Here is a 72,089-nt window from a genome sequence, read left to right on the forward strand (position 1 = left end):
TTCACCTGTTTTGCCTTAGCTTGAGAATAACAAATTGATATAATAATCATTGCAAGGATTTCAAAAACAATTGATCATTGCCAGTTAATTTCACCTGGAGTGGGATTTTCTTATATTATTCACAATATTATTCTTCTACTGTGTTTGATATACATCTTTAAAATGGTGAATATATTCATCTTTCTTTAATATCTTTGAACTGAATTTCCAGTAGTTATGACCTCTGAGTACTGCAGATATCGATACATTTTGTTATTTCTGAATGGTCTGTTTTATAGTCAGGAACAATAGATGTGCCACTACAATTTGAAATCATATCCTCAGAGATTACAAAACACTCCAGTCTACTTTGATGTGCATGCCGCCAGGTAAATATTCTATTAAAAAAGCGTACACAAAGTTAAATTTGAGAATGATATAATCAAAGAGCAGGGTGTATTGCATCAGGCCAAGTCTCTAGAAACAGAAAACACCAGACATTGATTCCGTGTTCTACAAGCATTTAAATTATTGAATCGGTATCTAATTGATTTTTTTAATTGCATGATTCATTTTGAGCAATTTGCCTAATACACACACACACACACACACACACACACACATACATACATACAGGGCCGGCGCTACCATATAGGCAAACTAGGCAGCCGCCTAGGGCGCTGATTTCAGGGGGCGAATTTAAAAAAAAAAAAAATTATTGTTTATAAATGTTGAAATTGATATTTTCCGGGGGGGGGGGGGGGGGCGCCAGAATCTAACCATGCCTAGGGCGCCAGATTGTCTGGCCGGGTCTGGCGCCGGCCCTACATACATACATACATACATACATACATTCATACATACATAAGTAATAAATATAAATAAAAATTGAAATTACACAATGGAATCGAATTCATAATCTCCACGAGTTTTCTAGCTAAAAAATCGATGACGATAATAAAGATCGAAAGATAGAAGAGAAAAAAGATAACATAGATATGAAAACATGAGTGAATGTTCTAGACACAGACATAGAAAGCATTACAAAATGCGTACAATATAACTGAATATTTACTTTACACGGGGGAGTCTACTCGACTAATTGTTGGGGTGGGATGAGAGCATTCCTATCTGACACCAACTATGATAATTACAAAGAAATAATATTTTTGCTCTACACTATTAGAAATCGTGGTTTGACACTGGAGACGCTGAAGTGAAATGATAAGAAAACTAGATGACTCTATAGAGGTTAAATCAAGGACGCTTTTCAAGCGATTGGATGAAGCTTGGTCAATACTCTGTTACTTTATCGTGTACCATTTGCAAAGGTGACACGTAAATGGCGACCAGAGAGAAAATCTCTTGCAATTAATTATCCCCCACGCTCTAGCCTTTCAGATATTGCGATGCTTTAAGTTTATCCATCGGTCCACGTTCTGTCTCTCCTTCTGACTGTCTGTTTTATCCAACATCTTCTGTGTATAAATTCACGAAACATGAAAGTTTATATTGTTTGGCTTCTTCCTCTGTGGGTCCCTGGGATTGGTCAAAGGACCAGAGTGCATACGTTTTAGATAAATGTGACATTTGCAAATATTTTTGTAACCATATTTTATATCCGCAGTCATGCCAATAAAGCAAATCAGATATGTGAACCTTTTTGTGTTCTAATCCCTGGGGGTACCCTGGGTAGCGGTGAGGATGCATGGTAGGGTATAATAGCTATGAAAGGAGAGGGAATTTCTTAAAGCTAGTCTTCGAAGTTGTTCTAGTTTGAATGGTCCTTTTTTAACTTTGCCCTATCCTCATGCCCCTTTTGGGAACTATTTTCCGTTGCACAGTCATACAACAATACCCTAAACATGATATTGATATCATATGCACGCGTAGAGTAGTATACCCAAATGAAAACAAAAAAATCCTCGTTAGTCCCCCCTCTTTGTCGCTGTGTGGTGTACATGAGACCGACAGATCGTCTCTCTGTTTAGCAAACTGTTCTTGAAAAGCACCAACAAACGTGCTCCTTTTATGTTCACAATAATGGTTTTAAACGCACGAAGACAGGGAAATGAATTGCATCAAAGTGTTGGGAAAAATATCAGAAAGTTTTGTGTACCTAAATTACAAAATACCCTTTCACGGTTGTTTTTTCTTGACAGATCTACCTGATTCTGCAATATAACAAGGAAATATAAGGAAATGCAACATAGCCAACTGTAGTTTTATTTAGTTATTGTGGCGTTTAACGAAGATTCACAGAATACGAGTGACTAATTATACATTTTGGCCTGTATATATGGCGGAGAATCGGCTTTGTTTTAATGTCTGGTTTGGTGCTGTACGGCACCGCAACACAAGTTGTTACTTACACGTGGCAATTGGTGTGAAGTGCTTCGGCTCACCGGGGCTGGTCTTATGGTAGGATTCGAACCCGCACTCTTTCAAGCAAGCTAACCACTGAGCCACAGCGGCTTCCATTATTTGGTGGAGCAAAAAATCGGAAAGAACGCCCAACACAAGGGAAGTTGCCAAGACGTTTTCTCATAACCACTTTCGTTGAGCAAAGACTCAGACTCGGTCTGACAGATGTGCGATGTGTGCAAACACACTGAAAGTAAATAGGTAAAAAAACAAAGCAAAAACCAAAACGCTGCAACACGAGAAAATTTACATATGACTTTATATATGACTTACAGAGCAGAATTTGGCATTTGGCATAATCCTTCGGCGCAATTCGACTCCGACCACCGTCTTATAAACTTGAATGTATCGCAAAAGTTAGGGTTAAAAAAGAATCCCTCCTTATTTCTTATCTGCCACAATACTTATTTTCCAACTGGCCCGACGGAATCTACCTGTATTTGATACAATGTTTACCTTTGGTGGGGCTCTATAACATTGTATTATCACCAGGGAATTGTTATCGATCGTGCTCAATACGCAGACACAACCATTACGTGTGTGTGTGTGTATATATATATATATATATATATATACACACACACACACATACATACATACATACATATACATATATATATATATATATATATATATATATATATATATATATATATATATATATATATATACATATATATATATATATATATATATATATATATATATATATATATATATATATATACAAACATGCATACATATATATATATATATATATATATATATATATATATATAGAGAGAGAGAGAGAGAGAGAGAGAGAGAGAGAGAGAGAGAATACGAATGACACATGTATATATACGTAGTGAAGGAAAGGTTAAATTCCATTCGAGAGGATTCACTTCTTCATTGTTACCAATCCAATCCAAGCCGTTATCAGTGTCATACCGGAAGATCCATGACCTCCTATATCTACATTTGCTTAATGATATTGACTTCGGAATAAGCAACGTTACGGAAAAGGAACTATTACAAATTTAGTTAAGGATAGCTAGATGCTACAACAGACATCTGTGGTATATTCTCCCAACAAAGAAGATTTTTTTTCGACTATTTGACCATAGCAGGTACGGATTTAAATGTAATTTGCTTTAATGAAAGTAATGTTTGACAATGCATCATGCATAAAACTGACCCGTCTGTGCACGTTCTGAATGTCCGTCTGACGACGTACGTATGTATGTATGTATTGTATGTATGTATGTATGTATTCCTGCCTGTCTGTTCCAGTTAGTGTTTCTGTAAATCTTTTCATGGTTCTGTCCTCTTGAAAATTCACGCGTGTAAAACGGCTTCTATATCTAAATTAGAAGTCTTACTAGAAGCAACCACAACTTCGAAATCTAATGTGACCCGTTCTGTGTTACCTACCATAAATTAATTACTCTGTCAATGTGAAAAGTTACTGACAACCAGTGCACCACACTTATATTCACGCTGAACACCGTATAATTCTTATTTCCTTCACAGTAAATAGAGAGCACCAATGTAATCTGAATCATAATTTTAATTTTAAATATTGCTCTACATGTATGTCTGTCACATATAAATAATTTTGTACTGTTTGACTAGAATTTGCGGCGAAGCTGCATCGTCCTCCCAGTAGTGATGTCGTACTTAGACTTTCACGTGTTCTAAATAGTAAGGCTATGTGTCAGATGTTGTTGTTGTTGTTGTTCAAGGGTTTAAGGTCATGTTTCAGCACAATATAGGCTATACATGTCGGCCAGTACAACTGGTGGAGGAAGAACCCTGGAAAACCCAGGGAAGAACCACCGACCCACGAGAAGCTACTGGCAGGCTCTCCCACGTACCCACGATGCGTCAGATGTAATGTGCATATCTTTCTGGTGCGTCTGGGTTTGTTTTCTTCTGACTTTCATTCCGCATATCCATGTGTACATGCATTTGTAATTTGTGTAATTTAGGTGCAGAATAAGATCTATATTATAAAAAAAAAAACATCAATAGGTCTTGATATGTTATTATTGTCACTCTCTGAAGGTATCGCTTTATATAATTGTCAGCATGTACTAAAAGATTAACTTTATGACATGGAAATAAAGTTAGAGATGCCGCATCAAAACGACTTTCTTCATTATCATGCATCTGATATTTAGATGGTGTATACATTATTATGTTTGAAAAGTGGAAACACAAACACCCGTATGATCCCTTAGTTGCATTCATTTACGTAATAGTGCGTTGTGGAACTCTTGGAGTTTTCGTTATCTAAATGCACATCTTGAAAGAACGAGACTCGTATCGATTAGATGCGTATAAGCTTCGTAGACGTTATGCAGGCATAAAAGTATATTTATGCCTGCACTAAATGTATATTACTGTCATAAATTCTTTGTCTCTGGTAGAGTTGACTGATCTCATTCCACCTAAATTTTACAGAAGGTATAGATTGGAGAAGAGTGAAAGAAAATGGGGGCCTTGGAGGGAGGTGGAAGGTTTATACTGGTGCTGATCAACGTGCTTTTGTCCGTGAGTATTAAAGCGTCACTAATAACTTGCATGAAGTCTTGAACAGTTGTTTTGTTTGTAGTTTGCAGGTTGTCAAATAGACAGGTGTATTCAAAGCAAGAGTAGTCCATGTATGTAACACTGTATTTTGGTTTATAGGAAGAACGTCGATCAATATATCTATATATCTATCTGTAATCTTGTCTGTCTGTATTTGTTATGTCCGTCTGTTTGTTCATAAGCCTTTTCATACGCTAAGAGCCCATGGAACTAAAGAATTTTAACTTAGTTCTATGTTTTTACCCATGTATGTATGTATGTATGTATGTATGTATGTATGTATGTATGTATGTATGTATTTATGTCTGTCTGTCTGTATGTATGTATGTATGTATGTATGCGTGCGTGCGTGCGTGCGTATGTATGTATGTATGTATATTGTTGTGTGGTTTAACGCCATTTTTCAGCACACGATAGGCTATACATGGCGGCCAGTATTGATGGAAAGAACCGACGACCCACGAGAAGCTACTGGCAAGCTTTCTCACATACCCACATTGGCCGAATCCGAGACTCGAACCCACGCAGACAGAGTTGAGATGGCAGTGATCCGCAACAGAAGGCGCTTTAGACCACTGGGCCACTCGGGGCCCCATGTATGTATGTATGTATGTATATATGTATGTATGTATGTATGTATGTATGTATGTATGTATGTATGTATGTATGTATGTAGGATGTAGGTAGGTAGGTAGGTATGTTTGTATGTAGGTAGGTAGGTATGGAGAAACGAATTATTAGGGTGAGAAGCCGTTCGTAAGTAAAATTGCAAAACTTAGAGATAGCAATGTAGCTATTAAATTCTCTGCTAATGTCTTTTATGCTAACTTCTTAAATAGCAAAAAATTATGTTTAATATGCTTGTTTGGGACAGACAACTGCGTTCAGTTTTGCACTAATTGTCAATTTATGTTTCTCTTACAGCTTGGAAACAAATGTTTCTCTAGTTAGCTCATTACGTATGCAAATTATATACTTTATCTTAAAGCTGGTAGGAATCGCACTTCTGATAATCGGTTGTATTGCCAAATGGGGTGAACAACTAACAGACCAATACCTCTCTGAGGTATACAAGACGTTCCAAAGTGCAGCATCTTCAATAAATTCAAACGTTGATGTCTCCAACTTCAATATTGCTGACGTCCTCAACGACGTTTTCATAGCCCTTATTGTGCTGGGAGTATTTTTCTTTCTATTTGGAATATTTGGATGTATAGGAGCTACCTGCAGGGTCAAAATTGCCTTGATAGTAGTACGTATCGACTTTATCTTGAAAAATTATTTTCTCAGTCATATATATATATATATATATATATATATATATATATATATATATATATATATATATATATATATTAAACATATCAAATTACTTCCGCCTTATCATGCTCATCATAGTCATAAATATAAACTTCCATTAAATTCTTCCAGTGTTTTTAAAGTTCTTGAGATTATTGAATCACTTAAAACATAATGAACTTAGACAACTTTATTAAAATGAGATTTATGATAAGCTTCCATATCAAAACATTTATACAACTTAAACTCTGTGCCTGAGGAATAATTCAGATCTTTAAATCAGAAATACAATTTTAGATCTTAAATAACTATTGGTTGAGTCGTAAATCGGAAAACATTTCCAGCGTATATTTGAAAAAAGAAGAAGACGATATAAAAACATTGATTTAGATCATAAGGTATTTGTTAAGTCCCGTTCACTATTATTATTATAATTATTATTATTATTATTATTATTATTATTATTATTATTATTATTATTATTATTATTTTGCAGTATTCTGGGGTGCTCATATTCATCATTTTGGCGGAGCTGGTTTGTGTAATACTTCTTTTCACTATCAGAGAAAAGGCAAGTTATTTATTATGAATTTTCCCTTTGGCAAGCTTTATACGAGTCTCGTTTTAGATCCTTGAAATAATACGTAGAAGTTGTCTCCCCTATCCTCTGTACTCTGTAACGCTCAGTCGGAATTTCATGGTCTTTTCTAGAACTGCCCTCTATCATACATTGAATGCCACAAATAAAAAATAAATTAAAAAATAAATAAATAAAAATTAAAAACGTAATCTTTTATCTTAAACAAATATTTTGCATGACAATAACCTAACCTACACACGCACACAACACACGCCATTTCTATCTATAGGAACCAAATAAAAAGCATATAAGTATGCACAACAACAATGTAAACTACGTACATGCACACACACAAATAAAAAATAAAGAAAGAAAAAAAGAAGAAATTACATCCAAATATGAATAACCCCTTAATGACATATTAAATGACGCACCTATATACAAACTATCCCACTAAAATCTAAGTACTAACCTATAATGCCAGAAAACCTTAGGAACACTAACTGACAAAAATTAATGACACCCCAGCCTGAAAAGCCACAACTATCCAATTACAGACAGTATTAGTCTCCAGGGAGTATTTACCAAATCTACCATGCCACTACTGAAAATTAGGTAGTTAATTCAAAACTCTTAAGATATGATCTAGATAGTGCCAGTCCAGACAGAAAACATACAGTTACAACACAACACAAACAGCACCACACCGGACTTTAATGACTATGGCAAGTCACTTCAAAATAATAACGAGAACAAAATGGGGACGGGAGCGGAAACTTTTACCCTGAACTTTTGCAAAGGAAAAACGAGTACGATCCTAAGTTTCATGCATGTCGGGTTCAAGGCAAGAAAATAATCACAAGCACTAGTGTTTGCAAGTATTGACCTGAGAAAGGAAACCGACCTAGGTACCGAGTGGGAACAGAGAAAAAATAAGAACCCGCACGCAGGGACAACTCGAAAAATATGGCGAAACGAAACAAAGAACAACACTGATGAAAGAGAAAACAAAATCACACATGAAATCCAAAATTTTGAGGACGGGGGATACATAAATCACAAACCATGACCTTTAGAAGAGAAAAACAGTGTGACACCAACTCTTTACCAGCATCTGCTGGAACGGAATCATGGGGTGCCAACATAACTATATCCACATTAAACAATATTAACATTTTGCTATTGATTGTAATTCTAACTCCTGCATAGGTTGACATCTTCATCTGTGAATCAAAAGTGTGGAACATATCTGATAGCAAACACTTGTCCTCGGTCTTCCTGATCTGAAGGGAGACGTAAAAATTCTCATATTTGCGTTCATTTCAACATGGATTGTGTACTCTGAATTCATTCTCAAACTTGCCATATTGTACCACAAACACGTCTCTCACTTTCAGGTCAACATCCATTATAAATTTAGGAAAATGCACTAACATTTGGTCTTACTTTGCGGAAAATGTTTTGAGCTCGTTTCCAAGATACATATTTACCGATAAAAGTTCATCTATGTGTCAAGAACAAGGACTAAAGCAAACCAACTCTGAGTAAGTTATATTGGAATAAAAAGCTTGTTACCATGATCAGGGACGTTAGATACTTATGTATATTTAATTTGCATTAATTTAAGTTAGGTTTATTTTTATTTTTTAATTTAATTTCATTATGTACTGTGGCTAATGCAACATTGTATGTTGGACTTAACCTTGTCCAAATCAAGTTTATTTTCTACTTGACCTGAATTATAGATTTTTTAGTTTATTCTGTAAACAACTAATACATAGCTAAAATATTATCTATATGTATCGGTTTAATACAGGATCGTTATTAATAGAAGTAAATATGTTTATTTGGATCTTGGTCTAGAATAGATTATTGAAACTTCTCTACAATGTATCTGGCATTGTTCAGGTTATACATTATAGTTTTAGTAACATACTTTCTAATAACAGCTAATATTTTATATTTCAAACATTATGAATTTTCTAGAAGGTTATTTTCAATTGGGTAATGTCTGATTTTGTTTAGAAAATGTTAATTGTGACCTGAGATCAAGTAGAGGACTATATAAATTTGTATCTGGAATGATTATTCATTCGTGCTTTAAGATCTAGCAGAATCAAAATGTAGTATTGGTGTGGCTAGTAGCAAACTTAGGCTGGAATTTATTTCTTCAAATTGTTCGAATCAGTTGAATTGTCTCTGGAAATATAGAGTGCTCATTAACAAATAACATTCTTAGGCAGAGACATTCACTAGAATTTATATGGAATTCAAACCTGGAATTATATTTCTGTATTTCGACAAAAGGCTGTTGGTACAACAACACAATACAGGCCAACACAGGCACAACAACACTTTCAGCGTTCGACTTAATTTGAATATCTGCCAATGTTTATTCATAACTTTGAATTATTAAGACTTATCTCTGTAATCGTAGGATTATTTTGGGATTTAATTCGCAATACCGTAAGTTCTGTATTTCATTTTCACTTTGTAATTTAGGGAAATAAATTATTTCTTGAATTTAAAAAATCTTGCTGCTTTTCATTCTTATCTGTTACTTACTTTAAGAGCATAGACCAGTAACACGTGCATAAAGTTTATTTCTGCCATTGATGGTGCAATCTGTCTCTGATTGTCCATTTATCGATCTATCTACTCAGCTAGTGAAGAAACGAAAGAAAAGTGTCGATTTGTTTCATTGGTCGTGATTTAATTATAGATTGTCTATGAGAATGGTTACAAATACTTTTATTTTATTTTCATAAGCACACACATAGCAAGATTATATAAAATGGTGGATACAAATAAAATACCCGATTCAAACAAATCTATGTGCAACAGTTTAGAAACAAATGCACCAAAAATAAAGAATGTAGCCGATGTTTTCTATATCATTTATATTCTTTGCATTAAGTATATTACTTCTATGAATAAAACAAATAGCCAAAATTTGTATAAAAGAATAAAAGGGACATATTTCTTTTGATACCAATGAAAATGTTGATGACTTTGTTCTGAGTCTCTTGTCCTGGTCATACCTACTGCATGCAATGGATGAACTTCATATATTTGTACTTTGGTCAGTATTTACCAGATTTTAAATTTCAGGAGATAGTTTATGTTAAGATCATACAACACAATATATTTTTCTTTTTTAATGCGATTTGACAGTTTTTACGTCTGATTGTTATGAATCGTTACTAATATAGTTTGTAAACCCATTGATTGTTTTTCAAGGCCATAATTTAATCGGGATGACCATTGAAAATAAGCACAAAATGTTATAACGTATTTTTATAATTAAAATTTCTTTGAAAATTTTAATAGCAGAGTACAGTCTATATAAGTCTGAAACACTATACTGTATGCATTGAAAGTTGGAGATTGCACATGAAATGGGTCCAGTCCTTGCCGTCTGAAATCAATTGTGCTCTTCAGCAAAGAAAACAGATAATAAGCGTCGACTGATTCATTATACAATTCCAATAATAATGTATAATTATCTTTGCAATGTTAGATTGACAGCTGGTTGAAGGATCCGATGAAGCAACAACTAAAGGAGAAGTACAGTGGACTTAACGGCACGGATACCGTAACCCTAACCTGGAACCTTCTGATGACAAATGTATGTTTTCTTTTTCTTTTATTGTGTTTGGTTTTTTTTAACGCATGAACATATCCATGTTATGTGTGTCGGTGTAACTGCAATTGACCAGTTGCTGAAATGTATATAGCTATACTTACTTATTAGTATAAGCTCTTTCTTTAAAAATGAAATGTTCTTTTTGAAATTGTTTTTCGAACTTTGTTAAAAATTATTTGTTGAACATTCCTCAGGCCCTTTAAAAGAATGGAACATAAAATTTTGAAGTTGATGATTCGAAATGAAATTTCTGCTTCTTATATTATTTAGTAAGATTTCCATTGGTATCAAAACATCACTAAACTACCCACCTCTAAGCCTTACTATACGTAACGTTAGTTGCCTTGCCCTAGTCCTGTACAATAGCCATATAGATGGCGTCGTGGGAAACGTAATACGTAGCGTTAGTTGCTTTGCCCTAGTCCTGTAAAATAGCCATATAGAAGGCTTCGTGGGAAACGCAATACCTAACGTTAGTTGCCTTGCCCTAGTCCTGTAAAATAGCCAAATAACCTGATATCCCCATACATACGCTAAAAAGAGATAGAACTTCTGATTTAAATCAATGATGTAGCAGCTGTAAGTGTGTTTGAAGTTTATTTTAAACGGGTTGGTCCAATCTGAAAACAATTTCAATAATCTTTCCATTAGTGACTCATTACATTTGTATTCCCTCATATGTGGAGTCCTCGAGTCTTGTGAATCTGCAAAACGGTCCAATCTTTGTTTAGTTGGTCACCGTAACGCTTAGATACAAACTAGTAAGTTACATGTGATTAGAGCAAAAAACAAGATTTGTTCACTAAAAATGATCAAAACGTGCAGATACGTAAGAAGTTTTGAATGGATGAGCTCAAATTTACCCCATTTATACATCTCTTTGATTCATTTGCATCTAATGTCACAACTATTCGTCATTGTTTGGTCGGTAACATTTATGAGAATATTCGAAGTAATTGTTCGTTTACCTTGCTTCTAGTCTTAGACTATTCTGACCTTTCCCACACTTTGCTATGTTGGATATTTGAAGAGTAATTTTTAGATGGGAGGTCAGAACATATCCAATATCGAAAACACGGAATTCGCCTATGTAGCGCCAAAAGGATATTTGCCTTTTTGGTGGTAGTCATGTGCATGTTTGTATATATGTGTTTAGTTAATCTTTTTATTATTTTTTCATGGATATAAGCGGTAAGATAATCATAATTGTAACAACAATAATAAATATATTATTGCTGATAAACAAATTGTCCATTTGCAATGTAGAAAGAAAAAAAAAAAAGAAACAAACTTTAAAGAAACAGAAATAAAAACACAGAAGGAATGAAACAACCAAGAAAAAAGAAGAATCACAGTAACAAAAAATTTCCCTACGCTTCATTCCTAAACAAGTTCTTAATCGGGGGCCAGTGAAGACCATCCACATATACAGTCACCGCGTGAAGGAAATATCTAACATTTTTGTTCACTTGATATCTATTTTTTTGAATGGCGTGGATGTACGTATGGGACTAAATCGAAGTATCACCATATTTCATTTGACAGCTTAGCGTCATTTATGGGTGATATCTATAACAGGGTATAAATATTAGCGGGTTAAAAATATGGCAATGATACAGTGTCTACCAGCATTGACGACCAGACTTTTCGTCAATGCAATTGAGAATGGATGATGCAGTCATACGTCTCTTGTAGTTTGGAAAATCTTAGGCACTTACCAAGAAAGTAAGACGTTTTATACATGCTTAAATAAATGAACAAGTACAACAACAACAAATTCATATTTTAAAAGATTTCATGTTTTGCGTCTATCATCGGTCATGCACATCTTTATCATAGTCGGTCACATCTTGGTTACAACTGTCGAATCTAAAGTTTTGCCAGTTACGTACATCTTTCCAGCCGTAATTCTGTTGGCCTCAATCACCTACCGCATACATTTCTTGGTACGAAAAAAAGGTAGATAAAAAGCAACGAATTTCTTCTTCACACATGCTCGAAGACATTTTATTCATCACCAATCACAGCAATGTTAACACAATGCACGTGAACATACAAAGTTTGGTTGCCGTGCCCTGTCATGATCCGCTTATACATTTGCCACATATGATCTGCTGGTAAACGGGATCATTGAAGTTCAACCACTAACACCCAAACGACACTTCAGAAAGGAACCATATCATCTTGTGGAATGGGTTCTTTGAAAAGCACTTGGTATTCCAATTAGTCTTGAATGGTGTCGTTAACTTCCCTCCACGGGATTCTATGAAAGACTGTTGACAGAAGTCGTGGCATGTCAAGTCGAATAACGTGTTCGCAGAAGTACCTTATCACGTGTCTGTCACAAAACAAAACAAACACACTCACGTGATCTCTCTCTCTCTCTCTCTCTCTCCAGTCTCAGTCTTGACACAACCACTAAAACATTATGCTTGGTCTCCTTGCCCCAACAGACAAATCCTGTCTCGCTAAAGATTTGTCACTCGGTCCTTCCAGATATTTACAGTATTTGCCATTGAATGTCTATAATCGACGGGCGAAATTACAATAGCCATGCAAAGCCACGAAAGCCTGAATACATGTGTGGTTTGTGACTCTCGATGAGTTTCTACATCCAGAGTGGCTTGTGAGAGTGTGAGCAACGTCCATAAAGAGGCACACGGTCAGCATCGATTTTGAAAGCAGAGAGGTAAGGTCGTCTACATCGTCAATGATGCAAGACGTTTTAACATGGAAATTTCGTTAGAGGCAAAATAAGCCACACTTCGACAATCTGCATAATGTTAATGTCCCATGCATCTTAAGTGTAATATATGAGGCCCTATCGCCACATAATACTACTATTCTAATATGGTTTTTTGCTTATTCATTTTTTCCTGTCTAGATTGTTTCACCAGTACATTGGAAGCCACCACTCTTTTACATTTCGACGTAAATTACGTTTTTAATAAAATATTCTAACCTTAGACTGACATTTTGAGAAACTCCTTTTCATAAACTCTTTAATTTGTTGTCTTGGGCATTTGCTAACAGCTCAGACAACCTCTGTATTTACGGTTGGAAACAATTTTGTACAATGGTTTGATTTCAACTGGGTCTGCATAAGGAAATTTATTAGGTTTCTGGGTCGTCGATAAGCGACTACCGGTGACCCTTCAAAGATTTCTGTTCCGCGGGCAGAGAAGTCCATGATATACCCTTGTTTCTGAACAATTCATGTGTCTTACCTCTTAGACTGCTTCGGTCAATGCCTTCAGCATTTTCCGTAGCCGAATGAGTAGTTTTCCTCTTGCACCCCTTCATCACAGGTGCCCTTCGAGTACCTACAATATTATGCTGAGTATATCGTCGTTTGAGCAGAGACGTTTTATGCACAACAGAGTTTTAATTACGTAATTTGAATACCAGCTGTTAGGTAAATATATTAATAGCAGTCTGACCGTTTACAAAACTAGTCAGCTTATCTGATATTAATTTATAATATGGATGGACTATTGATAAATATATTAAACAGGTTCCATGTCATCGGAGTAAAGTTAATGTTGGGATGGAGATTGTTTGCAAATATAAAAAGCTGGAATTACCAATGTGTTCTGCCCACCCACCCACCCCCTCAATGAATGAAAAAGTGAATGACAATCCGATGATATATGTGACACTAGGATGTCAAATGTTTTATATGATACTAAGATATCAAATAAATATTTTCGTCTGTGTGAGAAAACGCAACATTTTGTAATATAAGCTATTATATTAAATCAACTACAAGGAAATAAATTAAAACGAAATATGATCAGTAGCTTACTAACTTTTGAGAGGAGAAAGGGTCCATTACAAGACGTTGACATATTAGATTCATGAACAGAAAATTAATCCGATATAGTATTATCCTCTGACCGAAGTGTAAACAATAGCTTTAATCATGATCTTTCACCTGACATATATATATATATATATATATATATATATATATATATATATATATATATATATATATATATATATATATATATATGTGTGTGTGTGTGTGTGTGTGTGTGTGTGTGTGTGTGTGTATGTGAATGTATACGATCCCATTGCTCCGATATTTGATCACAGACATGACATATTCCATCTGCATAGGATAGAGCTCATCCATCTTCGTCCATCTTCGTTCAGCTTCGTTCATCATCCAGTCCTGCATGAAGCCTATTGAATAATGATATTAACTGTTAGACTTTACTCTTTACATAAGTTGCTCTATGCTAAATTAATATAGAATCGAGTCCTATGGTAGATGTTTTCAACCTAAAATACCACCCATGCTTAAAGTCATCGTTATAAACTTTGCTTTAATGCTTTAACGGAAATTGTTACCAACAACATGTTTTAACCACAAAAGACTCGAGCAAGTGTTTAATAAATGCAAGATATTATTTTTGTTAAGACGCAGTATACCAATATTCCTGTAAATAAATATCTATACAATTATAATATATTTACTGTTACTGGATGCTGCAATTTGAAGTACTTAACATTAACTAAAATGAATAGCTATCATGTGATGAACTCTACTTAATGTACCGTATATACATATATGATCATTTTCAGCGTACATGATACACCCAGAATGATTTTATAAACCAAACATGTGTGTACTCTTGCCATATCATAACGTATTAACACGTTACCATAAAACAGCACTGTAGTATAGTGCTGGATAACAACACTATCAAACAAATTACACAAAGCCAATGGTGGCACATCAGAATATGTGTAAAATACTTATGATTTCATTGCTTGTGCTACTAATGTTTTACGGACTTTTCCGAAATTACCACATGTGATGAACACGATACCTACACGCCAACGACGTGCAGATGAAAACATGTTTACCTTCATTGTGTGAGTAGGCCTTGCGTCAACATTCGGAATATGACAGTCAGCAGACTTCTCCTTAACATTCAAAATTTCCATTTGATTTGAAACGCGAATAATATGATACTGTTTGGGACTGTTTGCTGACAATCGAGTTAGAAATTATAAACCAATCAATCAAATGCGTACTTTTTTGTGCATTCTTTATTTTCTTGATGCTTTTCGTTTTTAAAGTCGGTCTTAGGTACAAGCTGTCGGGGCTTTAACAGAAGATAACAATACATAATTACTATGCAATATTAAATCAATTTAACCATATCTATTTCACTATAAACTCCCTCCTTCCAATTATAATTATATTGCGATTTATTTATGAACATAGAAAATAAGAGTGGCAATATGCACTCACCTTGTTTTATTCCGGTTGTTCTGCAACAAATCATTTGAAATATCATTGTGTATATTTACCTAGATAATCGTAGAATCTTCTATAGATTGTTTAAAATTAAAATGTTTGCGTCCTATACTGTAGCTACTTATACAATAAAATATCTTATTTCATAATCAAAAGCGGTTTTTAATATATAAATGAGCAATATATATTTTGACCAGAATTATATAAATTTGGCATTGTCCTGTCGCTTAACCTATGTTTAAAGGTAGGAGTCAAAACTTCCACATCACGGCATCATTGTTATATAAACGCAAATATTTTGTTTTAGTGCATGCATACACACATGCATACATGCATTACATACATACATACATACATGCATACATACATACATACATACATACAGGCGTGCATGCATGCATCCATCCATTCATCCATACATCATACATGCATGCATGCATGCATATATGCATACATACATACATACATACATTCATACATACATACATTCATACATACATGCATACATACTTACATGCATACATACATACATACATACATACATACATACATACATACATACATACTTACATACATGCATGCATATATGCATACATACATACATACATATATACATACATACATGGCCGAATTAATATGACGCACTTAGTTCCTTCACACTGATGGTCCAAATTCATTAATCTGTACTCAAGTGCTACAGTTTCTTTCAACAGAATGAGTGAAAGGAAAATAAAAATGATTCACATATGGCATGCAAGTTTACTTTATGTTTTTTAGCTACACTGTTGTGGAGTGGATAGCTACAAGGATTTTGAAAACGCTACCAGGTTCCATCGTAAGGATAAAACCAGTACAGTTTTCCCGGAAGCTTGCTGCTCAAATAAATCAGTTGAATCTTGCTTTTACACGTCGGAGAACACATACGCAAATAAGGTATCTATCTATCGATCTATCTGTCCATCCATCGATCGATCTATCTATCTATCTATCTATCTATCTATCTATCTATCTATCTATCTATCTGCATCAGAGTATGGATAGCATATAGGGCCAACCGTCGGTGTTGCACCTTGACAGTTCCGGATTCAATTTCTGGAGTCGGTTTGAGCAAGGCTGAGTTGTCACTTATTCTTGGTAATGTTCTTTTGGTTGTTTTCACCATGTATTGACTAACTCGAGATGGAACCAAACTGAAGTTCACTATGTGTAGCTAGTTTTCTGATCCAACATACAAGCGTATGGAGGGTGATTACCGCCATAATTCTATGCATGTATTTTCTAATCTTCCTTGATGATCAACTGTAAATGGCTGCTTGCAAGTGCTACATTCATAATTCTATTCATGAATTTTTTATTCTTCATTGATGCAAGCTGGAAAGGGCTGCTTGAAAGTACCTAGATCTACTTTCCTTCTGCTTCCTTGTATCTTGCATTTTGCCAACTAATGAATTGATTCTGAAGTTTGTCGTCGTAAGGCAAATGCTTTGTCAGTTATTACAAGTTTTAACATTTCATTTATAAACTTGCTATATCACAAGTTACACAAATTGCACCTTCCAAAATCATGACTATAATGTAGCATCAAGCAGGTTGCAAGTTAGAATCATGGCAGTTAGCATAAAATAATGCCTCATTATGACAACAGATGGCGCTGTGACACGTCAGTTTCTTACAATACACCTACTCCCCTGACCCTAGCAACAAGAGGTTATACCACTTTACGGCATGTTTGGGCGTCTTATTTAATATATCATTCGAATTAAATTATAGCAGCTTATGGTTCAGAGTATTAACATTCGGAAGAGAGGTGGCCTGCAAGTAGCACTAAATAAATTAAATGTATCAAATTGTATACAATTAGATGTATTTACACAACGTTATATTTCCGCTAACCCTTCCCACCCCATTTTATTTTAACATTTTGTCTGTTTAATTTACCGCTGCCGCACGGTGGCAGAATAGGGTAGCCGCTTACAAGCAAGATTTAAGGCCCAAATTTGTTTGTATATTCTCATCCGCAATGCCATCATTTTAGAGCATATTTATTATTTTAGAGCGCAGTGCAAATTCTGCTTTTTGTAGCAGTAAAGACCTCAAAAGATTTGAACAAAGTGCAGATAATTGCACCTCGAGGCCATACTTTCATTTCTTTATTCACGAGAGAGAGAGAGAGAGAGAGAGAGAGAGAGAGAGAGAGAGAGTACATTACATAGATGAGGATTCTGTTTATTCTCTTATTAAATTTTACTGTTAATATGCAGTGTACAGTGGCAGTTTAATATATATATATATATATATATATATATATATATATATATATATATATATATATATATATATATATATATATATATATATATATATATATAACAAGCAGTAAGGTAAATAAACAAATTATATAGAATTCTTATATATGTATGGCATGGATGATTATGCAATAGCCAGCAAGTATTATCACTAGTTGTCTGTGACGAGTATGTCATTTTTCCAATTTCATTTTGAATCTCCAATTCCAACAGCAAGAGGCACATGACTTGAAACAAGGACATCACATACAAAGCATATATGCTGCAAAAATATGAACTTAATTCATTATATAAGAAAAGAAATTCTAAGAGTATAAAATATATTTTCTATATGTAAACATAAAGAACACTTCCATACAGTTATGAGATACTTTATTTCGACAGATATCAAACTGGAAACTACATTGTTTTATTATTTAAAACCGTATTTATCCACATATGAAGCGATATTTATAGTGCAGATAAGATGACTGATTATATGGTACATCACTGATAAAACATCAGACTCTTTTGGTAGCAATTATAAAAATATAATATATTGAATATAAATAACATTGCTACCGCTACCAGTAACCAGCTCAATTTGTTTGTGTTATTACTGCCACAGTACAGTACTAAAAGTGCTTGATACATTTGGATATGAAATTAATGTAGTAGTTTAAAAGATTATTACAAATTTTTACATGTATATTCTACAGATGTGATTGTTTTCTGTTAGAAGAATAAGACACACCCCCACATAATTTTCTACAAAACTTGTAAAGTTGTTAAGGCTAGCCACAGCTCAGGCTGTTGTAGCATCCATCACGCCCACCACCCCACATAAACATCTTCATTTGTCTGTGATTTTATCATTATTTTATCCTGTTTAAAATATAGGCTATTATTGTAATGACACAAAAATATCAGCACAATACAACTATGCAATAAAGCAAAATAAATAAATTAAAACAATATACAGTCCTATGTTTAACATTTTATAGGAAATATGAGAGAAACAAAGTTTAATTTAAACCAGCATTCATAAAAACAATATTGTTAGATGAATTAGTCTGAAACAAATATTTTCATACAGGTAGGCAATTAAAAGGAACAAATACCTGGATTGTTTTGTTACATTGTTCTTACAGAGTTATTTGCCAATCCCTTTTGTTTTTCACTTTCACGTGAATAAAACATGAATGAAGACAAGCTTTTCACACAATCTGGCCTTTGGATTGGACATGAAATTGCAAATTCTGAGGAATTAAAATTGTAAATTCTCGATTAACCAAGATACATTACCTTTTGTATACCACATACATTTGTAAATTATGACTCAAGAACATTCAGGTTATATTCCCTAGTGTCTGTTTCAAGAATTAATCCCCAAAAACATTCCATTACTGGATCTTTATTCAATATATATACTGTAAAAAATGTTCGATTTTTGATGATGTTATTTCGTGGGAAATAAAAACAAGTTGTTTGCACTTGCTATGAGCCAAAAACCATGAAAAGGATTATATTTTATTTACTAATTTGTTATTTCTGATACTTTGACCTTCCCAAAACTATTATATTTATGAACCTGAGATGAAATTGTAAATTTGGCCTCTTATCCCTAATGTATGTGCCTTGGAACAATGGATAAGGTAAATTCCATAATTTAAATGTCTTAATCACTCAGCAGAGAGAGAGAGAGATTTATAAGTAAGTTAGTTTCTTCGCAGAATAATAGAAAACACTAGCCAATTTCTGACGGCTGTTGTAAGATATCTGAGTAGAAAGTAACAGCTACTTTATAAGCATGCAAGTCATTTTAATGTGAGTTACAGGCTCCCAAGTACTACTGATCCGGTGGCATATGGTTAGAGCGTCTGCCTCGGAGGTCGTGGGTTCAATCCCGGGCCGAGTCTTACCAATGACTTAGAAAAATGGTACTAACAGCTGCCTCGCTTGGCGCTCAGCATTAAGAGGTTAGTGTTAGGACTGGTTGGCCTGGTGTCAGGATAATCTGACTGGGTGGGACATCATGCTACATGCCCCAGTGCTCACTATAAACTGTCACACTGCAGACATCGTGGCGATATGACTGAAAAATTGTTAAAGCTACGTGAAAAATCCAAATCACACACACACACACACACACACACACACACACACACACTTTCCTCAGAGAAGACACAAGACTGGGTTTTAGAAATTAAAGTCACACAAGTACCAGTTTGTTACTTTGTGAAAAGTGGGGTCATTATGAGAAAATGGAGACACCTGATGTACCTGCTGGTGATGAGTGGTCATTGAGCAATCAAATTGTTGTTCCTAAGTCATATAGACAGGAAATGCATAGTCTAGCCCATAAAACTCCGTAAGCTGGTCATTTTTTTTTTTTGTCAATAAGACGTATCACAAGATCCTGAATCATTTCTATTTGCCGAAAATTAAAAGTGATGTTTATAAGTATCATAGATCTTGTCACACCTGTCAAATGTAGGAAATCTCAATCTGAAGATATCTAAGGCACATCTGCAACCTATTCCTGTATTTGACCATTTGACAATTTGACAAGCCATTTAGCAGAAAAATGGTAGTAGTGAAGGGGGGCACTATACCGACAATGGGAATTAGCATTACAAGACCCCTTGGGCAAATATACCGACAATGGAAAATTAACATGGAGAAAAATCATGGGCAAATATACCGACAAGGGGAATTAACACGGCGATAAATTGTGGGCCACTTTACCGACAAGGGGAATTTAACATGGAACTAAAGTGTGGGTCTGTTTAACGACAAGGGGAATTTAACATGGGATTTTTTTTTAAAAAAAATAAAATAAAATAAAATAAAATAAAATAAAAAAGGGGTAGGCAATGGAAAGGCTATCTCTTTTCGAGAAATATGGCTGGCCCTGAAAAGGGCCTTTGGGTTTATGTTAATATTAATATTAACATAGATGGCATCTGTCACATCTTCTTCTTCTTCTTAAACTCCTTCTAACTGCCGGTCCATACACAAGTACCCTCTTGAGACATCCTTGTCTTTCTATATAAACTCTCCTCATCCATAGACTAGTATCTGTCCTATCAACAACAGTCCACTTGGACCGGACATACATGAGCATGTCCGTCCTGAACATCATTGTTGACACAAGGGTTGCAGATTGAACGTCGGTCCACATCTTGAGGCTCCGAGAACAGGTGAATCAATGCAGTGAACTGCGCTTATTTATAGGTACAGGTAGGATTGAAACGGATTGAGTTCATTCACCAATCCAAACACGCGTTACAAAATTCAGTCAGCCCGCATCCAATCCGAAGAGAGCAGTCTGTGACGTCAGTTGGTCTATATAGATTCACTAGCGCTTGTGTGCAGTCAATCTATGCGACAGTGATTCAACATGACGGAAACTCAGAAAACGATCCATTGGGGTGCACCAACAGGGCAGACTGCCCAAGGGAACCCGGACTTACTTTCAGAAGAGGTGAACTGGGATTTTGTGGATTTTCTCTCCTCGCAAGAATTTGTTCCGGAACCTTCGTTACCTTCTTCATTACCGCAAGTGGAGAATTTTAGACAGAGACAGAAAGAAGAATTGGAGAAATTTATACAACGACAAAAGGAAGCGGAACAGGCTTTTCTCCTACAGCAACAGCAGCAAGAAGAAGAGGTAAGAAAAAAACAACAGCAACAACAGCAAGAAGAAGTAGCAGCAAAGAAACAGGAGGGTGAAAATCAAACGGTCACGGTACTGTTGGACATTTTAGCAGAGTTAAGAAGTTTGAAACAAATGTATCAGACTTCTTTATTACGACCGAAGAGAATACGACCTTCCCGAGCTAAACACGTCAACCCTATGACTAAGCCTACCGTACCACCCTTAGTGATTTCAACCCAATCATCATCATCAACGTTACGCAGTCCAGAAGTAGGCCTTGGCCGTGGCAAAGGCATAAGGCAGTTAAAATTGATTGCTTAAACTCACCCCTACACCATAAAGAAAAAAGGCCCTTTTCAGGGCCACCAACATTTCTCGAAAAGAAATACAATTTCAATTTGCCAATAACTCAAAAAGAAAAAAAAATAACCCACCCATTTTACTCCTATAGTACGTTTCTTTGTATGAGTGCTTGAGTGTAGCTTCTTATTTTAAAATCAAAACTCAAAGACACTTACCTTATATCATTCATTTATTCTTTTCTCCATTTTTTACAATCCAATTCACAATTCACAACACAACACGTTAATAAAAAGTTCATTGACTTCTTCTTTCTCCTTGTTTAGTCTCTCTGTTTTTTAAATTTCTTCACCGTCTTTTCCTCTTCTTTCTCCTCATTTTCTTCCCTTCTTCTTTTCTTCTCCTGTTTCTTTGCCTCTTGTAAATAGAATTGTCTTCTTTCTTCCCTTTCTTCCTCTAAAGAATCCCTCTCTTCCTCTGAAGAATCCCTTTCTTCCTCTGAAGAATCCCTCTCTTCTTCTGAAGAATTCCTCTTTTTTTCTGATTCCTCTTGTTTCTTTTTTGGGCAATCTGGAGACCAATGTCCTTTTTCTTTACAATAATAACAGGTATCTTGACTTTTGTCCTTTTTAGCCCCTGTTTTTTTTTCTTTTTTGACGGTCTGGACACTCTGAAGACCAATGCCCTTTCTTCTGACAGATATAGCAAGTATCTTGACTTTTATCTCTAAAGGAAGGAGAGTAGTCCGTGGGCTGGTCTGAAGAGAATTTTCTAATGACCCCTCGCAAAGCTCTGACGAAACGTTCCATCTGGTTAGTCTCTTCCATCGTTGTGCTCGGCTTGAGAGTGAAATGAATAGTGAAAGAACTAGACACACACCCTTTTATATACGCTGGTCTGCCATGACTATAAATTAGTCTATGGTGTTTAAACTTGAGTCATTTGACGTTTTGCATTCAAGATGAAACGATCCTATTCATTCGAGAAGAAAGAAGAAGAAAGTAAGAGGCAGAAACGTGATCTATCGCCTCGTACCAGGGCCGAAATCTTGGCACAAATTCATGCCAGTGATTTTGAAGAGGACATGAGTGAACCAGAATTTGAAACCTCTAAACCAAGTTCACCACCCTTAGTCAACCCTGAAAAATACTATTCCATTCGAGAGACGGAAAAGCGCTCCTCTAGAAAATTTAGAACCACGGCTTAAAAATACACGGTGAAGTTTAAAGATTTCAAGGCTGAAGTGCCGTTAGAGAAAGCAGAAGTGTTCATCACTGAGGTGTGGGATTCTTTGCTCACTGCACTCAAGCGACAATGTCAACCCAAAGAAGACGATCGCTTGAGACTTTCCATACAACACGACGGTTTGAAATCCCCTGTTTGGATCGAGTTTAGCACCCCTGCAGAATTGACTGCTTCCAAAGTCATGGACAAGATTCAACACGTACAACAATCTAATGATCAGTTTGACATCACCGATGGTAAAGCCACACTGGACATGACCCACGTCTCTCCTCCTTAAGGGACTGGACGCAAAAAGATGTTATTGGTGGACGACCTTCGCAGCACCAAAAGGAGTCTCGTCCAAATTCACAACCCTCATGACCAGATGTGTTTAGCCCGTGCCATCGTGGTGGGACGAACCTATGCCAACAAGAACGACACGGTAGAATGGAAAAGAACCTGGAAAACTATTCAACGATCTGATCGAGCCAAACCACGAAACGAAGCAGAACTCCTGTTGCAACAAGCTGGCCTGTCCAAAGACACACCCTGTGGCATTCCTGAGATGCAAAAATTGCAAGATGCCCTAGCTTCACGCTACACCTTGAAAGTGCACCCTCAAGAAGTGCGCGGACCTCTGTTGTTTCGAGGGCAAGACTTTAAGGACGGAAAATACATTCATGTCTATTATCACGATGAACATTTCGATACCATTACCAGTATCACCGGATTCCTGGGATACAGTTATTACTGTGAGAAATGTGACCATGGTTATAACAATCGAGAGCAACACAAGCATTGTGGATCGAAATGCACAGGATGTTTGGCCTCTTCACCCTGTCTGAGCGAAGAACCAGTGCCTTGTTCAACTTGTCTGCGCACGTTTGTCAGCCCTACCTGTTACCAACAACATTTGAAGACGCAAGGTTCACAGAAGAAATGCGCTTGTCAACTGCTGAGATTGTGCTCTACGTGTGAACAAGTCATACGTACCAATAATACCAAGGCACACGTATGCTCAGGAAAGAAAAAATGTCACATTTGTCACCACATCGTGGACTTGGAACACCAATGTTACGTGCAAAAATACCAACCCCCACCAGAGAAAGAGGACGGTCACAAGAAGAAAGGCAATTTCATCTTTTTCGATTTCGAATGCATGCAAGAGACTGGCATTCACATTCCTAATTTCTGCGTGGCTCATCGAGCGTGCGAGAAGTGCATTCAAGAACCTATCTTCAGTCATTGCCCTCACTGCAGCAAGATTCCTGGAGGGAGTGAAAAAATCTTTCGGGGGCCGAACACGCTAGCCGATTTTGCCCAATGTGTCTTAGACCCCGTCGACAAGACGTGGAGCCAAGAGGACATCGAACGTTACGGAGATTGTCATCGTCATGCCACGGTGATGGCTCACAATTTCTCCGGATACGATGGACAGTTTCTTTTGAGGTACTATACGGAACAAGGCACCGAGCGTCCTAAAGTGACTTTGAACGGAGCCAAAATCATTTTCATGCAAGTGGGACAAGTACAGTTTAAAGATTCGATGAGCTATTTGGCCATGCCTTTGAGTCGAATACCTAAAACGTTTGGAATGACAGAAATGGCTAAAGGGTACTTTCCACACTTTTTCAATACGGAAGCCAATCAACACGCCGTTCTACCCCATTTACCTGAGGCTCACTATTACGACCCCGACAACATGCGTACCGAACAACGAGAAGCTTTCTACGCTTGGTACCAGGCTCACGCCTCGGACCCTTTCGACTTTCAGGAAGAAATGCTAAAGTATTGTCGTTCCGACGTGGACATTTTACGGCGTTGCTGTGGAAAATTTCGAGAATTGTTCATGGAACACGGAGGGGTCGATCCTTTGAAAGAAGCTTGCACCATTGCCAAAGCGTGTTCCTTAGTGTATCGACAACGATTCATGCCTGAAAACACCGTGGCTGTCATCAGTCCTCAAACGACCCACTATGTCAAACGTCAATACTCGGTCAAAGCCCTACGTTGGTTACATTACTTGTGCGACAAGGAAGACAAGTGGATTCAGCATGCCCGCAACGGAGGGGGCGAAAAGACCATCGGAACGTATTCGGTCGATGGCTGGGACTTAGAAAACCCCAAGATCGTGTACGAGTTTAACGGATGCTTATTTCACGGATGTTCCGTCTGTTACCCTGACCGTGGCACTAAAAATCAGTTTTTGCAACGAACCATGGAAGACTTGTACCAGGACACTTGTCAGCGGCGCCTAAAGTTAGAACAGCAAGGATACCAAGTGGTGGAAATGTGGGAACACGAGTACGATCACCGTATGAAAACCGATCCCGAGTTTAAACGCCTCGTGGAAAGTTACCAGTTCATGGACCCGCTGAACCCGAGGGATAGTTTGTACGGAGGAAGGACCAATGCCACCTGTTTGCTGTACCAAGCCGACGAAGAGAAAGGAGAAGAAATCAAATACTTGGACGTGTGTTCGCTGTATCCCTACGTGTGCAAATATTGTCGCTTTCCTGTAGGGCACCCGCAACTGCTGACGGAACACATCGACCTGGTCAACATTCGACAATACGAAAGCTTGATCAAGTGCAAAGTTTTGCCTCCCACGAACCTATACCATCCCGTCTTACCTCACCATTGTCAAGGCAAACTGATGTTTCCCTTGTGCCGTACTTGTGCCGAAACGTGCAACCAAGACCAACCTTGTCAGCACAGCCAGGAAGAACGGGCCTTGACGGGAACCTGGGTCAGCGTAGAATTGTTCAAAGCTCTGGACATGGGATACCAACTGTTAGAAGTGTACGAAATTTGCCACTTTCCTAAGACACAACAATACCGCAAGGGTGACCCTACTCAGAAAGGCATTTTCGCCGACTACGTGGATGCCTTTTTGAAACTGAAGCAAGAAGCCAGCGGCTATCCTTCCTGGTGTCACACTCCCCAAGACCAAATAAAATTCAAAGAGAAATACTACGAACAAGAAGGCATCACTTTAGACCACATCGAGAAAAACGAAGGCAGGCGATCGTTTGCCAAAGTGATGTTAAATTGCTTGTGGGGTAAAATGGCACAACGACCGTGTTTACCCAAGACGGAATATTTGACAGAACCTTCCCGCTACTTCCAGATGATTCACGACAAAACCAAATACATGAAACACGTGGACGTCGTTCGAGAGAATTTAATCTTGGTCAATTACGAAGAAGATCTGGACTTTGTACAAGACGACCCTTTTGGAAATGTCATCATTGCGGCTTACGTGACAGCCCATGCTCGCTTAAAATTGTACGAAGCTTTAGAACTGTTGGGGGAACGCGTCCTGTACTTTGACACGGACAGTTGCATTTACATCCATCACCCGATTCAACATCACCCTGACATCGAAGGAGACCGTTTAGGAGCCTGGACAGACGAGCATCCCGACGACAAGATTCTAAGTTTCGTCAGTGGCGGTCCCAAAAATTACGGCTACGAATACCGTGACAAACAAGGAGAAGTGCACACGACGTGCAAAGTGAAAGGACTGACTCTGAATTATCGTACCAGTCGTGTGGTCAACTTTGGGGTATTGAAAGAAGCCTTGCAATCGGGAGAGGATGGAAACTTTAAAGTGACCACCTATCAACCGAACAAGATTGTACGTTTACCCACTCACCACATCTTCAGTCGACCCTTGGAAAAAGTCTATCAAATTGTATACCAGAAGCGAGTGCGACTTCCCAATCATTTCACCTTACCGTATGGACACGTCGGTATTGGTCTGTATATAAAAAAGGAACCCTAGGCAAGATCGATAGTTCATTGTGACTACCAAGACCGAGCGAACAAGATGAATACTTTGAAAGAGGCATCGTTCCAGTTTGGGGATTGTAAAAAAGTTGTATCTTCCTCTAGTGTGACTAATATTGGATGGATAAGACCCATGCATTGCGACGGAAAATGTCCGGAAGGAAACTGCGATTGTCCATGTGGTTACCATTGTAATTGCGTAATTGAGTTTGCCGACGAGTGCGATTGTGAGCCTTGCGATGGGACCGATGCTGTACGTTGTGACCTGAGCGATGCCGTAAAGCATCATGGGAACTTTAGTGTCCCTACCCCTATCATGGAAAGTGATGCTGTGCGTGTCAAACCTGAGGGATGCGAAAGTGATGCCGCTCGTCCTCTTGGACATTTTACTGGGTTTCGTTTTAAAGGGGAATGTTCACCTTCACGTTTACCTCCCTACTGATGTCATCCAGCCCTGAGCAAACTCCTGTTCCTGTCACCCAACCCTCATCGAAACGAAACTGTGAAAAACGAATATTCGTTTCCTGTGCGTTTGTCGGAATACTGTGACTTTGAAAATCGTCTTCAATCGTTCAAAGGAAAATGGCCTAAGTATCTGGGAGGACCGACCCCCGAAGAATTAGCCAGAGCCGGATTTTTCTACTTGGGCGAAGGAGATAAAGTCAAGTGCTTCAGTTGCGGTGTGTCACTTCACCACTGGGAACCGCAAGATTCGGCCTACGTAGAACATGCTCGATGGTCACCGAATTGTCATTACTTACCCTTAGTGGGACCGAGACATTGAAGTAACTTCTTACCATAATAATTTGTTCATGGATACTTTACAAGAGAACATTCGTGCTTTGCCTGTGGAGTTGAGAGAACGCATTTACCGAGAGCTGGTCAAAATACAAGTGAAACATAAAGAACAATTGCATCCGTTACGTCACCGGTGTTTGAACCACTGGTACCTTCAGGCTATACAAGGACTGATTGAGTTGAAAGTGTTCCATTGGACAGACATTGATCAACGACCTCCTGGTTATAAAAAGGAATGGTTTGGTATTGACGATTCTATCTACTACATTGTAAACGTACTGCATCGAATTCCAGAGGAAGAGTTAACGAATTACCAACATCTTTCACGCAATGTCAACTTGGTGAAAGAGGAAACTTCTGAACGAATTGTAATGTGTAGATTAGTGGTGAAACGATTTAGATTCGACAATGAATTAAAACCATGTTTGTGCAAACAGTACATTTCTTGTGTCAGACCAAAGAGGATTTAGTATGACCTATTCATGGATACTTTGCTAGAGAACATTCGTGCCTTGGCTGTGGAATTGAGAGAATGCATTTACCGAGAGCTGGTCAAAATACAAGTCAAACGTAAAGAACAATTGCATCCGATACGTCACCAGATCTTTAACCACTGGTACCTGAATGGTATAAGAGAACTGATTCGTCAGAAATTCTTTCAATGGTCAGACATTGTTCAAAACTTTGAGGTCGCTAATGATCGACATGTTCATGATTATGGTTACTTCGAGATTCACCTAGTGCAACGCATTGAGGAAGACAAGTTAAAGGATTACAAACATATTTTACGTGGAATCTGCTTAGCGGAAGAGGAAACACCTAAACGAACTCTGACGTTTCGGTTACAGTATGCAAGATTTAGATTCCCTACTGGAGAACGAAGATCTCTGGCTAGAAAGTACGTGTATTACATCCGAAAAAAAAGAGAATATAAAAACAGGCTGCCATGCCACGGTTTATGTCACATGTCATCCAACAGATTCCGTGGAAGGAACTCAATGATCATATTCAAACTGTGGATCATTACCATCAATTATTACAAGAACTGTATCCATTCAATTTGGGACGACAAGTGGTGTGTGTCTTAGTGACTTGTTTTCTGGGATTTCGTTTACCAGCCGATTCTTTGTGGACTCTTTACGATCAGTACTTACCACCTTCATGGCCTTAAATGGTCACGAAAAACTCCTTTTGCTCAAAGCCTTGCGGTTTCATCTGGATACTTCTCGACCTCAACAGGAAAAAAAGATTCGTCAACTTTTAGCTACCCAAGACGTGTATGACGATGTGTGTGTAGCTTGTGACTTACATCCCCATTGGACAGATGACCGTGCCTGGAAAGAATGGGGTTTTGAGGCTTGGACCCAAGAAGTGGCCCAGTATGCACGAGAGTTGTTCAAGGAAAAAAGTTACTTTTCAACCCGTGTTAGTGACGGTGCCAGAAGAACCCGTCACCCAGGACAGGACTGTCGTGGACAGGCCTGAAAGACCCTTTCGGGAGGACACTTGTGTGACCTTACCCCATGTTGAACTGGTTAGAACATTACCCAAAAGATGTGGTTGTTGTACAGACACTTGTGTTTATTCCACCTTCATAGTTATCATGTGCCTTTTATCCTTGTACTTAAGCCTTTGGCTTTTATGTATTTTTGTCTTTCGTATTCATGTTTGAAACATTCAATAAACGTGTTCTGAAAAAGTATATAAACTCTTGTCTTGTTTGTTTTCGTGTCACAAGTGACATTTCTCACACCATGGCTACCTCTGCTGTCTCTGCTCCCTCTTCCTCTACTGTCAAAGTCATCGACGAACACTTAGATCGTGCCAGTTGGGAGGCTTTGTATCTTCGCCATCCCTTTAACATGCTCATTGCTGGACCTAGCGGTTCAGGCAAAACCGAATTCGTCAAACGTTTGATCGAACATAAACATCATTTGATCGATCGACCACCTCAGCGGATCGTGTGGTGTTACAAAGAGTGGCAATCGGCGTACAGCCTCTTGCGAGAAAGTCAAGGCGATTCCATCGTGTTTGTGGAAGGCATTCCTAAAGAAGACGACGGCATCGTCTCTGACTCCCGTCAAACCCATTTGGTCATTTTCGACGACATGTTAGGAGAAGACGAAGAAGAAATTAAATTGTGGTTCACGCGCAAAGGGCATCACCGTAATGCCAGTGTCGTTTACATCACCCAAAATTTGTTTCAACAAAGTAAAGCCCATCGCACCATCAGTCTCAATGCGCATTACGTGGTCTTGTTTAAAAGCCCTCGAGATAAATCGCAAGTGCAAGTCTTAGCCAAACAGTTAGGAACACCTTGGCTGACTCAGGCGTACGACGATGCCACTCAAACGCCACATGCCTATTTACTCGTCGATTTGAAACCTACGACTCCCGAGGATTTGCGATTTCGTACCCACTTGTTTCACCACTGGTGCCAAGACGGAGGGCCTGTCCTGTACACGTCTCCGTCCTCGACTTCATTTCACTCCCCATAAAAAAATCTATAAAAACCTCAGACCCTTTTTCGTCTGTCTCACACAGTGTGAACATGACGTCCCTTCAGTCGCATCTTCCCGTCAAATTGATTCGTGCCTTGTATGGCATCAGTCGAGAAAAAGATCCACAAACACGAGCTCGTGTCTTAGAAGCTAGTCTCAAAGAAGTCTTACGATGGTTCACGGTGACGGCACGTCAATTACTCCAAGGAATCATTCAGATTCCTCATCAAACCAAACGCTTTTTCGATCGAAACAAAGTCGCTTTGGTCCAACTGGCCGATCCCCGCATCGACACTCAAACCAAAAAACAAATCATTTTTTAAACCTGGAGGGAGCGGTACTCTAGGAGGGGTCATCATTCGCTCACTCTTAAGATGGGATCCTAATGCCCCCAAAGTTATCCCCAAGACAAAAGTCCAACGAAGCCCCAAGAAGAAAAAGAAAAAGACCAAGTCCCCAAGGAGAACTTCTCCAGTGGCCGGACCCTCCTCTTACCAGACACCACCCCGGAAAAAGAAAAGAAGCCCCCAGAAAAAGAAACAGAGAAAAAGTCCCCAGAAAAAGAAAAGTCCACAGAAGAACACTAGTCGCAAGAGAGGCACTTCGGCCAGGACGCAACCTTACACTCGCAAACCACGACCTCCCACGGCAGTGACTGCGTCTCCGGCATCCTCACGTTTGTCCACTTCTCCGTTGATGACACCAGGAACTGAAGAGTACTTGGAGACATTGATCACACCAAGAACATCTCCGTTGATGACCCCCAAAAGAACTTCCCCAGTGGCAGGACCCTCCAATTTAGTGGCAGTGGCTGCTGCTCACAAAGTACCTTCTCCCAAAATCAAAGTCCATGAAAGATCGGGCATGTTACAAAGTTTACTGGATTTGTCCAAGCAAGAACTGGCTCGATTTAGTCCGTTGCGTACCCCTGCACGACGTGTCATGCCTGTCCTCAAACTGATACGACGTAAAGACAATCAGTGGAGACGCGGTCCAGTATAAAAAAGGCCTGTGACCAAGTAGGGTATCAGTGTTTTTTTTGGTGCTCCTGAAGACTCAAAGATGTCACCCTCCAGAAAACCCCAAGGAAAGAAAAGGAAAGGACTGCCACCACGTTTAGCCAAACATGGGGACATGTTATCTGTCCTGTCCAAAGCTTCTCCACCCCTACGAAAAAAACTCATTCAAACAGCCTCCAAAGAGGTCATTGATACCGTGTGCGAATGTTGTTTGAACGTTTTGAAAGGCACGATCCCTTTGTCCAAACACCAGAAACAATGCTTAAGCAAGCATCGTCACGTTCTTCGCCAAATGGTTCGAAAGAAAATTCCCATTCGTCAAAAAAAGATGTTGGTCCAACGTGGAGGCATTTTACCTCTCTTGTTAGGTCCCATACTGAAAGGAGTCTTGGGAACCATGTTGGGAGGACTGGTGGGAGCAAGATAAAAAGGCCTTCGGAAGTCCCAAGATCTCAGAATCGACCCCTGACAACCCCATGGAAGGACGAAAACTAGCTTTAGTGCCTTACAAACGATGGATGGAATACCATCGGTGGCAAGAACAACGCACCCCGCATTTACCTCCCAATCCCAATTTGAGCGAGATGTCCCAGTTACAACACGAATTGCAGTCCTTGATGGATCGCCAAGATTTGTCCGAAACAGAAAAATCGCAAAAGTACGGTCAACTCTTGCAACGACTGCAACTCTTTCACCAGAAAGCTTTAGACCAAACAGCTCTACCCACTCTGAAAGATTTTAAGACCTTGATGAAAAGTCCAGCACCATCACCAGTACCAGTACCAGTACCAGTACCATTACCACCAGTACCCGTGACCAAGACAGAAAAAGGAGAAGAAGAAGAGGAAGGGTTTCAAACTCCACCAGAAAAAGTACGCAAGTTAACAACACCACCTACCTCCAGAATTGGATGGATTAAAAAGATGATGGCCACCCCATCTTCCTCACAAGAGAAAAAGAAAGTGAAGACAGAAGTGAAGACAGAAGTGAAACAAGAACCGATATCCCCCGCTCAGACATCCTCGTCTTCGACACCTATTGCCGGCCGCACACGCAAAGCATTGCAATCCAAGAAAATACCCCAAGAGAAAAAGAGTAGCATCCTCCAAGAGTGGGTGTCTTATTAACACAAAAAATAAAAATGGAAAAAGTCTTAGCCAGCATTTACTACGATCCCTCGCATCCTGCAGGTTACGCAGGAGTTCAAAAATTGTATCGTGCTGCCAAAACGCGACTGAAAAGTCTCCGTTTACCTCAAGTGCAACGATGGTTACAAGAACAAGCTACCTACACTTTACACAAACCCATTCGACGCAAGTTTGCCAGAAGTCGCACCCGAGTGGAAGGCATCGATCATCAATGGCAAGCCGATTTAGCCGATGTCTCTCATTTGGCCAGCTACAATCGTGGCTACAAATATTTGTTTTGTGTCATCGACGTCTTTTCCAAATTTGCCTGGGTCGTGCCCTTGACTTCCAAATCGAGCAACGAGTTAGTGCGAGCCCTGCAACGGGTGATGAAACAAAGCGGTCGTCACCCTCTTCGATGGCAAACGGACAAAGGCACCGAATTTCTGAACCAAGCTTTCCAAAAAGAATTAAAGAAACGTGACATTCATTTTTTTACCACCGAGAATCCCGAAACCAAAGCCAGCATCGTGGAACGTTTTCAACGCACTTTGAAAGAACGCATGTGGAAATATTTTACGCATCACCACACTCTGAAGTACATCGACATCTTACCGCACCTGGTGCAAGCGTACAACCAATCTTACCATCGAAGCATCGGACGTGCCCCGCAAGACGTGACTCCCGACAACGAAGTGTTGGTGTTTGAGCGCCTGTTTGGTACGTCCCCGACGAGGGCTGTCCCCAAGAAAAGTGGAATGTTGGCCGTAGGAGATTGGGTGCGCATTGGCAAAACCAAACGCACTTTCGACAAAGGTTACATACCTAACTGGACGACCGAAATGTTTCGCGTCACTGGACGAGTGCATGGCCGTCATCCTGCCGTCTATAAATTGGAAGACATGAACGGAGAAGTACTCAAAGGAACGTTTTATTTACCCGAGTTACAACGTGTCACCAAAAAAGAAGACGACGTGTACGACATCGAAAGCATTCTCGAACGCAGAACCCGTAAAGTGGGCAAACGACGTGTCAAAGAAGTCAAAGTACGTTGGAAAGGATATCCACCCAGTTTCGATTCTTGGATCGACGCTTCGCAAGTCATCGACTATAAAAAGAAGAAGTGACCATCATGCCCTTTCACACAACAGACGCAGCTACGTCGACCACTCCTTCTTCACCTAGTTCTTCTGTGCAAGATTTACAAAAACAACCCTTGTGGGTGTGGTGTGGAGAAGGTGTGCCTAAAACGCAAATCGTCTTTTTCTGCCAAATCTTCGTGGTGTATTGTGTCATCGGGGCAGCCATTGCCAATTTGAGTTTGCAACAAGGAGACAAACAATTGTGGACCATTTTATTGAGCAGTTGCATCGGTTACCTGCTTCCCAATCCCTCCCTGAAATTCTCTTCCAACGGGAACCCCGGGAACCTTGTGTCCAGTGCCAGTGTCAGTCACCACTCCAACCACAACCAGAACCCCATTCTAGACGGAGACACGCCTCTGACGTCCAGTAATATCCCCTCGGACAGCCACAGAACTCTGGAATTATGAGTCACGAAAACCAATTTTACTTAACCTTACCCAGTGACAGTTCCATGGAGGTGTTTCCCCACAACACGTTGTGCTGTTACACGGCTAAATTACCTCAAGCCATCCCCTTAGATCACGAAGCCCATTGGGAAGTGGCTTTGGTAGAAATGATTCACCCGACCCAAGTCCTCAATGTCCTTCCCAATCAAAATAAATTTGATGTGGAAGTTCATGACGAGCAAATGCAACAGTGTATGGATACCCATAGCAAATATGACAAGAAAACCCGTACACCAAATCTAAAGTGGACCACCTATCACTTGTTCATTTCCCCAGGCTATTATTTTAGTGGTCAACATTTGGTCAACTCCATAGCCACCAGGTTTAATGGTGTGTTTCTGAAAGCTTTGGAAAGTGTCAAAAAAAGTGTCACCCTGGAGTACCACAAAAGAGCTCGTCGCTTCCTGATAAAATTTCCTGAGGGGCCCAAAATCATGTCTTTCTTATTTTGTCCTGAATTGTTTTACATGTTGGGCGGTGACATGGAGCTGAGGAAGAAAGTAGAACAAAAAACACAACCCGAATTACCAGTCATTTACGACAACGATTCTTTTGCCAAGTATTTTCGTACCCCGGTAGAACTGAACCAAGGACTGAATTTGATGTTTGTGTACTCTGATGTGGTGGAATACAACGTGGTGGGACACACCTCTGTGCCGTTACTGCGTGTCATTCCTTTCAAAGTGGATTCTGCCGCAAACGCTGACGAGGAAGGTGGAAACACTTACCACGTCCACCGCGAATTTGTCCATCCTCACTATTTGCCTGTCAGCAAGTCGTATTTGGACACGGTCAACATTACTATAAAAGGAGATTTGGGACAAAATATTCCATTCACCAAAGGAAAAGTCACGGTGAAACTCCATTTTCGAAAACGGTTTTCTCACGACTCGTAAGTAAGTCATGTATCCAGTGTACCAAGGGGTTGCTCGACAGCGAGGACACGGTTTAGGAGACATGTTAAAATCGGCCTTTCGTTCGGTGGCTCCGGTGTTGAAACCGATGGTGACACGCGGATTGCACGCCTTGAAAGATGCGGCACTGACACAAGGCAAAGAATTTCTCCAAAATGTTATCATCGACAAACAAAACCCTAAAGAAACCTTCATGAGGGCAGGCAAGAATGTCTTGCTGCAAACGGGCAAAGACATTTTGGGACGACGAGACACACCTATAAATGCCCTGCACGCTACCGAGTCAGGCATTCAGCAAGGACAAGGCAGAAAGAGACGACGAATAAAACACCCTTTCACCAGACCTCAAGCGAGAAAGGCCAAGAAAAGAAGAACCGTTCGAGACTTAGACGTTTTCGATTATTGAGAAAGAACAGAACAAAAAAATGATGCACCGAGAGTCATGCGCCTGTTCCAAGACGGAACTGGATCTGTTTGCCATGCCCCCCACCATGATGACGATGCAAGAATCCCAGTGGGTGGAATTTCACCCCGTCTCCTCATTGACAGCCTCAGCTCCCATCGAGTTTGAAATCAAAGGACAGCCCGAAGATTACATCGATCTGAATAGCAGTTACTTGTACTTGAAAGTCAAAGTTGTCGATGAGGACAATTCGACCCTAGATGGCGATGAGGTAATAGCTCCCGTCAACAATTTCATGCATTCCTTGTTTAGCGGTGTGGACTTGTACTTGAACAACAAACTGGTCAGCAGCAGCATGGATACTTACCCTTATCGAGCGTACCTGGAAAATCTCTTGACGTACGGAATAGATGCCAAGAACACTCATCTCAATGCCTGTGTGCTATGGGAAGCTGACGAAGCAGGCCAGTTTGAAAGATTCGAAACTGATGCAAGCAAAACACCAAACAATGACGGATTTGTAGAACGAAGAGACAAAATCAAAAACGGACAAAGTTTAGAACTGATGGATCGTTTACATCTGGACATGTGGTTGCAAGAGAAATATTTGCTAAACGGGGTGAATGTTCGCCTGAGACTGAATCGTAGCAGTGCCGCTTTCCATTTGATAGGTACTACTGTTTGCAAAACTGTCATCGAGGAAGCCAGGCTCTACGTACGCCGTGTGGAAGTGTTACCTAAAGTGGGAAACGACATCAGTCAGACGTTGAGCAGAACGACCGCCAAGTATCCCATACGACGCGTGGAAGTGAAAACCTTCACCATTCCCAAGGGACAGCGATCCATGATCGAAGATCATCTGTTCCAAGGACAGCTACCCAAACGTTTAATCGTTGGTGTCGTCGAGAATACAGCCTTCAACGGAGCTGTCGAAAAAAATCCTTTCTACTTTCAACACTTTGGCGTGTCCAAGATCGAAGTCAGTCGCGATGGCAAGACCTTGTGTACCCGACCTTTCGAACCTGACTTTGAGAAGAAGAATTACTTGAGATCGTACTTGTCCCTGTACGAAGCCACCGGCCAGTTAGGAACCAACACCAGTCACGGCATTACGTACGAGGATTACGCAGGAGGTTATGCTTTGTGGGCTTTCGATTTCACTCCAGACCAAGGCAGCGACGAGGGACATTTCCACCCTATAAAATCCGGCCAAATTCGTGTGGAAATTCAGTTTGCAAACCGAGACCCTGATGTAACGGTGAACGTCATCCTGTATGCCGAATTTGATAATACCATAGAAATCAATAGTTTGAGAGAAGTCATTCTAGATTACTAGAAGCCATGGAAGACTGTTATCCCTCTTTACCTAGTGGAGAAACTTTGGACATGGAATGTAAGGAGACTGTGGAAGAAGAAGAAGTGATCATGATGAAATCGAGATGGCCAGAACAAGAAGCCCATTTAGTCTCCTGTTTTGCCAAACACTTGGTCGATAAAATGACGGAATTGATCAAGAAAAATTGTTATGGATGTCAAAACGATCATCCCAGTCAAATTCAACACGATAAATGCCTAATGTTAAGTCAAGAAGAAAAATTGGACGAGTATCTGGACGATGCTTGGAGTCTCATCTCGAACAAAGACGTGTTGCACCAGTGGTATAAAGACTTGCGTGAACATTCTTGTCCACCATTAACCACTCAAGAGATCCATCGTATCGAAGCTCTCCTGAATCAGAGTGAGGAAACAGAACGAATAACCGTTTATTCGTCAGACATTTTCAAGCAAAAAGTCAGGATCGAATTGACGACTTATTATTACCTGTGAAGAAGAAAACCACAAAACAATGGATACCTGGGAACTTTATTACCTTTTGAACCACAGTTCGTATACGGCTTCTTGGAATCCTGTCGTCTGTGCTAAAGATGAACTCCCTCATCGCAAACCTAAAGACCATCAAGCTTACGTGATCAACACGGACGACAGTCATCTCCCAGGAACCCACTGGGTAGCCGTCTACTTTCCTCAAGAAGGATGTGTGGAATATTTCGATTCGTACGGATTGCCCCCTTTGGAAGACGATATCATTGACTTTATGAGAAGAAATGCTCAGACTACCCGATTCAATAATGTGAAATTACAAGGCACAGATTCCTTGGTGTGTGGACAGTACTGTGTGTATTTTCTGCATCATCGCAGCCTAGGCTATTCCTTAGAACATTTAGTGACTCATTTTGATCCTCGTTCTTCTGCTAGAAACGATGTGAAAGTAGATCGATGGTTTTGTGACCATTATGCTTATCTTTTGTCTCAAGCTAGGAAACGTAGTGTCCATCAATGGCCTAATGATTTCCAACAGTGGAAATCACAATTTCATTCACAACGTTGTCAGCCCTGTTTAAAGTAGATTGCCAGTTGAGAAAAAAATGTTTGTGATTTGAAAAGATTGATGTTATATTGTTGGATTATTGTTAAAAATGTTAGAGTTGTTGTTTAGTGTTAAGTGATTTTTGAATAAAAAATGTTGTGTTTTGAAAAAAATGCCTTTGTCTTTGTTTAGCTATAAGAATGTTGGATTGATGCTCTTTCATTTCTTACTATCCCTCTCATGAACGTTGCGGCTCGAAAACCGTAGAGGGATGTTTTCCTTCACGTCCGCGCTTTGACTTTAAGAACCGGTTTGTTTCCAGTCTAACCATCCATTGTCGACTCATCCTCCTACGAAGATGTGCTCCAAACTAGCTAAACTCAACGAAGCCTACGTGAATTTGCATAGGGTCAGACACAGTCTGATACCGAAGCCAGAAGAAATAGAGAATGTGAGAATGTTAAAAATCACTGAAGACCTGATAGAAGAGCTCTTCAGAGAAGAAATGAACAGGGAAAAAGAAGAATGGACAGAGAAGTACAGACTTCAGAGACAGCAGCAACAGCAGCAACAACAACAACAGCAGCAGCAACCTGAACCTGACAGAGGCTTTGTCGATTGCCGTATCGACACCAAAGAGTTCTTCTTTTCTTTCCGAAGAAGCAGACCTATCGCCAGAAAGTCTATCCTCAGAGGACATCGCATTCTTAGAAACTAAAAAAGAATGCCATAGCAAAAAAAAAAAAAATAAAACAGCCCTTTTCAGGGCTACCCAATACTCTAGAAAAGAAATAACGATCGATTTGCCAATGTGTGTAGGTAGAGTAGTGTGAAAATAAACACTAACTCTTTTTAAAAAATGTGAGGGTATGTGTTTGTGTGTTTGTGTTTGTAAGTGATCAAGTAAGCTGGTATGGATAGTAGATTAAAATGATGTCTTTTTTGGTGTTTGAGGTGTATATTTGGGGTTAAATTGGATTGCTTTGCGTATGTAAATAGTCTATTGAAGTGATTTATAAAAAATTTTAAAATAGTGATGGGTAGCATAAAAAGTGAGTGAGTGTTTCTTTTAGGTCCGCGCGTTGTTGTTTTTTTTTTGGTCATGATCTAGGTAAGATGAATTTTATGTTTTTAGGGGGACGTTTTCCTTCACGTCCGCGCTTTCAGTATAAATTAAAAACTAATCGTCAGTTGGGCCCATCGTCGACCTGTTAACAGCAAGACAATGAATACAAGGATTGTGAAGCTGCTAGAACTCCAGATGCACCTGGAATATGCCAGGCGCATAGTAAACGAACTATCAGCGGAGGCTATCGTAGAAGAAGCAAGAATGAAGAAAGAAGAGGAGGAGAGAAGAGAGAGGGAAGAAGAGGAAAAGAAAAGAGAAGAGAGGATGTCGTACAATATTCCCGAGACAGAGGATTGGGGTGTTGAAGCGAATCATCCTCCCTCTGCGCTCCCCAGAAGAAAGGTGAAAGAAGACTGGGGAAGAAGATGCGTGTGTGGCGCCAGGCCAGGAAGGTGCAACCATTAGATAGGTGCATCAGGAGTTCAAAAAAAAACAAAAAAAAACAAACAGCCCTTTTCAGGGCTACCCAATACTCTAGAAAAGAAATAACTATTAATTTGCCAATGTGTAGGTAGAGTAGTGTGTATATAAACACTAACTCTTTTTTAAGATCGTGTGAGGGTATGTGTTTGTGTGTTTGTGTTTGTAAGAGTAAAGGTATGTTTGTGCGAATAGTAGATTATGGGTTTCTTTATTGTTTCTTAGCAAATGTGGAGAGTATAGTTTGGGTTATATTATATGAAATTAAAAAGTAGGGGGATGTTTTCGTTCACGTCCGCGCGTTGTTTGGTCATGATCTAGGTAAGATCCATTTTATGTTTTTAGGGGGATGTTTTCCTTCACGTACGCGCTTTAAGTATAAGAACCCACAGTATTCGTCGTTCAAACCGTTCTACATAGAAGATGGCTTCAAACCACCTGGATAAATTTCAATCGTTGCAAGACGTCCTTGAAGACCACTGTTCTTATAGTCCGCATAGAGTAAAAATGGAAATTAACAACTTAAGAAAAGCAAAGGACATGATCAGTGGTGTGATGAAGGAAATAAAGGAGGAGAAGGAGGATGAAGAGGAAGAGATAAGAATAAGAACATGGAACGAAAAAATTGAAAAAGAAGAAGAAAATGAGAAGAGGAAGAAAGAAGAAGAGGAGGAAGAGAAGAAAGAAGAAGAGGAGGAGAAAAAAAGAAAGAAAAGAAGAGAGAGAGTGTTGGAGATAAAATAAGAAGTTGGTGGAGGAAAAGAAGAAATTAGAAGCAGAAGAAGAAGAAAACCCAAAGGCCCTTTTCAGGGCCCCCATATTTCTCGAAAAGAGATAGCCTTTCCATTGCCTACCCCTTTTTTATTTTATTTTATTTTATTTTATTTTATTTTTTTTTAAAAAAATCCCATGTTAAATTCCCCTTGTCGTTAAACAGACCCACACTTTAGTTCCATGTTAAATTCCCCTTGTCGGTAAAGTGGCCCACAATTTATCGCCATGTTAATTCCCCTTGTCGGTATATTTGCCCACGATTTTTCTCCATGTTAATTTTCCATTGTCGGTATATTTGCCCAAGGGGTCTTGTAATGCTAATTCCCATTGTCGGTACAGTGCCCCCCTTCACTACTAATGGTAGACTGTCGGTTCCTTACCTAATACCAAATCAAGCAACTCATACTTGTTGACCATAATGTGTGCTTCCTCAAGATTTCCATCGTCTATTCCTTTGAAGAATATTAAAGCAAACACTGTGCTAAAAGTTTAGGCAATGTTTTTAACACTTGTTTGCCACCCCATATCTGTCGAGCAAATTTTATGTTTGATTATTTCCAACAACTTATGCATGAATTAGACATCCAACAGTTTAATTTTTCGATCTGTCACCCTAAAAATAATGGGGCTAGCTCAAGTCTGTCCGAAACACTCTCACCTACCCAAGATACATGTATACCATTATATTGAATCAAACCTTAAAAAGGACAGTGATCAGTAGTAAAATCCTGCATTGTATAATTATCGAGTAAGATCAAGAGAGTTTTTTCCCCCATATTGATATTTGTCACCAAATGAAAGACCCCATGACTACCATAAAACAACAAAAGACTGTCCCAAAACACCCTCAACTACCCAGGACACATGTAGTTATTAAATAGAATAAAACCAAATAAAAAGACAGTGATCTGTAAAATTATACCTTGTATAATTATCGAGTAAGATCAGTAGAGTTTATTCTTTTGTTGATACTTGCTGAAGACTGTCCCAAAACACACTCATCAACCCCGGATACATGTACACAGTTACAGTGACTTAATGAAATATGCAGTTTTGGTGCATTTTCTCTCTCTCTCTCTCTCTCTCTCTCTCTCATCATAGATAGTTCACTAAACTGCTTTCATATTACAATGAGCAGCACAATTAACAAGTCAGAATCATGCGTCACTACATTCATATTTCAAAAATTCTTTAAAGCATTTTTTAAAAATCTTTAATGTGACAAAGAGCAGCTGAATAATTAGAACCCAAGGGTACTATATTTATATTTTTAAAATTCTTGAACCAAAAATATTAATTTTAATTGGTTTGATAATGGCAAGAATTACAATAGATAAAAGTAAAATCTCCTGTAACATCTTTTGTCTCTGATGATTTCCACTTTTAGAGACAAAAGTTTTAAAGGATGCAAATTTTTTTAAATATATTTTTTTTAAATTTATTTTTATTTTTTATTATATATAAAAACATTCAAAGGTTGAGGTTCTGTACATTAAAAATGCAAATTAAGTATTGGTAAACAATTGTACAATAGATCTAATCTTTCTATTCGCAAGTAAACATTTGTATCATGATACTATCATGATTGTCCAGTTTGATTATTTCGGTTTTTGCGGAAAAATATGTTCCAAAATGAAGATCGTGATAAGAATAAGAACACCATTAAGGAATGCTTAATTTTTTTAATGTCATTTTACCGATAAACTTTTTGTATGTGCTATTGATGCTGCTCTGAAATATTTTTTTTCGCGGGAGCTTATGTACAAGAGTATCACAGGAAAAGATGGACGTCTGTGAGGTGCGTCAAAATGGGTGACGTACAATACAATTCTTACAACCAGGGTTCGTCTGATGAAAGCTCGTTAAGAACAGTACGAGGGAATATATCATTGTCATTTCTGATCCTTACTAAAATAACGAATGTTTCCAAAGGAATTGAGATATCACTAAGAAGTAGATTTCTTAAAACTGTGAAGGTAAGTACTTAAGTGCGTCAAAACTGGGGTTGAAAAAATGGGACCACTCTGCTGTACTGTATGCGTTTTTGTTTTCGTAAGGTGCTATAAATCACTTAGATCTTTGAGAAAGCATACGGTTTTAGAGACAATTAAAGCCTTGCTGCTAACGTACACTTTGAAAAAGGGACTGAAAGAGTTATCAACACAAAATGAATGCCGTAAAGCTCACTGGGGAACATTCATTATTTCTGGTAAAAGAAAAACTTTAGAAATTTAGAGCGCCGTCTGTTGTCATAATGCCATGCTAATCTCTAGTTTGCCATTATAACAACAGATTGCGACGCGAGTTGGAGAACAAAGACGATACTGATAAAACTTAGTATTTACATTGTTGCAAGGCCAAATCTGTATGAAAACAACAGTTGGAATGATGTAATTGTAATGTTTATAAACAGAATATACAAAACTTGTAATAACTGACATAGCGTTTGTCATGCGACAAACTACAGAATCAATTCAGTAGTTGGCAAATCGCAAGATACAATGAGGCAGAAGGAAAGTAGATCGAAAAACTTGCAAGCCACCATCTACAGCTTGGATCAATGAAAAATAAAAAATCCATGACTAGAATTATTAATGTAGCACTTGCAAGCAGTCATTTACAATAATGCAGAAGGAAAGTAGCACTTGCAAACTGCCACGTCCAATTTACATCAATGAAAATACAATATACTTTGATAGAATTATGAAAGTAGCACTTGCAAGCAGCCATTTGCAATACTGCATCAAGGAAGATTAGGAAATACACGCATATAATTATGGCGATAACCCCCCTCTTTCAAGCGAACGTTCGCTTGTTTACCTATTGTTATGCATTTATACTCGTTGATCTTTAATTAATTTGTTGGCTTCGACAAGTTTAGCATTAACGGAGGAAAATCTCAAAGCTGTTAAGTTTTATCATTTTTTGGCAATTTTAGTAACGAATGTATTTTATGCTCATACTGATCCTACGACAGATTTTTTCCCCCCATCTAAATATCTATTCAGCCAATGGTTAATTCAGTTGCTTTATCTTCTGACATAATTTTTACTTATAATATTAACTATTAATATTAACTAATAACATTAACTAAAATTATTAACTAATTAGCAAGTATCTTGAAGTGGAAAAGAGTAAGGCAAGGTTTCTTGTCTTTAAATCTCGAATAGACGTCACCTTGTTCTAATTCTTTCAGCCATTTCGACGAGAAAACCAAATTGGATAGTGATGACTAAATATCAATATCATATACATGTGCGCTCGGTACTTACATTCAGTGTAAATCATACCTCGTGTTACATTCAATGTAAATCATATCTAGTGTTACATCCAATGTAAATCATATGTGGTGTTACATTCAGTGCAAATCATATCTAGTGTTACATTCAGTGTAAATCATATCTAGTGTTACATTCAATATGAATCATATCTAGTGTTACATTCAGTGTAAATCATATATAGTGTTACATTCAGTGTAAATCATATACAGTGTTACATTCAGTGTAAATCATATCTAGTATTAGATTCACTTTAAATCGTATATAGTGTTACATTCAGTGTAAATCATATCTAGTGTTACATTCAGTGTAAATCATATCTAGTGTTACATTCAGTGCAAATCATATATAGTGTTACATTCAATGTAAATCATATACAGTGTTACATTCAGTGTAAATCATATCTAGTGTTACATTCAGTGTAAATCATATCTAGTGTTACATTCAGTGTAAATCATATATAGTGTTACATTCAGTGTAAATCATACCTAGTGTTACATTCAGTGTAAATCATATCTAGTGTTACATTCAGTGCAAATCATATATAGTGTTACATTCAATGTAAATCATATACAGTGTTACATTCAGTGTAAATCATATATAGTGTTACATTCAATGTAAATCGTATATAATGTTACATTCAAAGTAAATCATATCCAGTGTTACATTCAATGTAAATCATATCTGGTGTTACATTCAATGTAAATCATATCTAGTGGTACATTCAGTGAAAATCTTATCTAATGTTATATTCAATCATATCTAGTATTAAATTCAATGTAAATCATATCTAGTGTTACATTAAGTGTAAATCATATTTAGTGGTACATTCAATGTAAATCATATCTAGTGGTACATTCTGGGTAAATCAAATCTAGTGTTACATTCAGTGTAAATCAAATCTAGTGTTACATTCAATGTAAATCATATCTAGTGTTACATTCAGTGTAAATCAAATCTAGTGTTACTTTCAGGGTAAATCAAATCTAGTGTTACATTCAATGTAAATCATATCTAGTGTTACATTCAGTGTAAATCATATCTAGTGTTACAGTCAATGTAAATCATATCTAGTATTACATTCAATGTAAATCGTATATAGTGTTACATTCAATAAAAATCATATCTGGTGTTACATTCAGTGTAAATCATATATTGTGTTACATTCAATGTAAATCATATCTGGTGTTACATTCAGTGTAAATCATATCTAGTGTTACATTCAGTGTAAATCATATATAGTGTTACATTCAATGCAAATCATATCTAGTGTTACGACTCTAGATCTTAAATATCTAACAGACAGAACGTTAAGCCAACAATTTACGTAAAATCAGCAAGCAATTTATTTCCCTACTATGGAAAATTTAAATTTAAACGACAGTTACAATATTGTAAATTAAATTCCTAATAATCATAAATGACCTATCATCAATTCAAGAATGTAGAATGTTCCGAATAATTCCAATAGTCCTGAATATCCTGATCTAACACAATGATGTAAGACAGATTTCTGAATGAGTTCACAATAATCCAGAGTTGTGTACTGGTACAAAACAAATGACCTGTGTTAATTCAAAAGTGGCTAAACATTTTAGTAATTCCAATTAATAATTAAAATAAATAAATCGTTACTCATGCATTATTTCTGAATACAACTGTAAATTCTGAATAAAAATGAATTCCCACCGATTGACCTAAAGCAGGAATAAAATGTATTTGTTAATCACATCCATATTTATATATATTCTCACTTGACCAATAACGTAACAGAATGTGCAACACTCCAGCGAAAGAGCCTAATCTATTTGTAAACATGACTGGTCTTGAACTTAGCTGCTATGCAACCATTCTGCTTACAACGTATAATAATTGACAAAATTTAAGCATACAATTATATATATATATATATATATATATATATATATATATATATATATATATATATATATATATATATATATATATATATATATATATATATATATATATATATAAACCTAGTAATATTTAAAAAATAATCTATGTAATATCCAAAATATACCATATATTCCCTTAATTTGATATCATAACACTAACCAACTCAACATACGCGTTTTATCTCAGGTTACAATAGGTTACCAATTACTTGTCTCGAGATGTTAATTATTTTTTACGTTTTAGATGGATTTTACCTAAAATTGGTCTCAAGATGTGCCTCATTATTATTTTTCAAAGCTATAGATTTTCATGCCAGATTCGATCATGCATCTGGCTTCAAACTTTCACGATAAAAAAGACTCGTACTATTGCGAACAATCTTCTACTGGTATTGCATTGCAGAGTTGCTACGCTGCAGCTGAGGCCTGGCTGAATGGACACATGGATATAGTCATTGGATCCCTGAGTGGCCTAGGTGGACTTGAGGTCAGTTACATCACACATACACACATACACACTCAAAGACATATTCGCTTTCTGGATGTTGTGTGATATAACTAAATCGTGCTAGCCATCTTTGTTAATGCCTGTTTATCATTGCGAGTGAGAAAGTTTCAAAAGTTATGGGTCAACTCTAACCATCAACAAAGGCTTTCAGAAATTACCGTTTGTACAACAACAAAAAGAACCCCAACAGATTTATGAAACTGGTTTCGTGTGCTCAAATTTATTTCTGGAATAATAGAGTACAGGTAGAGTCGCAGCTGTTGTTACCTTTTGATGACAGATAGACAAAAATGCAATAAAACTTTTTTTCAGGTAATTCTGTTGCTGTTTTCCTGTCTGACATTCTGTGCATCACGAAGACAGAAGGAGACCGAAGAAAATCAGGATTTCATGAATGAGTTCGAAACCAGGACACCACCAATGGACCGTAGATATGCAAATGACAGTCGTTCGAATGTAAACTACGGTTATGCTTTTGAGAATCCACCTCCTCAAAGAAATCAAGCTCATATTTATGACAGTCCTAGCAACATGAACCAGGGATATATGTATGGAGGCGCTGCTAGAATGAATCCAAGTCATGAGTACGGAAGGCCTCACAAGCAATATCCGAGATATTAAAATCCATCTGGTTCTCAAACAGATTCGCTAACATTGTAACAAAACACTAAGCTATTGTGCAGTATAAGCAGAAGTTAACACTTCCAGATATTTGTCTGCACTGATAAATAGTTTTGCTTTTATGAGTTCATATTGTTTTATTGTAGTTTCTCATATAGATTCTGATTGACAGTTAACAAGAATTTCTTCCATTCATTTGAAGTATCAATTCCATATATACTAGCATCGTGACATATATTACTTGACTACACATTGATTTAAAGCGAGGAAGGATAATTAGTAGCTCTTTTTGGCAAACTTTCTTGAATAATGCTTACTTTTGAAAACCGCAACACTTATCCAAAATGGATCATTAAACAGGAGCGTAAGAAACAGATGGCCGATCATTCAAGAGCAATAATTAACTGCTACATTTCTTTCCATGCTGAAACTTAATCTTCTAAGACTCGCATGCTTGTATGGGGCGGGGTGGGTGCTAGAGAAGGTAAATTATTATATCGTTGTCTTCAATTACTGAACTGAAAATGTGATGGGATGGAATTGGTGTAGCATGAGAGGACTTGTACCAATGCTACTGTAACATTATAAGAAGAGTAGTACGCAAGGTCTTAGAAGAGCACCTATAATTAAGCTCATCGACCACTATTTAAACTGAATCGTCCCGCCTACGCAGAGTAACGTCTTCTAACTGTGATGCCACTAGTCATTGTTTAAGAAAGGTACTAATTACTTAAGTAGCGTTATTAACCTTCGAAACTGGCTGAAACAATTTGCAGCTGTTATAAACGTCTTTAGTAAACATATATATAACAGTAACTTCGCAAATTATCATCAGATGGAACTGTTTAAGATTTAACCATCTATAACACATTCGTAAGAGGAAAAACAAACTTGGACATTAGGTATTTCTGTCTCATGAAACTCCCCTGATATGATCTCGATCACAGAATAAGAGTGAATTGGAGTCCACCCTCTTGACTGCTATGGGTGTTGCAGGCTTCTTCCCACTTACACTGTCATAGGCACGCGTAATATATTGAAATATAACATTTGCTGAGAAAAGCATTTAGGTTTCTGAAGACGAAATACGGAGCTTTTCTTTATCCCTAATGAGATAAATTACATGACAATTTTAAAGTAGTAGTACTTCTTACTGAATACATACCTTAACGCTTTAGAGGAAGTGGCAAGGTTGTCGTATTTTACAGATGATCACTATGCAAAAAGCCACTTAAAAAACAGATTTTCTAAATGGTATGGCGGTGAAAGTCATAATGAGATAGTTGGACCTCAGCATTTTGATTTAATCATGCTTTCCCTCAGCAGCCAGAACTGGCGCAGCATATGAAATATTTTGTGGTAATGTTTTGATGTTTTTTATATATCTCCTATTGAAAATAGATGCATAATCGTGGGATACATGAACGAAGAGCTTGGATGTAAAAAAATCCACCCAAAAAAGATCTGACTGTCAAGAACAGAATAGAACAGAAAAATCAGTGATATCTCAGTGACAAAACCTCATGAACATTACTTCACGTATAGATGTCAGGGACTTTAAACCAGATTATATATTGATACTTTATAAAATCAGAGGTGGTATCAAAATACAAATAGTGAACGACTGAATTGATTGTTCAATATCGGATCACCAACCTGTTAAAACAGCGCTTGCGAAAGATATATTGTATGGAATATAAAGACACGAAGTGTTCCTTGACTAATTCATCAGAAGCCAGTATATATAAAACTGATGTAAGGGAATTTTTGAATATTTCACCTATGAGTGTACATCAGTGGAAGAAATAAAAAGTATTACTAGCTGATAACGCAAGCGTTAATAACTGTTTTAGATAGATATATTATAAACGATGAATTCAGGTCGCATCTCGAACCATATGAGAACAATTATGGATTGTATATGACACGCGCTGGGAATCAATGAGAAAACGTCAGAAACCCAAATAGTAACAGTACCAGAGAAGACAAATGTGCAAAATGAAAATTCAGAAAGAAAAAAAAGGTAAACACAAAAGTATATAACGAGTTTTAATTTGGTATGGTAGTATTGTATACCGTGGAGAACAATCAAATGTGCCAATTTATGGAAACTATATTTCTTATATTATGGATAAAAAAGATGAAGAACATTATTACCGTGTGAATATTAAGAAGGTGTGCAAAAGAGTAAATTTGAGAATGATATAACCAAAGAGGAGGGGGTATTGAGTCATGCCAAGTCTCTAGAAAGATAAAACACCAGACATTGATTCCCTTCCCGACAAGCATTTAAAGTATTTAATCGATATCTAACTGATCTTTTCAAATGTATGATCGAATTTGAGCAATTTGCCTAATAATATAGGTGGCTGTGTTGTCGGCAAAAATTATGTTGATTATGAAAAAATATTGATGAGAAAATTTCAAAAGTACTCACAAACGATAAAGTTCCCACATTCTTACCAGTTTGGATTTCTTAAGGAAAATGAAGCTATCTCTGTTTTATTCAGCTTCAAAAATAGCTAATGTACTATAAAAAAAATTATAAGTCTAATATACATGCTGTTTTCTGGATAACGAAGAGGCATTCGATAGACATTGTGGACTATTGAAATCAGAAATATACTTAGGAATTAATGGAAAAATCTGGAGAATAATCGCCCATTTCTGCACACACTCCAGTGTTTGTGTATCGTGTAGAGGACGTATATCGTACACATATCCGTACCTAATGGGAGATGATCAATGGATTGTATTGTCTGCGTTTCTTTCTCGTAAATACAGAAATGATCTCTTGAATAAATTAATAATAACTAATTGTGGTTTGACAATAGGTTATATGAAAATACCTAGCGTGCTTTTAGCCGTCAATTGTACTCTTCTAAGTTCTGCGCTGAATGTATTACAGATGCTTGTGAATACAACTTATCGTTATACAGAGAAGGGGAAATTGAAATAAAATCCCAGTGAATTAAAATTTATGATCGTGCGGACTATTTCTGCGATAAGGCTACACGTGTCACAAGGACACTATATTCAGCTGGATTAAATGCAGTGGAATGAGTCCTATAATTTCTGTGAAAGTCTGGTAGAGAGTTGCATTGCCATCTACCTTTTATTAATTAGACCTCTGATTATATATGACATGTCACTGAACCATTGGAGTAAGTACAAAGATAATGCGCCCTCAGCGTACAGAGTTAATATCAAAGGTAGCGGGTTGAATCGTCATCTACATTCTGCGGAATGCTCTGGAATGGTTTTAAGTGATAAAGCGTAGACAAGCAAAAACTTACAATTTTTTTAGGTCATATGACCTGAGCATAAGTAAATTTAAGTGCTTACACAATTTTCATCTGGACTCTTGGCAGCTGGCTCTTTTTTTAAAATCCAAGATACAGTTATAATTATTTTATATATGATGTCTATACTGCATTCAAAAAGTGATTTTTAAGATTGCATCAACGACTTTATTTCCATTGGATGGTTTCCAAACAAATTAGCATTGCGAAAATTTAATTGGGACAAGAATATCCGAGGAGATCAAATATGAAATGAGTATCAGAAATTCATCAGAGGGATTCGGTCGAATAAAAATTAATCCAGAATCAATAATGCACCATTTACAGAAACTCGCTTACCTTGATGCAGACAGAAATATGGAGTTTAGGACATAAATTCGTATAGGGGGAAATTACATCGAGATCTGGAATGTATTCTCTACGTTGGAAAACAAGTGATGACTGTCTTTTGCACATTCCAGTGAGTTACCACTCAACCTTGAACCACATAAGCGATATTTAGAATCTATTTTTCTTTATGACCCAAAGATTTACTTTATTATTAAGATTTATAATAATTACTACATTGCCTTGTTTCAAATATGGAGGGCTTTAAAACCTTATACATACGGTCCAACCCACCCACCCGGCCTTCCTGCACACACACACCATACACACAGAAACACGCATACAGAGCATCTGCAGCGTACTACAAATTGGGGCTATATAATGAATCTTTCAGCAGGATTCGAACCTTGATTATATATATATATATATATATATATATATATATATATATATATATATATATATATATATATATATGTGTGTGTGTGTGTGTGTGTGTGTGTGTGTGTGTGTGTGTGTGGATTTATATTGAACAAGTCTTTATTGTATTTTTGAAAGCTTTTTCTGCCATAAGAGAGAGCATGTAGGAAACAACCCATATATCTACCATTTTCTATTTGCTTCATTTCTAATAAGTTGAATGACTTTGGCTTGTAAATAAATTACAACTTCTTCAATAAGACTACATGTTACGGAAACACGTGTCAGAGTTTGCGTGTGCAAATTATGTCAAAAGTTTAATCCATGTACTCGTACATTGACAAACAAACAATTTTTAGTTGCCAATAGAATCTTGATTTTGTGAGAAACATTTTTTTTTAAGTGAACAAAGCTTGCCCATTTGGGTTGCAGTTTGAAACATGTACATATAGGGCACATAAACAGAAATAACATGATTTTGTTGAAACAAAACATTTAATACCATAAGGAATTATTTTGGTATAAGGTATATTTTGCCTAAGAATGTTGCGAAAATGAAAAGCGAATGAATTATGATGGCTCGGTTTCACTGTAGAACAACTTATATATGAAACATTTACCTTTTATCTTACAGTGATGACCATATTGTGCAGAAAGTTGATAGAAAATATGTTATTAATACAAATAAATATATAAAATTGATTAACATGGATTTTGTTTTATGTGCTGTATTTAAATATTCTTAAAATTTGGAGTATATGCATTTTTTAGATTACTTAATATGATTTAATTTATACACTTAGCTAATATTTTGTCTTGCCATGTAAAATGTTGATTTTTGTTCAATAAACGTTTCGCTCCTAAACTGTTTTTTTTTTCAGTAAAGTTTTATCTATTGTTGAAAGTGAATCACAAAAACCAGTATTTATGGGTGGCAACGTGGTGACTCACCCATTCAACTAGTCATTAATTCGAATGACGATTGAGTGACAAAGTTCCGTTTCTAACATAGTGCGCTACAATATCAACCGTTACGGCTGCGGGACAATCCTGCTGTAGATGAGCATTATTTTCTTCACTTCTCATCCACTAACCTTTCGTAAACAAATTTAACTATGGTCGCAAATGAAAATTTATTCTTGAGAAAAGCGTGAATCAAAATCAATTAAAACTCTTGTTTGGCCACTTATGTGCAAAGTAACATTATACTGAAGTGATACCATACCAGCAGAACATTTTAACGTAGCGGGAAGTTTAAAATATTGTACGTATCTGAATCAACGCTCAACGGATCTTCTGTGTGTGATTTGGACTTTTTAACGTAGCTTTAACAATTTTTCACTCATATCGCTAGGATGTCTGCAGTGTGGCAGTTTTATAGTGATGTCTAACACTGGGGCATCATGCCGCAGACATATAGCATGACGTCCCACCCAGTCACATTATCCTGACACCAGGCCGACCAGTCCTAACACTAACCTCTTAATGCTGAGCGCCAAGCGAAGCAGCTGTTAGTACCAATTTTGTAAGTCTTTGGTATGATTCGGCCGGGATCGAACCCACGACAGTAGTGAAGGGGGTTAGATTAGCGACAATGGGAATTAGCATTAAAAACACCCTTGGGTCAGATTAGCGACAATGGAAATTTAACATGGAGAAAAATCGTGGGTCAGATTAGCGACAAGGGAAATTAACATGGAGAAAAAAAAAATCGTGGGTCTGTCTAGCGACAAAAAAAGGAAATTAAACAGGGTGGGTCTTTATAGCGTCAAGGGAAATTGAACATGGGATTTTTTTTTTTAAAAAATAAAATAAAATAAAAAAAGGGGTAGGCAATGGAAAGGCTATCTCTTTTCGAGAAATATGGCTGGCTTTGAAAAGGGCCTTTGGATTTTCTTCTTCTTCTTCTAATTTCTTCCTTTTCTCCACCAAGTTCTTATTTTATCTCCTACACTCTTCTTCCCTTTCTTTTTTTTCTTCTCCTCCTCTTCTTTCTTCTTCTCTTCCTCCTCTTCTTTCTTCCTCTTTTCATTTTCTTCTTCTTTTTCAATTTTTTCGTTCCATTTGCGTATTCTTATTCTTTCCTCTTCATCCTCCTTCTCCTCCTTTATCTCTTTCATGACACCACTAATCTTGTCCTTTGCTTTTCTTAAGTTATTAATTTCCATCTTTACACGATGGGGACTATAGGAATAATGGTCTTCAACGAGTCTTATTAGCATCTGTTCCATTATTCCTAAGTTGTCTAAAACGTCTTGCAATGTTTGTATTTTGTCCATTTGGTTAGAAGCCATCTTCTTTGTAGAATGGTTCCAACGACGAACGTGGTGGGTTCTTGTACTGAAAGCGCGGATGTGAAGGAAAACATCCCCCTAAAACATAAAATTGATCTTACCTAGATCATGACCCAACAACGCGCGGACGTGAAGGAAAACATCCCCCTACTTTCTCATTTCATATAATAGAACCCTAACTATACTCTTCACATACACTAAGAAACCCATAATCTACTATTCACTCAAACATACCTCAGCTCTTACAAACACAAACACACAAACACACAAACACATACCCTCACATTTTTTAAAAAGAGTTAGTGTTTATATTCACACTACTCTACCTACACACATTGGCAAATTAATAGTTATTTCTTTTCTAGAGTATTGGGTAGCCCTTAAAAGAGCTGTTTTTTTTTTTTAACTCCAGATGCACCTATCTAATGGTTGCACCTTCCTGGCCTGGCGCCACACACGCATCTTCTTCCCCAGTCTTCTTTCACCTTTCTTCTGGGGAGCGCAGGGGGAGGATGATTCGCTTCAGCACCCCAATCTTCTGTCTCGGGAATATTGTACGACATCCTCTCTTCTAGTTTTTTTTTTCCTCTTCTTCCCTCTCTCTTCTCTCCTCCTCTTCTTTCTTTATTCTTGCTTCTTCTACGATAGCCTCCGCTGATAGTTCATTTACTATGCGCCTGGCATATTCCAGGTGCATCTGGAGTTCTAACAGTTTCACTATTCTGGTGTTCATTTTTTCTGGTGTTGATCAATCAACAAGGGTAGCTGGACTGCCGAACGAGTTTCAATTTATACTGAAAGCGCGGACGTGATGGAAAACATCCCCTAATAACATAAAATTGATCTTACCTAGATCATGACCAAACAACAACGCGCGGACCTAAAAGAAACACTCACTCACTTTTTATGCTACCCATCACTATTTTAAAATTTTTATAAATCACTTCAATAGACTGTCCACATACGCAAATCAATCCAATCTAACCCCAAATATACACCTCTAACAGCCAAAAAACAAACATCATTTTAATCTACTATCCATACCAACGTACGTGAGCACTTACAAACACAAACACACAAACACATACCCTCACATTTTTTTTAAAAAAAGAGTTAGTGTTTATTTTCACACTACTCTACCTACACACATTGGCAAATCGATCGTTATTTCTTTTCTAGAGTATTGGGTAGCCCTGAAAAGGGCTGTTTTTTTTTGTTTGCTATGGCATTCTTTTTTAGTTTCTAAGAATGCGATGTCCTCTGAGGATAGACTTTCTGGCGATAGGTCTGCTTCTTCGGAAAGAGAAGAACTCTTTGGTGTCGATACGGCAATCGACAAAGCCTCTGTCAGCTTCAGGATGCTGCTGCTGCTGCTGTTGCTGCTGTTGCTGCTGTAGCTGCTGTCTCTGAAGTCTGTACTTCTCTGTCCATTCTTCTTTTTCCCTGTTCATTTCTTCTCTGAAGAGTTCTTCTATCAGGTCTTCAGTGATTTTTAACATTCTCACATTCTCTATTTCTTCTGGCTTCGGTATCAGACTGTGTCTGACCCTATGCAAATTCACGTAGGCTTCGTTGAGCTTAGCTAGTTTGGAGCACATCTTCTTAGGAGGATGAGTCGACAATGGATGGTTAGACTGGAAACAACCCCCGGTTCTTAAAGTCAAAGCGCGGACGTAAAGGAAAACATCCCCCACACGGTTTTCGAGTCGCAACGTTCAGTGAGTGCCATGAGAGGGATAGTAAGAAATGAAAGAGCATCAATCCAACATTCTTATAGCTAAACAAAAGACAAAGGCATTTTTTTTCAAAACACAACATTTTTTATTCAAAAATCACTTAACACTAAACAACAACTCTAACATTTTTTAACAATAATCCAACACTATAACATCAAACAATTTTTTTCAAATCACAAACATTTTTTCTCAATTGACAATCTACTTTAAACAGGGCTGACAACGTTGTGAATGAAATTGTGATTTCCACTGTTGGAAATCATTAAGCCATTGATGGACACTACGTTTCCTAGCTTGAGACAAAAGATAAGCATAATGGTCACAAAACCATCGATCTACTTTCACATCGTTTCTAGCAGAAGAACGAGGATCAAAATGAGTCACTAAATGTTCTAAGGAATAGCCCAGGCTGCGATGATGCAGAAAATACACACAGTACTGTCCACACACCAAGGAATCTGTGCCTTGTAATTTCACATTATTGAATCGGGTGGTTTGAGCATTTCTTCTCATAAAGTCGATGATATCGTCTTCCAAAGGGGGCAATCCGTACGAATCGAAATATTCCACACATCCTTCTTGAGGAAAGTAGACGGCTACCCAGTGGGTTCCTGGGAGATGACTGTCGTCCGTGTTGATCACGTAAGCTTGATGGTCTTTAGGTTTGCGATGAGGAAGTTCATCTTTAGCACAGACGACAGGATTCCAAGAAGCCGTATACGAACTGTGGTTCAAAAGGTAATAAAGTTCCCAGGTATCCATTGATTTGTGTGTGGTTTTTTTTCTTCTTCTTCACAGGTAATAATAAGTCGTCAATTCGATCCTGACTTTTTGCTTGAAAATGTCTGACGAATAAACGGTTATTCGTTCTGTTTCCTCACTCTGATTCAGGAGAGCTTCGATACGATGGATCTCTTGAGTGGTTAATGGTGGACAAGAATGTTCACGCAAGTCTTTATACCACTGATGCAACACGTCTTTGTTCGAGATGAGACTCCAAGCTTCGTCCAGATACTCGTCCAATTTTTCTTCTTGACTCAACATCAGGCATTTATCGTGTTGAATTTGACTGGGATGATCGTTTTGACATCCATAACAATTTTTCTTGATCAATTCCGTCATTTTGTCGATCAAGTGTTTGGCAAAACAGGAGACTAAATGGGCTTCTTGTTCTGGCCATCTCGATTTCATCATGATCACTTCTTCTTTTTCCACGGTCTCCTCACATTCCATCTTTAAAGTTTCTCCACTAGGTAAAGAGGGATAACAGTCTTCCATAGCTTCTAATAGTCTAGAATGACTTCTCTCAAACTGTTGATTTCTATCGTATTATCGAATTCTGCATACAGGATGACGTTCACTGTCTTTGTCAGTTTATCTGCAAACTGAAGTTCCACACGAATCTGGCCGGATTTTATAGGGTGGAAATGTCCCTCGTCGCTGTCTTGGTCTGGAGTGAAATCGAAAGCCCACAAAGCATAGCCTCCTGCATAATCGTCGTACGTAATGCCGTGACTGGTGTTGGTTCCTAACTGGCCCGTGGCTTCGTACAAGGACAAGTACGATCTCAAGTAATTGTTCTTCTCAAAGTCGGGTTCGAAAGGTCTGGTACACAAGGTCTTGCCATCGCGACTGACTTCGATTTTCTTCACCTTGAAGTGTTGAAAGTTGAAAGGATTTTCATCGAAGGCTCCGTTGAAGGCTGAATTCTCGACCATACCAAGGATTAAACGTTTGGGTAACTGTCCTTGAAACAGATGATCTTCGATCATGGAATGATGGTTAGCGGGAATGGTGAACGTTTTCACTTCCACGCGTCGGATGGGATACTTGGCGGTCGTCCTGCTCAACGTTTGACTGATGTCGTTACCTACTTTAGGTAACACTTCCACGCGTCGTACGTAGAGTTTGGCCTCCTCGATTTTGCTTTTGGGATTGCCACCAGTAGTAGCATCACCATCAGCCAACAAATGGAAAGCGGCACTGCTGCGATTCAGTCTCAAGCGAACATTGACCCCGTTCAACAAATATTTCTCTTGCAACCACATGTCCAAATGCAAACGATCCATCAGTTCTAAACTCTTTCCATCTTTGATTTTGTTTCTTCGTTCTACAAATCCCTCATTGGTGGTTGTTTTTGTTTTGGGGTCAGCTTCAAGACCTTTTTCATTAAATTCGCCCGCTTCGTCCGGTTCCCACAGCACACAGGCATTGAGATGAGTATCCTTGGCATCTATTCCGTACGTCAAGAGATTTTCCAGGTAGGCACGATAAGGGTAAGTATCCATGCTGCTACTGACCAGTTTGTTATTCAAGTACAAGTCCACTTCGCTGAACAAGGAATGCATGAAATTGTTGACGGGAGCTACTTTCTCTTCGCCGCTTATAATATCTCCTCCCTTATCTAGAACTTTGACTTTCAAGTACAAGTAACTGCTATTCAGATCGATGTAATCTTCGGGCTGTCCCTTGATTTCAAACTCGATGGGAGCGGAATCGGTCAGTGAGGAGACGGGGTGAAATTCCACCCACTGGGATTCTTGCATCGTCATCATCGTGGGGGGCATGGCAAACAGATCCAGTTCCGTCTTGGAACAAGCGCATGACTCTCGGTGCATCATTTTTTTTTTGTTGCTGTGTCTCAATAATCGAAAACGTCTAAGTCTCGAACGGTTCTTCTTTTCTTGGCCTTTCTAGCTTGAAGTCTGGTGAAAGGGTGTTTTCTTCGTCGTCTCTTTTTGCCTTGTCCTTGCTGAATGCCTGACTCGGTAGCGTGCAGGGCATTTATAGGTGTGTCTCGTCGGCCCAAAATGTCTTTGCCCGTTTGCAGCAAGACATTTTTGCCTGCCCTCATGAAGGCTTCTTTAGGGTTTTGTTTGTCGATGATGACATTTTGGAGAAATTTTTTGCCTTGTGTCAGTGCCGCATCTTTCAAGGCGTGCAATCCGCGTGTCACCATCGGTTTCAACACCGGGGCCACCGAACGAAAGGCCGATTTTAACATATCTCCTAAACCGTGTCCTCGCTGTCGTGCAACCCCTCGGTACACTGGATACATGACTTACTTACGAGTCGTGAGAAAACCGTTTTCGAAAATGGAGTTTCACCGTGACTTTTCCTTTGGTGAATGGAATATTTTGTCCCAGATCTCCTTTTATAGCAATGTTGACCGTGTCCAAATACGACTTGCTGACAGGCAAATAGTGAGGATGGACAAATTCGCGGTGGACGTGGTAAGTGTTTCCACCTTCCTGGTCACTGGTCGTGGTACTATCCACTTTGAAAGGAATGACACGAAGTAATGGCACAGAGGTGTGTCCCACCACGTTGTATTCCACCACATCGGAGTACACAAACATTAAATTCAGTCCTTGGTTCAGTTCTACCGGGTTTCCAAAAGCTCTGTAAAAATCCATATTACTGTTTATCTTTGGGCTCCAATTGTTTGCGACCATTCCTGCATGTCCACCCAAAATTTCAAACCAACGACCATTGAACCTGAGGGACAATATTTGGGTGTCCTGAAATTTCATCAGTAAGCGACGAGCCACTTTATGGTAGTCCAGGGTGACACTTTTTTTGACTCTGTTCAGGGCTTTGCCAAAGGCTAACTCGAACCTGGAAGCAATGGTATCCACCAAATGTTGGCCACTAAAATAAAACCCTGCTAGAATTTTCAAGGTGTAGATACTGAAGGCTGGATTGCTGGCTGGTCTTGTGTCCCCTGAAAACCCGATGTCATTCATGGCTTCTTGTAATTGTTTGTTCAGGATTTCGACCTCAAAAATGTTTTGCTTTTCGGTGATGTTTTGGATTTGTGTAGGGTGAATCATTTCTACCAAAGCCACTTCCCAATGGGCTTCGTGATCTAAAGGGATGCCCTGAGGTAATTTGGCCGTGTAACAGCACAACGTGTTGTGGGGAAACACCTCCATGGAACTGTCACTGGGTAAGGTTAAGTAAAATTGGTTTTGGTGACTCATAATTCCAGAGTTCTGTGGCTGTCCGAGGGGATATTACTGGACGTCAGAGGCGTGTCTCCGTCCAAAATGGGGTTCTGGTTGTTGTTGTTGTTGTGGTGACTGACACTGGCACTGGACACAAGGTTCCCGTTCGAGGAGAATTTCAGGGAGGGATTGGGAAGCAGGTAACCGATGCAACTGCTCAATAAAATGGTCCACAATTGTTTGTCTCCTTGTTGCAAACTCAAATTGGCGATGGCTGCCCCGATGACACAATACACCACGAAGATTTGGCAGAAAAAGACGATTTGCGTTTTAGGCACACGTTCTCCACACCACACCCACAAGGGTTGTTTTTGTAAATCTTGCACAGAAGAACTAGGTGAAGAAGGAGTGGTCGACGTAGCTGCGTCTGCTCTGTGAAAGGGCATGATGGTCAGTTCTTTTTATAGTCGATGACTTGCGAAGCGTCGATCCAAGAATCAAAACTGGGTGGATATCCTTTCCAACGTACTTTGACTTCTTTGACACGTCGTTTGCCCACTTTACGGGTTCTGCGTTCGAGAATGCTTTCGATGTCGTACACGTCGTCTTCTTTTTTGGTGACACGTTGTAACTCGGGCAAATAAAACGTTCCTTTGAGCACTTCTCCGTTCATGTCTTCCAATTTATAGACGGCAGGATGACGGCCATGCACTCGTCCAGTGACGCGAAACAATTCGGTCGTCCAGTTAGGTAAGTAACCTTTGTCGAAAGTGCGTTTGGTTTTGCCAATGCGCACCCAATCTCCTACGGCCAAGTCTCCACTTTTCTTGGGGACAGCCCTCGTCGGGGACGTAGCAAACAGGCGCTCAAACACCAACACTTCGTTGTCGGGAGTCACGTCTTGCGGGGCACGTCCGATGCTTCGATGGTAAGATTGGTTGTACGCTTGCACCAGGTGCGGTAAGATGTCGATGTACTTCAGAGTGTGGTGATGCGTCAAATATTTCCACATGCGTTCTTTCAAAGTGCGTTGAAAACGTTCCACGATGCTGGCTTTGGTTTCGGGATTCTCGGTGGTAAAAAAATGAATGTCACGTTTCTTTAATTCTTTTTGGAAAGCTTGGTTCAGAAATTCGGTGCCTTTGTCCGTTTGCCATCGAAGAGGGTGACGACCACTTTGTTTCAACACCCGTTGCAGGGCTCGCACTAACTCGCTGCTCGATTTGGAAGTCAAGGGCACGACCCAGGCAAATTTGGAAAAGACGTCGATGACACAGAACAAATATTTGTAGCCACGATTGTAGCTGGCCAAATGAGAGACATCGGCTAAATCGGCTTGCCATTGATGATCGATGCCTTCCGCTTGGGTGCGACTTCTGGCAAACTTGCGTCGAATGGGTTTGTGTAAAGTGTAGGTAGCTTGTTCTTGTAACCATCGTTGCACTTGAGGTAAACGGAGACTTTTCAGTCGCGTTTTGGCAGCACGATACAATTTTTGAACTCCTGCGTAACCTGCAGGATGCGAGGGATCGTAGTAAATGCTGGCTAAGACTTTTTCCATTTTGTTGGTGTGTTAATAAGTCACCCACTCTTCGGTGATGCTACTTTGGGTGGGTCGAAAGGGTGGTTTGGAAACGGATTTACGTGTCCGATGGGCTACGGGAGTAGAAGTCGAAGGTAGTGGTGGTGGTGGTGGAGGTGGCAATGGAATGGCTTTGGTTTTCTTTTCTTTTTTCACTTCTGGTTTCCCTTCTTTCTTTTTCACTTCTGTCGAAGGAGGCGTGGACATCATCTTTTTAACCCAAGCTTTCATTTCTTCTCGTTGGGGTGTGGGGGACGGAGTCAACAAGGATGCTGCAATCTTACTCGAAATGGGAGCTGCTGACGGTGTTTGAAACACTTCTCGAATCTCTTCTTCCTCAGGCCTTCGTGGGGTAGCATCTCTGGTGACCCCAGGGGATGGTAGTGGTGGTGGTGGTAATGATGATGATGGTGCTGGACTTTTCATCAAGGTCTTAAAATCTTTCAGAGTGGGTAAAGCTGTTTCGTCTAAAGCTTTCTGGTGAAAGAGTTGCAGTCGTTGCAAGAGTTGACCGTACTTTTGCGATTTTTCTGTTTCGGACAAATCTTGACGATCCATCAAGGACTGCAATTCGTGTTGTAACTGGGACATCTCGCTCAAATTGGGATTGGGAGGTAAATGCGGGGTGCGTTGTTCTTGCCACCGATGGTATTCCATCCATCGTTTGTAAGGCACTAAAGCTAGTTTTCGTCCTTCCATGGGGTTGTCAGCGGTCGATTCTGAGATCTTGGGACTTCCGAGGGCCTTTTTATCTTGCTCCCACCAGTCCTCCCAACATGGTTCCCAAGACTCCTTTCAGTATGGGGCCTAACAAGAGAGGTAAAATGCCTCCACGTTGCACTAACATCTTCTTTTTTTGACGAATGGGAATTTTCTTTTGAACCATTTTCCGAAGAACGTGACGATGTTTGCCTAAGCATTGTTTCTGGTGTTTGGACAAAGGGATCGTGCCTTTCAAACCGTTCAAACAACATTCGCACACGGTATCGATGACCTCTTTGGAGGCTGTTTGAATGAGTTTTTTTCGTAGGGGTGGAGAAGCTTTGGACAGGACAGATAACATGTCCCCATGTTTGACTAAACGTGGTGGTAGTCCTTTCCTTTTCTTTCCTTGGGGTTTTCTGGAGGGTGACATCTTTGAGTCTTCAGGAGCACCAAAAAACACTGATACCCTACTTGGCCACAGGTCTTTTTTATACTGGAACGCGTCGCCACTGATTGTCTTTACGTCGTATCAGTTTGAGGACAGGCATGACACGTCGTGCAGGGGTACGCAACGGACTAAATCGAGCCAGTTCTTGCTTGGACAAATCCAGTAAACTTTGTAACATACCCGATCTTTCATGGACTTTGATTTTGGGAGAAGGTACTTTGTGAGCAGCAGCCACTGCCGCTAAATTGGAGGGTCCTGCCACTGGGGAAGTTCTTTTGGGGGTCATCAACGGAGAAGTTCTTGGTGTGATCAACGTCTCCAAGTACTCTTCAGTTCTGGGTGTCATCAACGGAGAAGTGGACAAACGTGAGGCTGCCGGAGACGCAGTCACCGCTGTGGCAGGTCGTGGTTTGCGAGTGTAAGGTTGAGTCCTGGCCGAAGTACCTCTCTTGCGACTAGTTTTCTTCTGTGGACATTTCTTTTTCTGGGGACTTTTTCTCTGTTTCTTTTTCTTGGGGCTTCTTTTCTTTTTCCGGGGTGGTGGTGTCTCGTCAGAGGAGGGTCCTGCCACTGGAGAAGTTATTCTTCTTGGGGACCTGGTCTTTTTCTTTTTCTTCTTGGGGCTTCGTTGGACTTTTGTCTTGGGGATAACTTTGGGGGCATTAGGATCCCATCTTAAGAGTGAGCGAATGATGACCCCTCCTAGAGTACCGCTCCCTCCAGGTTTCAAAATGATTTGTTTTTTGGTTTGAGTGTCGATGCGGGGATCGGCCAGTTGGACCAAAGCGACTTTGTTTCGATCAAAAAAGCGTTTGGTTTGATGAGGAATCTGAATGATTCCTTGGAGTATTTGACGTGCCGTCACCGTGAACCATCGTAAGACTTCTTTGAGACTAGCTTCTAAGACACGAGCTCGTGTTTGTGGATCTTTTTCTCGACTGATGCCATACAAGGCACGAATCAATTTGACGGAAAGATGCGACTGAAGGGACGTCATGTTCGCACTGAGAGTGAGACAGACGAAAAAGGGTCTGAGGTTTTTATAGATTTTTTTATGTGGAGTGAAATGAAGTCGAGGACGGAGACGTGTACAGGACAGGCCCTCCGTCTTGGCACCAGTGGTGAAACAAGTGGGTACGAAATCGCAAATCCTCGGGAGTCGTAGGTTTCAAATCGACGAGTAAATAGGCGTGTGGCGTTTGAGTGGCATCGTCGTACGCCTGAGTCAGCCAAGGCGTTCCTAACTGTTTGGCTAAAACTTGCACTTGCGATTTATCTCGAGGGCTTTTAAACAAGACCACGTAATGCGCATTGAGACTGATGGTGCGATGGGCTTTACTTTGTTGAAACAAATTTTGGGTGATGTAAACGACACTGGCATTACGGTGATGCCCTTTGCGCGTGAACCACAGTTTAATTTCTTCTTCGTCTTCTCCTAACATGTCGTCGAAAATGACCAAATGGGTTTGACGGCAGTCAGAGACGATACCGTCGTCTTCTTTAGGAATGCCTTCCACAAACACGATTGAATCGCCTTGACTTTCTCGCTAGAGGCTGTACGCCGATTGCCACTCTTTGTAACACCACACGATGCGTTGAGGTGGTCGATCGATCAAGTGATGTTTATGTTCGATCAAACGTTTGACGAATTCGGTTTTGCCTGAACCGCTAGGTCCAGCAATGAGCATGTTAAAGGGATGGCGAAGATACAAAGCCTCCCAACTGGCACGATCTAAGTGTTCGTCGATGACTTTGACAGTAGAGGAAGAGGGAGCAGAGACAGCAGAGGTAGCCATGGTGTGAGAAATGTCACTTGTGACACGAAAAACAAACAAGACAAGAGTTTATATACTTTTTCAAAACACGTTTATTGAATGTTTCAAACATGAATACGAAAGACAAAAATACATAAAAGCCAAAGGCTTAAGTACAACAATAAAAAGGCACATGATAACCATGAACGTGGAATAAACACAAGTGTCTGTACAACAACCACATCTTTTGGGTAATGTTCTAACCAGTTCTATAGTAGGGGGTAAGGTCACACAAGTGTCCTCCCGAAAGGGTCTTTCAGGCCTGTCCACGACAGTCCTGTCCTGGGTGACGGGTTCTTCTGGCACCGTCACTAACACGGGTTGAAAAGTAACTTTTTTCCTTGAACAACTCTCGTGCATACTGGGCCACTTCTTGGATCCAAGCCTCAAAACCCCATTCTTTCCAGGCACGGACATCTGTCCAATGGGGATGTAAGTCACAAGCTACACACACATCGTCATACACGTCTTGGGTAGCTAAAAGTTGACGAATCTTTTTTTCCTGTTGAGGTCGAGAAGTATCCAGATGAAAACGCAAGGCTTTGAGCAAAAGGAGTTTTTCGTGACCATTTAAGGCCATTGAGGTGGCAAGTACTGATCGTAAAGAGTCCACAAAGAATCGGCTGGTAAACGAAATCCCAGAAAACAAGTCACTAAGACACACACCACTTGTCGTCCCAAATTGAATGGATAAAATTCTTGTAATAATCGATGGTAATGATCCACGGTTTGAATATGGTCATTGAGTTCCTTCCACGGAATCTGTTCAATGACATGTGACATAAGCCGTGGCATGGCAGCCTGTTTTTATATTCTCTTTTTTTCGGATGCAATACACGTACTTTCTAGCCAGAGATCTTCGTTCTCCAGTAGGGAATCTAAATTTTGCATACTGTAACCGAAACGTCAGAGTTCGTTTAGAAGTTTCCTCTTCCGCTAAGTAGATTCCACGTAACAAATGTTGGTAATCCTTTAACTTGTCTTCCTCAATGCGTTGCACTAGGTGAATCTCGAAGTAACCATAATTATGAACATGTCGATCATTAGCAACCTCAAAGTTTTGAACAATGTCTGACCATTGAAACAATTTCTGACGAATCAGTTCTCTTATACCATTCAGGTACCAGTGGTTAAAGATCTGGTGACGTAACGGATGCAATTGTTCTTTACGTTTCACTTGTATTTTGACCAGCTCTCGGTAAATCCTTTCTCTCAACTCCACAGGCAAAGCACGAATGTTCTCTTGTAAAGTATTCATGAATAGGTCAGTCCGTACAATTCACAAAATTAATCCACATAGTGAGTAATTTCTGACCACTGCCATTCAGGGTAACGTCCAAGAATGTCACTGAACTCTTTTGATGTAAACGGTCTAAAGCGATATAATAGGATGAATGCACCCTTGACCCAAAGAAATCTAACACACTGGTTGACTTTTTTTTCACTTTCCTCTTATGAATTTCTCGACACAAAAGTTCTACAGTGACCCATTGAGATTTCACTCTGGCAAACCCCTGCCAAACTTCCTTGTAAATCTTCTCTTGCAGTTCTTTAGGTAATGATTCAATATCGTTTTTGAAATGAAGTTTAAATACTGGTCTCGGTGATGTCCAACATTTGACTCCTAGCCAGTCTGGTTTCTTCTTCGTCAACGACATGGTAAGTTACTTCAATGTCTCGGTCCCACTAAGGGTAAGTAATGACAATTCGGTGACCATCGAGCATGTTCTACGTAGGCCGAATCTTGCGGTTCCCAGTGGTGAAGTGACACACCGCAACTGAAGCACTTGACTTTATCTCCTTCGCCCAAGTAGAAAAATCCGGCTCTGGCTAATTCTTCGGGGGTCGGTCCTCCCAGATACTTAGGCCATTTTCCTTTGAACGATTGAAGACGATTTTCAAAGTCGCAGCATTCCGACAAACGCACAGGAAACGAATATTCGTCTTTCACAGGTTCGTTTCGATTAGGGTTGGGAGACAGGAACAGGAGTTTGCTCAAGGCTGGATGACATTCGTAGGGGGGTAGACGTGAAGGTGAACATTCCCCTTTAAAACGAAACCCGGTAAAATGTCTAAGAGGACGAGCGGCATCGCTTTCGCATCCCTTAGGTTTGACACGCACAGCATCACTTTCCATGATAGGGGTAAGGACACTAAAGTTCCCATGATGCTTTACGGCATCGCTCAGGTCACAAGATACAGCATCGTATCCATCGCAAGGCTCACAATCGCACTCGTCTGCAAACTCCGTTACGCAATTACAATGGTAACCACATGGACAATCGCAGTTTCCTTCCGGACATTTTCCGTCGCAATGCCTGGGTCTTATCCATCCAATATTAGTCACACTAGAGGAAGATACAACTTTTTTACAATCCCTAAACTGGAACGATGTCTCTTTCAAAGTATTCATCTTGTTCGCTCGGTCTTGGTAGTCCCAATGAACTATCAATCTTGACCATAGCCCCCTTTTTATACTAGTCGCAATGCAGTCTCCAGCTTGTACATCTTTCCTTTTTTACGTTTTTTATGTCCTGTTCTGGAAGGTACCGTCTCTAAGGTACCGTCAACATTGTACCGTAGTGTGATGGGTGGAAAGGCCATAGAAAGGTAAGGGCAGTGCAGAGACCATCGAGTATGTTCCAGAATAGCTGAATCTTTATAGATACATAGATCCATTCGTAACTTCAGTCCGCAAGCGAAACACTGTACCTCGTATCCCAATCCTGACTCAGGTCCCAAGTAGACAAATCCTGTTCTAGCTAAAACATGCGAAGAAGGTAATCCTTCCCTATCCGTAGGCCATTTCTGAAACGTGTCCAATCGACGGGCACAATCACAATAGTCAGGTAAGAAGACTGGAAAATGGTAGGGTTTGAACTTGGAGTTCTCATCGGGTTTCTCACTCGATTCTTGCTGTGGCGAAGTCATCTTTCTGGTGGGGTAACTATCCTCTTACAACCAATGTTTTATACCAACGTGTCCATACGGTAAGGTGAAATGATTGGGAAGTCGCACTCGCTTCTGGTACACGATTTGATAGACTTTTTCCAAGGGTCGACTGACGATGTGGTGAGTGGGTAAACGTACAATTTTGTTCGGTTGATAGGTGGTCACTTTAAAGTTTCCATCCTCTCCCGATTGCAAGGCTTCTTTCAATACCCCAAAGTTGACCACTCGACTGGTACGATAATTCAGAGTCAGTCCTTTCACTTTGCACGTCGTGTGCACTTCTCCTTGTTTGTCCCGGTATTCGTAGCCGTAATTTTTGGGACCGCCACTGACGAAACTTAGAATCTTGTCGTCGGGATGCTCGTCTGTCCAGGCTCCTAAACGGTCTCCTTCGATGTTAGGGTGATGTTGAATCGGGTGATGGATGTAAATGCAACTGTCCGTGTCAAAGTACAGGACGCGTTCTTCTAACAGTTCTAAAGCTTCGTACAATTTTAAGCGAGCATGGGCTGTCACGTAAGCCGCAATGATGACATTTCCAAAAGGGTCGTCTTGTACAAAGTCCAGATCTTCTTCGTAATTGACCAAGATCAAATTCTCTCGAATGACGTCCACGTGTTTCATGTATTTGGTTTTGTCGTGAATCATCTGGAAGTAGCGGGAAGGTTCTGTCAAATATTCCGTCTTGGGTAAACACGGTCGTTGTGCCATTTTACCCCACAAGCAATTTAACATCACTTTGGCAAACGATCGCCTGCCTTCGTTTTTCTCGATGTGGTCTAAAGTGATGCCTTCTTGTTCGTAGTATTTCTCTTTGAATTGTATTTGGTCTTCGGGAGTGTGACACCAGGAAGGATAGCCGCTAGCTTCTTGTTTCAGTTTCGAAAAGGCATCCACGTAGTCGGCGAAAATGCCTTTCTGACTGGAGTCCCACTTGTGGTATTGTTGTGTCTTGGGAAAGTGGCAAATTTTCTACACTTCTAACAGTTGGTATCCCATGTCCATAGCTTTGAACAATTCTACGCTACCCCAGGTTCCCGTCAAGGCACGTTCTTCCTGGGTGTGCTGACAAGGTTGGTCTTGGTTGCACGTTTTGGCACAAGTACGGCACAAGGAAAACATCAGTTTGCCTTGACAATGGTGAGGTAAGACGGGATGGTATAGGTTCGTGGGAGGCAAAACTTTACACTTGATCAAGCCTTCGTATTGTCGAATGTTTTTCAGGTCGATGTGTTCCGTCAACAATTGCGGGTGCCCTACAGGAAAGCGACAATATTTGCACACGTAGGGATACAACGAACACACGTCCAAGTATTTGATTTCTTCTCCTTTCTCTTCGTCGGCTTGGTACAGCAAACACGTGGCATTGGTCCTTCCTCCGTACAAACTATCCCTCGGGTTCAGCGGGTCCATGAACTGGTAACTTTCCACGAGGCGTTTAAACTAGGGATCGCTTTTCATACGGTGATCGTACTCGTGTTCCCACATTTCCACCACTTGGTATCCTTCCTGTTCCAACTTTAGACGCCGCTGACAAGTGTCCTGGTACAAGTCTTCCATGGTTCGTTGTAAAAACTGATTTTTAGTGCTACGATCAGGGTAACAGACGGGACATCCGTGAAATAAGCAACCGTTAAACTCGTACACGATCTTGGGGTTTTCTAAGTCCCAGCCATCGACCGAATACGTTCCGATGGTCTTTTCGCCCCCTCCGTTGCGGGCATGCTGAATCCACTTGTCTTCCTTGTCACACAAGTAATGTAACCAACGTAGGGCTTTGACCGAGTATTGACGTTTGACATAGTGGGTCGTTTGAGGACTGATGACAGCCACGGTGTTTTCAGGCATGAATCGTTGTCGATACACTAAGGAACACGCTTTGGCAATGGTGCAAGCTTCTTTCAAAGGATCGACCCCTCCGTGTTCCATGAACAGTTCTCGAAATTTTCCACAGCAACGCCGTAAAATGTCCACGTCGGAACGACAATACTTTAGCATTTCTTCCTGAAAGTCGACAGGGTCCGAGGCGTGAGCCTGGTACCAAGCGTAGAAAGCTTCTCGTTGTTCGGTACGCATGTTGTCGGGGTCGTAATAGTGAGCCTCAGGTAAATGGGGTAGAACGGCGTGTTGATTGGCTTCCGTATTGAAAAAGTGTGGAAAGTACCCTTTAGCTAGTTCTGTCATTCCAAACGTTTTAGGCATTCGACTCAAAGGCATGGCCAAATAGCTCATCGAATCTTTAAACTGTACTTGTCCCACTTGCATGAAAATGATTTTGGCTCCGTTCAAAGTCACTTTAGGACGCTCGGTGCCTTGTTCCGTATAGTACCTCAAAAGAAACTGTCCATCGTATCCGGAGAAATTGTGAGCCATCACTGTGGCATGGCGATGACAATCTCGGTAACGTTCGATGTCCTCTTGGCTCCACGTCTTGTCGACGGGGTCTAAGACCCATTGGGCAAAATCGGCTAACGTGTTCGGTCCTCGAAAGATTTTTTCACGCCCTCCGGGAATTTTGCTGCAGTGAGGGCAATGACTGAAGATAGGTTCTTGAATGCACTTCTCGCACGCTCGATGAGCCACGCAGAAATTAGGAATGTGAATGCCAGTCTCTTGCATGCATTCGAAATCGAAAAAGATGAAATTGCCTTTCTTCTTGTGACCGTCCTCTTTCTCTGGTGGGGGTTGGTATTTTTGCACGTAACATTGGTGTTCCAAGTCCACGATGTGGTGACAAATGTGACATTTTTTCTTTCCTGAACATACGTGTGCCTTGGTATTATTGGTACGTATGACTTGTTCACACGCTGGGCACAATCTCATCAGTTGACAAGCACATTTCTTCTGTGAACCTTGCGTCTTCAAATGTTGTTGGTAACAGGTAGGGCTGACAAACGTGCGCAGACAAGTTGAACACAGGCACTGGTTCTTCGCTCAGACAGGGTGAAGAGGCCAAACATCCTGAGCATTTCAATCCACAATGCTTGTGTTGCTCTCGATTGTTATAACCATGGTCACATTTCTCACAATAATAAACATATCCCAGGAATCCGGTGATACTGGTAATGGTATCGAAATGTTCATCGTGATGATAAAGGTGAATGTATTTTCCGTCCTTAAAATCTTGGCCTCGAAACAACAGAGGCCCGCGCATTTCTTGAGGGTGCACTTTCAAGGTGTAGCGTGGAGCTAGGACATCTTGCAATTTTTGCATCTCAGGAATGCCACAGGGTGTGTCTTTGGACAGGCCAGCTTGTTGCAACAGGAGTTCTGCTTCGTTTCGTTGTTTGGCTCGATCGCATCGTTGAATAGTTTTCCAGGTTCTTTTCCATTCTACCGTGTCGTTCTTGTTGGCATAGGTTCGTCCCACCACGATGGCACGGGCTAAACACATCTGGTCCTGAGGGTTGTTAATTTGGACGAGACTCTTTTTGGTGCTGCGAAGGTCGTTCACCAATAACATCTTTTTGCATCCAGTCCCTTGAGGAGGAGAGACGTGGGTCATGTCCAGTTTGGCTTTACCATCGGTGATGTCAAACTGGTCGTTGGATTGTTGTACGTGTTGAATCTTGTCCATGACTTTGGAAGCGGTCAATTCTGCAGGGGTGCTAAACTCGATCCAAACAGGGGATTTCAAACCGTCGTGTTGTATGGAAAGTCTCAAGCGATCGTCTTCTTTGGGTTGACATTGTTGCTTGAGTGCAGTGAGCAAAGAATCCCACACCCCAGTGATGAACACTTCTGCTTTCTCTAACGGCACTTCAGCCTTGAAATCTTTAAACTTCACTGTGTATTTGTAAGCCGTGGTTCTAAATTTTCTAGAGGAGCGCTTTTCCGTCTCTCGAATGGAATAGTACTTTTCAGGGTTGACTAAGGGTGGTGAACTTGGTTAGAGGGTTCTGATTCTGGTTCACTCATGTCCTCTTCAAAATCACTGGCATGAATTTGTGCCAAGATTTCAGCCCTGGTACGAGGCGATAGATCACGTTTCTGCCTCTTACTTTCTTCTTCTTCTTTCTTCTCGAATGAATTAGATCGTTTCATCTTGAAAGCAAAAAGTCAAATGACTCAAGTTCAAACACCATGAGCTACTTTATAGTCATAGCAGACCAGCGTATATAAAAGGGTGTGTGTCTTGTCCTTTCACTATTCATTTCAGTCTCAAGCCGAGCACAACGATGGAAGAGACTAACCAGATGGAACGTTTCGTCAGAGCTTTGCGAGGGGTCATTAGAAAATTCTCTTCAGACCAGCCTACGGACTACTCTCCTTCCTTTAGAGATAAAAGTCAAGATACTTGCTATATCTGTCAGAAGAAAGGGCATTGGTCTTCAGAGTGTCCAGACCGTCAAAAAAGAACAAAAACAGGGACTAAAAAAGACAAAAGTCAAGATACCTGTTATTATTGTAAAGAAAAAGGACATTGGTCTCCAGATTGCCCAAAAAAGAAACAAGAGGAGTCAGAAGAAAAGAGGGATTCTTCAGAAGAAGAGAGGGATTCTTCGGAAGAAGAGAGGGATTCTTCAGAGGAAGAAGAGGAAGAAAGAAGACAATTCTATTTACAAGAGGCAAAGAAACAGGAGAAGAAGAAAAGAAGAAGGGAAGAAAATGAGGAAAAGACGGTGAAGAAATTTAAAAAACAGAGACTAAACAAGGAGAAAGAAGAAGTCAATGAACTTTTTATTAAAGTGTTGTGTTGTGAATTGTGAATTGGATTGTAAAAAATGGATAAAAGAATAAATTAATGATATAAGGTAAGTGTGTTTGAGTTTTGATTTTAAAATAAGAACGTACACTCACGCACTCATACACAGACACGTACTATAAGGGTAAAATGGGTGGGTTTTTTTTTTTTTAGTTTTTGGCAAATTGAAATTGTATTTCTTTTCGAGAAATGTGGGTGGCCCTGAAAAGGGCCTTTTTCTTCATGGTGAAGGGGTGAGTTTAAGCAATCAACTTTAACTGCCTTAAGCCTTTGCCACGGCCAAGGCCTACTTCTGGACTGCGTAATGTTGATGATGATGATAATGATTGGGTTGAAATCACTAAGGGTGGTACGGTAGGCTTAGTCACAGGGTTGACGTGTTTAGCTCGGGAAGGTCGTATTCTCTTCGGTCGTAATAAAGAAGTCTGATACAATTGTTTCAGACTTCTTAACTCCGCTAAAATGTCCAACAGTACCGTGACCGTTTGATTTTCACCCTCTTGTTTCTTTGCTGCTACTTCTTCTTCTTGCTGTTGCTGCTGTTGTTTTTTTTCTTACCTCTTCTTCTTGCTGTTGCTGTAGGAGAAAAGCCTGTTCCGCTTCCTTTTGTCGTTGTATAAATTTCTCCAATTCTTCTTTCTGTCTCTATCTAAAATTCTCCACTTGCGGTAATGTAGAAGGTAACGAAGGTTCCGGAACAAATTCTTGCGAGGAGAGAAAATCCACAAAATCCCAATTCACCTCTTCTGAAAGTAAGTCCGGGTTCCCTTGGGCAGTCTCCCCTGTTGGTGCAGCCCAATGGATCGTTTTCTGGGGTTCCGTCATGTTGAATCACTGTCGCATAGATTGACTGCACACAAGCGCTAGCGAATCTATATAGACCAACAGACGTCACAGACTGCTCTCTTCGGATTGGATGCGGGCTGACTGAATTTTGTAACGCGTGTTCGGATTGGTGAATGAACTCAATCCGTTTCAATCCTACCTGTACCTATAAATAAGCGCAGTTCACTGCATTGATTCACCTGTTCTCGTCGCTTCAAGATGTGGACCGATGTGCAATCTTCTACGCTTGTGTCTTCCATGATGTTCCGGACGGACATGCTCATGTATGTCCGATCCAAATGGACCGTTGTCCACAGGACAAACACCAGCCTGTGGATACGTAGGATCTACGTCGAAAGACAAGGATGCCTGAAAAGAGTGCTGATTTACGGACCAACAGTGAGACGCAGCCTAAGGACAAGAAGAAGACCAATGCGGTGCCCTTTATGTTAATGAATACATTAACATAAACCCAAAGTCCCTTTTCAGTGCCAGCCATATTTCTCGAAAAGAGATAGCCTTTCCATTGCCTACCCCTTTTTTTTTTTTTATTTTTTTTTAAAAAAAAAATCCCATGTTCAATTTCCCTTGACGCTATAAAGACCCACCCTGTTTAATTTCCTTTT

General features: G+C 39.4%; 1 protein-coding gene across 2 annotated transcripts; it reads left to right on the forward strand.

The window, feature by feature from the left end:
- Positions 1-3,319: 3,319 nt before the first annotated feature.
- LOC149794557 (tetraspanin-1-like) lies at positions 3,320-51,320 on the forward strand. Of its 2 annotated transcripts, none has more exons than XM_089968829.1 (8): positions 3,320-3,512; positions 4,815-4,938; positions 5,966-6,229; positions 6,773-6,847; positions 10,377-10,484; positions 16,552-16,707; positions 45,681-45,764; positions 46,098-51,320. In XM_089968829.1, the coding sequence occupies exons 2-8, from the start codon at positions 4,879-4,881 to the stop codon at positions 46,404-46,406; spliced, it is 1,056 nt and encodes a 351-aa protein (XP_089824955.1). In that variant the 5' UTR covers positions 3,320-3,512; positions 4,815-4,878; the 3' UTR covers positions 46,407-51,320. The 2 variants fall into 2 exon arrangements, with proteins under 2 accessions (XP_089824955.1, XP_089824954.1); XM_089968828.1 differs by having other exon boundaries at positions 3,321-3,512; positions 4,849-4,938.
- The last annotated feature ends 20,769 nt before the right edge of the window (positions 51,321-72,089 follow it).

The sequence above is a fragment of the Sinohyriopsis cumingii genome, chromosome 8 (assembly GCF_028554795.1).
Source record: "Sinohyriopsis cumingii isolate HCF-2022 chromosome 8, ASM2855479v2, whole genome shotgun sequence".
Classification (NCBI taxonomy): domain Eukaryota; kingdom Metazoa; phylum Mollusca; class Bivalvia; order Unionida; family Unionidae; genus Sinohyriopsis; species Sinohyriopsis cumingii.

Excerpts from the sequence above, each read along its gene's own strand:
- LOC149794557 (XM_089968829.1), top strand. The coding sequence starts at position 4,879 with ATGGGGGCCTTGGAGGGAGGTGGAAGGTTTATACTGGTGCTGATCAAC. Across the intron at positions 6,848-10,376 it reads TTTTCACTATCAGAGAAAAG|ATTGACAGCTGGTTGAAGGA; the intron begins GCAAGTTATTTA and ends TTGCAATGTTAG. Across the intron at positions 16,708-45,680 it reads AGAACACATACGCAAATAAG|AGTTGCTACGCTGCAGCTGA; the intron begins GTATCTATCTAT and ends ATTGCATTGCAG.